A 72,089-nucleotide genomic window follows, 5' to 3' on the forward strand; every position below is an offset into this window, starting at 1 on the left:
CTGAAAAGCCAAACGGGTTTCGATTATTAGGTCATTTCGTTTCGACCTCCTAGTCAATTCATTTCTACCCTGAGGTCATTCCTTTTCAATCATTTGACAAAATTGTTGATTCACTTTGCATAATTGCCATTTGTGACTTTAATCATTGTGGTTTATTAGTTGTTAGTAGATTTTCGGTGACCTAAAGACAAACAAGTATTCACCAGATTAAATCCATCAGACACGTATGCCTCGACCCAAGGGTCAATCACGTGATGCAACTAGACCATCTCTTACGGATTTGGTAGAACGTTATTATTTTTTTGAAAACAATGATTGTTCTGATGCTTTGGTATGCCCTATGTTGGCTTAGTTATGTTTGACTAGTATTAGTACGGAAAGATTGGCTCCGTGACCAAATTCGTTGGTGATGGCGTTGTTAGACAATCAGTTCATCATGAGTAGTACTTGAATGGATCAGTATATCCAGATCCAGATGTTGATGCAAAAGTTCTCATCGAAGGAATTTTCTTATGTCTATTTAGCGACCTTATCGGTCTTTTGCGGCAAGTCACTTCCGCCACATTTTACTTATATGCTTATACAAGGAAGAGTGCGAGCAAGATTTGAGAATCAAGAAACGGTTTACAGAAGCAATGATATGCATAGGTATGTATTAATGACTATATGTCAACTCATCAGTATGCCACCAAAATAAGGGTGTCCGAGAAGAGGAGGACGAATTCCGCGAGATAATGAAAGAGGCCCAGTACCATGGCTAGAACAATATAGTGCCACCAACCATACAGCAAAAACGTAGAATAGAAGAATTATTTTGATGAGAAAACCCACATGTCTTCGATAGGATAGGAGATCCAACGAAGGTTGAGACTTGGGTACAAGCTAGTGAGCGCATCTTCAAATTCTTGCGCTGCACAGATCATAAACGTCTTACTTGCGTATTCTTTCAGCTGACTTATGGTAGGAAGCAAGGAGGAAGACAATGACAACTGAACAATTAGGGAATTTGACGTGGGAATAGTTTAAGATGGAAATATATGACAAGTATACAACCAAAAGCTATTGCAAAAAGAAAGAAATGGAATTTTACAATCCTAAGTAGGGAAGAACAACAATTACTCCATACGACATGATGTTATGTGATATGTCAAGATATGCGCTCGAGCAAGTAGACACATATGAAAAGATGGTTAAAAGAATTCGGCGTCGGACTGAGGCATGAGATTAGAATGGCTTTGGCAAGCCATGGTGGATCGTCTTACGTTGAGTCGCTTAGCAAAGCGTTAGGCATTGAGGCAGCTATGCTGGGAGAGAGACCAGCAACTGCGCCTACGTCTGCACCTCCACAGACTCAGGCTCAGAACTTTTGAAAAAAAAAAAAATAATAAAAAAAAATGGGATATAGTAACCCTAGCCAAGCTAAGAAAAGGCCATGGCAGGGGCAGACATCCCAACAACTTGACTATGACACATCTAAACAGATGGGGGATAACAAGTATGGGACTCCACCCTGCCCAAAGTGTAACAAGAACCATGGGAAACTCTCCAGGACTGGTAATGAAAGTTGTTGCACAGCAACTGGAATGAGCATTATGCAAATCGTTACCCGAATAAGCAACAAAGGGCGAGTCTCAGGCTAAATTCGCCTGTTCAAACTCCGCATTTGAGCAATCCAAGCTTTGCCCAACCATACCAAGAGCAGTAACCATGCCAACGGCAGCAACAACAACAATAATAGCACATGTGTGATTGAATTTAGAGTTGAGCATAAAATTTTTCAAAGTTGTAGTGAACAACTCGTATGTTATGCCGATGAGAGACATATACACAATTTTAGGAATGGAATGGCTAGTCGAGAACTATGCCACCATCATTTGCAATGAAAGTCAAATTTTTTTTTGACCCCGGGGAAGGAACCGACACGTTTTCATGGGATCAGCATAGGTAGGAGAAAGACGATCATCTCCGCCCCTCAAGCAACAAAGATGATGAGAAAAGGGTGTCCAACCTACCTTGTGTAGTTGCACAGAAAACCAGAAATCGAGAAAAGTATAAGAGACGTGACAATCGTACGTGAATTTCCAAATGTTTCCTAGAGATTTCACCGGGGTGCACCCGTTCTTTTATAAAGAATAAAGATGGCACATTGAGAATGTGTATCCTCTACCGAGGATATACATCAACTTATGGAGAGTTGAACAAGGTGACACTCAAGGACAAGTATCCTCTATCGAGGATAAACGACTTCTTCAAGTAGCTCAGAGGAGATAGTGTGTCCTCAAAGCTAGATTTAAGGTCTAGGTACCATCAACTATAAATTTGATAAGAAGATGTACCCAAGATGGTCTTCCGAACCAGATATAGACACTATGAGTTCGTAGTGGTGTCATTTGGATTGACCAATGCACCAGCCATGTTTGTGGACCTCATGAACCGAGTGTTCCATCCATACTTAGGCAAGTTGTCTTAGTTTTCGTAGATGATGTCTTGATCTACTCGAGGAACGAGAAGGACCATGAGAAACACCTGAGGATAGTCCTAAAAACATTGAAAACAAAGCATCTTTATGCTAAGTTCTGCAAGTGCGATTTTTGGCTCAACAAAGTCACGTTTCCGGGACATATTATCTCATTAGAAAGGATCAAAGTGCACCCTGAGGAAGTACAAGTTGTACATGAGTGGAGATCGCCTACTAACCTCAATGAGATCAAAAGTTTCTTGGAATTAGCAGGTTACTATAAGAGATTCATAAAAGGATTTTCCAAATAGCAAGACCAATGACCCAATTACTCAGGAAGGGAATTAAATTTCATTGGACAGAAGTATGTGAGAAAAGATTTCAAGAAGCTCAAGGAGAAGTTAACCATAGCTGTTCCAACAGCTGACAAAGAATATATGATTTATACAGACGTGTCCAAGGAGAGTACTTAGTTGCATGTTAACGCAAGAAGGAAGAGTGACAACATACGCATCACGGTAGCATTAACCACATGAATTGAACTAGCCAACTCATAAACTAGAATTAACTGCAGTAAGGACAACACCTATATGAAGTCAGGTGCGAGATATTCACAGACCATAAAAATCTGTAATATTTTTTTGAGCAAGAAGATCTTAACATGAGACAGTAAAGATGGCTCTAACTAGCGAAGGACTGTGACTGTAGTATTAACTACCACCCATGCAAGGCTAACTAGGTAGACGATTCCTTGATTCGTAAGACTCAACTTAAGTTGGGATCTCCCCTCACTCAGGAAAAGGAACCCATGAAAGATTTTAGTAGAATGAATTTAGAAGTGGTTCAACCACTAGAATCTGTAGAAGGGATTATTGCCACGATGGTAATAACACCCAACTTTATAGGAAAGCTGATAATGCGCAAAGAAGGAATGAGACCTTGGAGAAAATACGTTTAGCAATAAGATCAGGCAAGCCTAGACGTACCATGAGACGTGGATAATGCGTTAATGTTCATGAAAGATTGTATATCCCCCATGATGACAAACTCAAAGATGAGATAATGAGTAAGGCTCATGACCCGCCGTATACTGCCCACCCGGAAAGCACAAAATGTATCAGGACTTAGAGAAAAATTTTGGTGAAAAGGTTCGAAGAAAGATATAGCTTCATTTGTTGAGGGATGCCTAGCATGCCAACAAGCGAAGCTTTGCACTAAAGACCATGTGGAAGCTACAACAATTGAACATTTCAAAATGAAAATGGGAGCACATTAAAATGGATTTTGTAACTAGTTTACAAGTCGAAAAGAGGAAACACCGCCATTTGCGTAATAGTGGAGCGACTCACGAAATGCGTTCGTTTTATAACAATACCGATTAGTTACAGATCAAACAAGCTAGCCCATCTGTATATTCGAGAAATTGTGCATTGCACGGCGTGCCCATGTCAATTACTTCAGACCGGGATTCAAAGTTCACACCCAGACTATAGATGAACTTACAGAAGGAATTGGGCACAAGGTTTAATTTCAATGCTACCTTCCACCCTCAAACAGATCGATAGTTTGAGAGAACAATTCAGATTTTCGAAAACATGTTAAGAGTAGTAGTAATAGACAGAGGTGGAAGTTGAGAATTTGTGCATTCATTCATTGATTTAGTTTGCCAATAATAGTTATCAGGCGATCATTAATATGGCACCTTATGAGTCATTATATGAAAAGAAAGAGAGCTACGCGAGAACTTGAAAGCAAGACGAGAGAAAATACCCAGAACTTTGGCGATGATATGCAAATTTCGGGACGAATTTTTTTTTAAGAGGGGTAGTATGTAGTAGCCCGCTCTTTTATTTATGATTAAGATTAGTAAATGCGATATTTAATTATTGCATCCTCCAGTAATGTTAATCCAGCTGAGATTCTGAATTAGATATTTCCACGTGAAATGATCGTGATTTATTCATTGAGCAGACAATTATTTATTTTTCAGAATGATAACTGACTTAGCAAAATCAGGTTATTAATTTTATATGCTATAGAATATTATTTCCATCTATTATTGTTATTCAAGTCGTGGATTATTTCGGCTTGTGAAGCGAATTAAATCTACGGATCCAATTTAGATTCATTCTACGAGTATCACGATATTAGTAAGGCAGGAAATCAAATATCGAATAACAAGATTTATTAGAGTATTCAGTATAGTAGCAAACTAGAGATTGTATTACATTTTCAGATACCCAAATACACCATTAAATAGCAAGACTAGAATTAGTATTGCAGATACTAATAGTAAGATATAAAATGACCATGACCAACACTGAAGAATTTCATTAGTCACACCCACAACTCTACACTATCTATTACAAACATCACTCAATTCCTAGCCTACTCCCTACATTCCTATTATTACGGCAGCAACAAGAAAGAAAAGGAAAGGCATGCGTGTGGGAACAAACAAGCTGTCAATCAGCCACAACTTTACCTATTCTCTCTCAAGGCTTTCACATGGCATAGAGGACTAGATATTCAAGATTAGCTACCAAATTCACTCCTTTAATAATTCAGCAGCAAACTTCCTTCATACCACTCTCATTCTACACTAAAAACTTCACCAAAAGAAAGAAAGACTTCATTTACTGCTGCCGACTTCAAAGGATGTAAGCTTTGGCTTTAATTCCTCCACTTCCTCCCTGAATTTCAGCCTGCATTTAATAGGGAAACAATACACAATTCATTTCAGCTATCTTCTCATTGAGACCAATTCAATGGCAATAGACAGCCACCGACACCAAGCATTTGCAGGTGAATACTAAACTCAGCTCTTCATGCATCATACCATCACATACATGTTTGAATAGAAATATAGAGGTGTAAACATTTATATATGCTTATGGACCCAGCAGTCACACGTAAAGAAATCAGTTTGTATATAAATCTTCTTAAAATCAAATATACACACTCTTATATTCAATTCAAAGATCTAATCTTTGAATTGATTTTAATACTTTTGACTATTGATTCTTATTTTCAACACCTACAGCCACCCTACCTCTGTACCATCTCCGTAGAGTGCTCAAGTGTTCAGCCAACAACCATTCCCTCTTAGTCTTAAACCTCCAGCCAGCAATCTCACTTCATTCTCTCCCATTCCACACTAAGGACTTTTGAGAGAGAAACGGGAGAATCCATTACTGCTGCAAGACTTCAAATGAGTTTGTCTCCACGAGAATCAATAGCAACACAGCAGCCACCCAACAGTTTGAACATATCCAAGGTAATTTGCTATCTCAAGTATTCAATTCAGTTCGCATCCATATTTAGCATAATCATAGTTCATCTACCTCAAATAGCCATGAAATACTTTACAACAGGAGGATTTATATACTTCACATTCACAACCTGATGCATTCTAGAATAGCAAGTTGTAAGAATTTCCCCAAATCCTTAACAACTACTAGAAACTAGAAAGGAAGAGAAAAGTGGAACTTAGCTCTTAGATGGGGAAGGGCCGACTGCCTCGTGTGGTTTGAGACAAAGACGACGATAACGGTGACAGGGGCGAACTCTCTCGGCCTCGCCGAGACCCGAGGCGACAACTACGGCGTTGCCGATCTAGGGGAGAAGAAGAAGACCGGCACCAGGGCCTGGAGCAGCAACCGCTCGACTGGGGCGATTTTTCCCTTTTCTGAAACCTAGGGCTCGACGTCGGAGAGGGATACCAGACGACGACTGGCGCCGCTCCCAGACGACGACCGGCGCCGTTTGAGTCGCCGGATTCAGACGAGGATGCGGCTGCGACGAGGATTTCCAGAATTAGGGCTCGATTTAGGGCACGCCTTTTTGCCATGGACGAGTTCAGCAGAAGAACAGGGGAGAAGAACGCCGGTGTTGTGTGCGCCGGCAGCTGAGTGGCCGGAGAAGGCGGGGCCGATCGATTTGGAGAAGAGGCCGAGCGGCCGGCCTTGAGGAAGAAGCAGAGTGTCGGCTCCGTGAGAAAAAGAGAGGCCGAGAGTTTTGAAAGGGAAGGAGAGATTGGACTGTGTTTGTTTATTTCTTTTGGGCCACTCCCTTGTTAGTTGGGCCGAGTTATTTTAAGTTTGGGCCTTTTTCTTTAATTGCTGTATGGGCTTTAAATTGTTTTAAAAGAATTGGGCTGAGATAGTTATTGATAATTTCTTTTTCTAATCCCATTTATATTCCGTTGGGCCAGTTTAATTCTTCAGTTGGGCCGATTAAATTGCCTATTGAACTAAGATTTATTCTTTCCAGCCCACATTAATTATTATATCATTGGGACACTTTCGTCATTTTATTTAGACAGCTGCAGTGCTTTAATTCAAGCCATTCTTGAATTAATTAGTAGGCTATTTTATTGAGCCTCTTAATTAATGAGCTTATTACTATCTCCTTCAAGCCCAAATAATTTAAAGAGGACTGTTATCGTTTATTTCATTAAAGCCATTTGTTTTATTTAATTAATCGGCTACCTTATTTTGAGTCATTAATTAATTGAAGTTACATTAGTGATTATGTTCTATTGTTAAGCCCGATAAATTCTACAAGGTCACATCTCGATTAAAGCCGAGTTAGTTCTTTTTCTTCGATCGAATATAAGAGCGAGATTATTTATTTTACGAATTAGAATGTTCCGATGAAAAAGGAAGAATCACAACTTTATTCGACCGCGATAAACGAGAATTAGCTAAATTTATTAACGAGGATTTTATAGTAAAATTTCCCGACTATCGCTCAGAAGATTAGTTCATGCATACCAGATTCATGCATGTTGAATTATGCATTCTCATTCTGAGAATTTTTCCCGAGTAAGTATCTTATGTATTTTCTCGAAATCAAGGTCAAGGTCGGGAATAACAGTCAATCAAGGAACCACTGAATCATAAAGATTTCATATCAGGTGGGCATTACTTTCATATATATCAAATGAGTTTAAATGTTACGTTCAAGCAAGTTATTTCATGATAAAATCTTTGAGTTAAAGTTATTTCAAGTATTGTCTTGCCATAAAATGTTTAAATTTTAGTATGATATCTATCTGCTTTGGCTTTGCCAATGATGCAATCGAATTCGGGTCCTGAGCAGTTGATAGCTATCCTGCCAGGGCTAGTGTACACCAATGACCGTGAGTCATCTAGCGGGTTGGCCGGTCAAGTGTTTGTGAGAGGTGGCCACCTCTCCGGCACAAGTTCCAGATATGATAGATTACAAGAGAACTTAGTCTGCAGACGAACTTTAAGAATCACAAATGAACTTAGTAAGCTTGGGCCTATTTAGCTAAAACTCCCTTGCTGTACTGTTTATGATGGCATGACAATTTACAGTTTTACGAAGCATGTTTGTGTTTATACTTAGGCATACGTGCCCACTGAGTACTCTCGTACTCAGCCCTGCATATATTTCTAAATGTGTAGGTTGAGCAGTGGCTGATGAAGATGAAGTGAAGAGCGGAGCTTTTGTCAAAAGTTAAATGAATGAACTCTTGGATACATGTCTTCATACATGTAATCAGATTATGTTATTCCGCTGCGTATTCTTAAGTAATAAGTCTTTTGAATTAAGTCGGATTCATCCGAACTTACTAGTTAATTGAATCTTTGTGGCTAAACATAAGATATATTATAAATGTCCCCTTCGCTGTCAAAGATTAAGTTCAATCCTTCATTATATATATTTACCCTTTCTATCCCCGCTTCTAATCTTCCTCCCTTAGTCATGGTTTTTTCGGCTTAATTATCCTTAATTAAGTCCGGTCGTGACACGCAATGTGGTTCGTTAGATCAATCTTGATCAAAGGCTGAGATTAAAAGTTAATATAATTAAAATTGGGCTGTGGTGGCTGAACTTGAGGTCGGTCGAAGGCGGCGGTGGTGGTGTGGAGAACAGAGAGAGGACAGAGGGAGGCGGCGGTCGAAGGTGGCGGTGGTGGTGTGGAGAACAGAGAGATGATGGAGGGAGGCGGCGGTCGAAGATTCCGGTGGCTGAACTTGGTCGAAGATGATGGAAGGCGTTGGAAGAGGCGGCGTCGCGCTGAGGGATTCGAACCCTAGGCGGTGTGGGTTGGGGCATTCACGGTGACAGGGGGCAGCAGAGAGGGAGAAGAAGAGATAGTGGAAAAGGCGGCGCCGCGCTGAGGGATTAGAACCCTAGGCGGCGCAGGTTCACGGTGACAGGGAAAGGGAAAGAGAGAGGGAGAGAAAGAGAGAGGAGAGAGGCGGGAGAGAGGGGACGGGCAGATCGTGAGAGAGAGAGATAAGGGAGAGAGAAAGCGGAAATGAGTAATTTTAAGGATATATGAATCTTACCAATTTTAATTATATTAAGTTTTAATCTCAGCCTTTGATCAAGATTGATCTAACAAACCAGATTGTGTCTCCTTTCTCCATCTAACTTTGTGTTTCCATAGAACTTTCCCCTATATATATATAGTACACTTTGCAACTCAGAACTTCGAATCCTTCAACCATGCAACTATGTAACTACGAATCTTTCAACTATGCAACTCAGAACTTCGAATCCTTCAACTATACAAATAGTGACATCAACAAATGCAACATTAACACGTCAATGTGCACCATCAAACTTAATTATATTCAAACTTATATATATGTGATGTTGCACAGTGTTGTGTATGTTGTTGCATTGTAAGTTCTTCATAGTTGCACACATGATAAGTGTTCTTGCACAAAATAGTTTATGTTGTTATATAGTATATTATTCGTAGTTGCACATTAAATATGTTACAGTATCGTTTCACATAAATATTTATTTTGTTGCACGAAATAATTTGTATGAACATACAAAAGATGTATAATAATTAAATAGGGATAGTGTTAAATACATAATATTTTTCTTTCACAATGATATATCACTACCATTATTAGGCCATCCACAGCGCATGAATCGAAGGGGGGATCGACCCGGGTCTTGGGGAGGGGGGTTGCACTGGAGACGCGGCCTGATGCGAGGCCGTGTCGAAGCCTCGTTCCGGGGCGAGCGGCGGTGGTGTATGGCGCGTTCAAAGGACGCGCCTAATTAAATAAATAAAAAAAATTCGAAATTCATTATTTAAATTCAAAAAAATTCGAAATTCATTATTTAAAAATTCGAAATTCATTATTTAATTATGTTATTAATTTTATTTTAATTATTGTAATGTTTAATTTTATTTTTAATAAAATTGGGAATTTAAAAATAAAAGTATAGAAATATGAATTTTGTGGAAATGAGGATTTAAGCACCCACCTAAGACACAATGCATTGGAGAGGGGTGTGTCTTAGGTGGGGCCCACTCCTAAGACACCCCTCTAAGACACCACCATTGTGGATGCTCTTAACATGAATGACATATGAAATAGGTATAATATTAAATAACGTGAATGGCATATGATTCCTAAAAAATTTCCCACGGCCATAATTAAAATTAACAAAAATTACAATACTATCCTTAAACAATAAATATAAGGAAAAAAAAAACATCAATTTAAACAACAAAAGAAAAAAAAACGGCTAATACTAAGTCAAATTCTTAACCGCTAGATATTGAAAGTAAAGGACTAAGATTAGTTCTCATTTCTCATGTTAATATTGATTTTTATTAGAACCCCTTCCTATATATATATATATATATTACATATTAGCTCACAAGTTTTTCCAATCACTAATTTTATATAAAATAAAATATTAAATCGAAACTTGCTTATTAATAAACAAAAAAACCTACTAAATCTACCATTTGTAAATAAGAGAAAAATTACACAACTCCAGAAAAAGTTACATTATTATTGCCATTGTTATGTTTTCTACCTGTTTTCGAAAAATAGTGTAAATTAATTACTTATCATTTTATTCATACACAGATCTTTTAAATTTTATAGCTTATAACATTTAATATATAAAAAATAGACTTAACAAATTAAATGAATAACCTACACTAATCAGTATCCCACATTCATTATAACAACTGAATTAATAGCCTAACCTAAATAATGTTATTAAATCAATAGCCCCACTTTAGAAATTAATTATGTTTAACAAACAAAAACAAAAAACTAAAATACAAATGACAAAAAATAAAATGAAAAGAAACAATATAAAAAGGAAAACATGAAGCCGTAATATGAGGATCTAGATGCAATTTTTTTCAGATCTTCTTTTAATTTCTATAAACATGAGGGTCTAAATACAATTTTCAGATGATCAAAAAACGGAATGCGTCTATTACATTTGTATAGTTCATAAAGAGATGTCAAACGGATTTTGCAATGCGTTTTGGTGTATGATAGATTGATAGGAGAAGGTCTTATAACCAGGCATATGGGCCATCTGCAAGTTACCAAAAAAGGTTCTTCATTAAAAGAAAAAAAATAGAAACAAATTAAAAATTAATTCATCTATTTGAAAAAGTGTTGTTCTATTTGTACTTTTCTGAAACAAAATCACTGATAACACTCTCTGCATTAATTTATTTCAAAAGATCACATTCGATCATCATTCAAGTAAGCACATTTGATCTTTCTTGAAACATCTATTAATTAATTAAAGGATTAATTATTACAAATATACAAACTATTTCTTCCGCGGCGGTTTCTTGATACTGCTAGCGTTGAGAATCATTATTGGGGCACAGCTATTGTTGTTATGAATCGAGCTGTGCCCTGTCCTATGACCGTGGCTTTCTCGTGGCATTGGTATGACTTCTTTAGTTTGTGTTTTAATGTCGGTTGCTGCTTTCTTGCTATGTGTGCGGGTTGCGTTGGCTGGAAGCAGTTTAGGTCCGAGATTCTGCCGGCCACGTTTCATTTTTTCGTGTGTTGTGTTGGTTTTTGGTGGATGAAAGTCGGGTTTGTTTTGGGGAGATGGTTAGGTCGGAGCTCCGGAAGCATTCCCGCTTTCTCGCCATTTTGTTTTGTTGGTTTCTTAAACAAACACTCTTTTTCTTTTTTACAGTTTTTCCCTCTGAGTTTTTCTGTATTAAGGTAGGGTTTTTTCTTTTTTATTTATAATCGCATTTTAATAATTATAAATATACAAACTATACTCAAATTTGAATTTTTAATAAAATCTATTTTTATGATAAAAAAACACATATATTTTTATTTTTTTGGAATGTAACCTGACTCCAAAAGTTCGTTGGCCAATAACTTGATTGTTTGGAGTTTGATGAGAAATTCAAATGTACCGTTAGAAAGCTCTTGACATTATCTTTCTAATGTTACTTATATTGTTGGATTTTGATCACGGGAAGTGGTCCACAGGTAGTTTTACTACTCGTCTTAATTGTAATAGACATACTAAATATTAAAATATAGTAAATTCATGAAATATATATATATATATATATATATATATATATATATATGTATATATGTGTGTGTATGTGTTTGTTTGTTTATTGTGATGGTAATAAACTTATGAGAATAAAAAAAAAACTTTGTTGAATTCGGGAAGAAATGAATAGTAAAACCACATTTTTATTGAGTTTGGACATATACAAATACATAAATTTTAAAGGTGTCCAAATATTAATAGGCATGCCTATATTGATTTTTATAATTTATTAATTAATTAAAACAATACATGTTAGATGTACCACATTCATCCTTGGCACCTTCTCAATTCTCTATTTTTAACTGTCTTAAATTCTGTATCCCACATTGATAATATATTAAACTATAACTACTTATAGCCTAAATAAAATGCTCAAGCCTCATTCCTATATTAGCCACACATTATTCTTACAATGATTTTCTATTAAACATCATCATTGGAAAATCTAAATAAAAGGATATTTATAAGATGTGTTCAAATAAATAGTTTATCATATTAAATTCATATTAAACTTCACAATTTAAAATTTAAATAAAATGATTATGAGAAATTTAAATAAAATGATATTTAACTTCAAAAAAATAAATAAAAAGATACTTAGATAAATTTTAAATAAATAGGTTTTTTAGTAAATTTAAATTTCTATTAAAATTCAACAATTTGAAACCTAAATAAAATGATTATTAAATTTCACTATTTTAAAACTTATACAAAATGATACTTGGTTGTATTTGAAATAAATAGGTTTGGTCTATCAATCTCTATATGATGCTCATAACTGAGTTGTGGCCTCTCAAGCTCCAAATGAAATGATACAAAAAAAATCAATTATGATCTTTCAAACTCTAGATGAGATGATGATCAACAGTCATTTATGATCTTACAAGCTTCAAATGTTGGGAACTTAATGAAATATCCTAGCCCTGGTTTTGATGATACCAACACTCTTAGATGTTCTTTTAATATGCTAGAACTTTTCAAACTCAAGTGTTAGAGTTCATGTTTTCTAGTTAGACTGATGTCCTGAAGACAGAAGGACTGAAGGCTGAAGATTGAAGAACTCTCAACTGAAGATAGCTGTGAAAAGACCAAGTCAAATACTGATGTTTTGACTGAACGATAGTTTCATTGAAGAATTAGTTATGATTGATTAACTAATGTTGGCCACGTGGAATTAGCGGACTGATACTCAAGTCAAGTATCAATTGACATTCTTCTTCGGACTAAAGATTCTAAGTTAAAAGGAAGCCGTGTACTTTCAAGTACAGCCGCATTAAATGCAGAGATATTGAAGATCGTCATTTCTCTGCAGAGCATTCCATTTTGGTGCAAACTTTTCAGAGGCGCCTTACCCCCTGAGACATCGTTCTTCACCAAATTAGGAACCTCGAAGATTGAAGCCTCAGCCAAATTCAAATTACTCTCACAACGGACGAATTCTTGAAGACTATCTCAGCCAACGGATCTATTCAAGACTTCGCCTATAAATAGAGCTCGAGCAACATCACAATCTTCACCAATTCAAACGCACAAGTTGAACCTCTGCCGAATTTGTAACTCAACCTTTCACTGCCTTCAAAGTTTGAATCGAAGAAGAGAATACTCAAAGTTCAAATTAGTTCAGTGATTATAAACATTCTCTTAGTTTCTTAGGCATATCCTTTGTAATATCCAAAGCTAAATCCCCGATTACAGAGAGTCTGTTCTCTGTAATCTAGTTGATATTTCGAATCCTTTTCAACTGAGCGAAAAGAGTGTTTGAGAAGAGAGGAGTTCAGACCAGTGTTCTGACTCCAGAGTTCTTAGCCTCCCGCTGAAAAAGGCACTTTGTCTTAGCGTGCTAAGAAAGAGCGAGAAATCCAACCTAGTGTGTTGGTGTTGAAAATTACATTTTCAGTCTAAGGTTTGTTGTGCACCCGTAAGCATAAGCCCAGAGTGTTTGTCAATGTGTTTAACTGACTGTGGACGTAGGAACTTGTTACGAACCACGTACAAATCTCTTGTGTTGTTTATCATTTTCAGTCTTAGTTTCTTATCTGTGCACAAACACTTATTTTAATTGAAATTGTTTAACTGCAAAGGGAAAATCTATTTTGACAACGTGTTAATATCACAGGCTATTTCTTAAGTTTAAATTTTCGCTGCTGGTGTTATTAGTCTAACTGATAAATCTTCGGATAATCAATAAGATTCATAACACTCCTCTGTTTACAAAACCTAGACTGAAGCCTTACGTGGATATCAGTTAAAGCCTTGCGCTTAACTGAAATTAAAATACTGAAGTTACTTAAGTATCAATCTACAAGACTACAACCACCTTTTTAACTGAAGATTTCTTTAACTGGTCTTTTCAGTCAAGCCTTTTCAGTATCAGTCGGTACTACTTCAGTTATCTTCAAAAGATTTTTGAAAAATAGCCTACAGGTGTATTTTTAAAATTAAAGTCAAATACACTCAATATCCATTTCCTAAAACATCTACACAAAATACCCATATTTCTAACACCAACTTTTAAAAATTTCTCTTTTCTTTGTTTTATTAAAATTTCTATTTCAGCAGTAACACCAACTTTTAGAGATAAATTATGTATAAATATTAGATCAACGTGCTTTTGTATAATTTCATTATTAATCAAACATAAACCAAATTCATACATTTAGCTAAAGTATCATTGAATTCTGCTCGTTGCAATCATCGTCTTCCTCAGACACTGTCTAATCTCATACCTGCAAGATATGGCTGCAGGAACCACACTATTCCTTCAACAACAATTGTAAATTATTCAGAGCGTATCACACTTGTTTAATGAATTAAGTCTAGCCACGCAGTCACAACAGATGGTTAAGCAACGATAATCTCTAAGAATTCATAGTCTCAACATATAATACTTAGTTGGAAATTGTTAGACATTTAATACTTCTCTAAATATTTGAGCAAAAGCAAAATATTTTATTAAAGAATTATAAAATATTTAACATATTAAATAATGTCTCCTATAGGAAGGAAACAAACTTGTTAGCTACCTATTGTGGCCAAAAACCTTACCTAAACATTAATAGAATATACTTCTTCGATCTTAGGTTGTATAGAGGTCTGAATCCCTCTATACTTCTAAAATTATCGACACATTTATGCTTTCGACACCTTTATGAAAGCAAAGAGGATTTTCGACACCTTTATGATTTCTTCGGTCTTAGGTTGTATAGAGATTTGAACCCTGACGAGCCCATTTTTCGTGCTCTTTTTGAGTTTGTTTTTAGGTCTAGATTTAGTCTTTTTACATGTTTTTGTGTGTCTTTGTGCCTGGGAGGGCATATATTAGGCGCAGGAGTGTGCAGGGCCGTACCGGGGCAAAGCAGGATGAATTCCACACAAGAGGGCAAAAACTTGAACATCATTCTTGGGCATAGCGTCCGCATACCATTTGACCAAACCATGTGCAGTGCGAAATTCAGTCGCGTTCAAGGGCAAAGCAGTAGTCAGACCGTGGGTGAAATTTGAGCAGAGAAGCGAACCAGACTATGGGCAGAAGTTTAGCGTGCATGGGCACAGCGGCGCATTCCGTCAGTATAATGAAAGAAGAAAGCAGAGATCATTTTGTCTTATTTACAGAAATCTGATGTGATTGCTTACCATGTGAACTAGGGTTGTATCATCTATACATGCAAACAAATCCCAGAAACCCTAGTTCAGCCCAGCTACATGGGCCATGCCCATGAGCCCATCTTGACTGCTATATATACCCTCTGCCCGCTGACTGCAGGAGGACTTTTGACACTCTATTCACTCAAAAGCTCCAATTCCGAATTTTGACGTCCAACATCTTTAGTTTAGATTTATGTATTAGTTGTAGTTTATTTTATGAGTATTTTGGGAGGAAGAAACAAGCCCCACAGGCTCTTTTGATTTTGGTATGTTTTTCTTTGCTCTGCCCACAGTCTGCATTGGGCAGAGGCTGTTTTTGTTTAGACCTTTAATTACTTTATCAAGTATGTTATTTTCTTTCATTGTCTTTGCCTTTATTTATTTTATTATGTCTAGGTAAACTTTTATACCTGGTTTGGGCGAAGATTGAGTTAAGTATGTGCATGTAAACTTGTGAGGTCTAATCTGGGCACAGTCACTGTGTGCGTGTGTTCCCAAAGTACTAGGTCATAATCTAAATATAATCTGGGGAAACCTAAAGTGTTAATCGGTTGGTATTATTTTAAGCATGACTAGGTTACAAATAATAATCAAATCAAAGTGTTGAGTATCTCTCACTCCGAATAGTACGACTGGTGTGGGTGAGTGGTGTATGCACTTTGGGCATACTTATAGCCAATTGGGTCTATGTCTCTTAATGTTGTCTGGGTAAAGCGTCTATTGAAGTGTTTTCGTAGATGGTTGGTCGGATTAGATAGTGTGCATAGAGTGTCTCTTGCATTACTTTACACGTAAGTATAGATTGAGCTGGGTGAGAGTGTGTTCGTGACGCCGTGACAATCGGGAGCACATCTCATTGATCAACGGCCTATAACCAATGACACACAAGCACAGTAAATAACTTTGCACCGATGAACAAGGATTGTGCCCATACTTAACGAAATCGTGCCCAAATCAGGCGATCTTTATTATTAATATTTTTCTTGTTTTATTTTAGATTTACATATTGCCCAGAGTAGATTTACATTCTGTTGTGGCCAGAGTACTGGCGAGTGACTCATTTGCTCAGAGAGGGCAACCTTTTATAATTGTGACATTGTGACATCGAGGATCAAGATACACTGACTCGTGAGATCGACCCTATACTTGCCATTAGCGGAGCCTAATAGCGGGCATAGGACAATTACAAATTCATTTGCTCGAAGTCTTAGCGACGGGCTTCGGCAAACCCCTCTATACTTCTTAAATCATCAGCCTCAAAATCTTTTCTTTGTGGCCAGCTAATTTGATTGTAAGGGTTGGTCCCTTGTCGGCAATAAATGCAAGATGATAAGCTATTTTTGTTGCCTTCAGATGTCGTCGAGCATGTTCACCGTTATCTTTGTTTACTTGATAATGTTGGTAGGGGCTAGATGTTAGAATAATGAATCATTTTTCTTGATAGTGGTCCTCCTGTAGTTATATAAAATTTTATCATCTTCTTTTAGTGGACATTTTCCTATATTTAGTGGACAATTTACTTCGTTTTTTTTTTTTTTAATTTTTGCTGGTACTTTTGGCACTAATATTGTCATCTGTGCCAAAAGTACTAATTTACTTATTTATTTTTCCTGTTGGTACTTTTGGCACTAATAGTGCCAAGTGTATCTAGCCCACGTGCAAACATGAATTCGATCCGCTCTAATTAAGGGCAAAACAGTCGTAAAATATAAAAAATAGCCAGATTTTGTGTTTTTTAAATCAGTGGCAAAAATTTGTGTTTCCTTCTTCAAAATGGTCACGCGGATGTATTGTTTCTTTTAACATATTAAGTTGTAGATTATTTTAGTTCTTGCTTAAAGAAAAGGATGATTTTTGGGCCGAATTTAAATAGCAAAACAAAAATAATGATTTTTTTTGGAAATTCTTGAAAAGAAAATTAATATGAGTAAAAAGTTTCATATCTAAATGAAAAAATTACCATTATATTATTTCTTTGTTTAATTTCCTTAATATATCTAAAACAAAATTTTAAGTATGTGCGTGGCTATTGAATTGTTCTTTTGCCTTCTTGATTATATGTATCAATTGATATATCGATCAATTATATCAATTGATACGATCGCTGTCAAAGTACTTGACCATTAAGATGGATAAATTTCTAAGTTAGAGAAAGGCAAATATTAAATTTAGAGTTTTTTATGTTTAGTTAATAGTCAACTTCTGATGATTAGTTTGGTGTGATCTTTTGTCTTGTATAATGAAATTGTAGCTTGAAATCAATATTGGTTTCTTGAACTCAACCATAACTTTGCCGTGGACTGTGAAAAATAGTAATGCATGTTGCACAAATGAATCAAACATATATATGAAGCCAACAAGAAAAGAAGCACTTCATGATTTTAGGTAAAAACTCCTTGTTTTTGACATTTTTCATCTAGTATTCTGTTTTATATGCATCTATGTTGGTTTGGTTTTGTATTGCAGGGGATTACTGAAGTTTAATTTCCAAGTTCTAGTAATTTTTAACCTATTCCTTGCATTATAATATAGGACACAATGAGTATTTCCACCATTTTGTTGTATCATGCTCATGCAAGGAATTCACTATCAATGAAACCAAGCTCGAGATTAATATAATCTATTGATTTAATTAAAACTGATATTTCCATTTTAAAGCTTCAATTGGTTCCTATTTTATTGACTTTCAAGTGTGAAATACATGTTTTTGTTGATATCCGCATGACATATAAATAATGAAACTTCACTTGATCATGATAGGTATCATGTCTTCTTTTTATAAAGGATCTGCCAGTTATTACATTGAGAAGAGCACATGCTTTGAATTTGTAACAGGAATATCTCCACCATTAAGAAGTCGTTACCTTTTTTGTAAAATATGCGCATATGATAATAAATGTACCGTATTTTTCTTGTTTGTGTGTCTTGACCCATGGCAGATAAAAAACAATCATCATATATAAAAATGGTAGATTTTGAATGGATGGCCATATACAAAGTTAGATTAAGTAACAATCTTATAAGCTAAAGGAAATAATAGGAAACTAATGAATTGTTGCACTTCAATTTTTTTCCTTATATGCGAGTAAAATCCATATGGATCTCTCAAATAAAGAATTAAATGAATACTCCAAGATTTGCATTCGATATACCTTTTTTATTCAGCACAATCTTCATTTGATTGTTGATATTTCATTGCACCTTTGGTATGTAAATCTCAGGGTTTGAAGTATTATGTCTTTTGTTCTTATATGTCATCTGCTCTTAGTTGTTTATTCGAATTCTAAAACAATAACTTCAGATGTTAACCCCACATATGTTAAGTGAAAGATTACATCCAGGACAATCATATTTGTATCTGTGTTGATCTCATCCCTGTTTCTTTTGTGAAGTATTAAAGTTTTCTGTATTTCAGGCCAACTTTACCTATTTGTTTTTCCCGTATAATGTTCTCCAATTGCCAACTTACCTGCTGTCTAAAATACATGCTAAGTTACAATTCAGTAATTATTGTGAATTTGTGTAGTTAAGCATACACAACGCAGCCCTTTTATTGAAAAGAGGAAATGATTTCATCAAATTGTGGAAATGGATCGGGTGAAGAGGAAGTCTACAATGCTAAAAGGGGAAAGAAGCAATATCATCGACACTCTACCCAACAAATTCAGCAACTTGAAGAGTACTATTGACTTCAAATTTTCTGTGTTTGTATAATAGTTTTTCCTTCATCAATGACTTCATACTAGCTTGGTCTTATCTTTCAGTTTAACTTTTTCTAAACCTTCATTTTCATGTTAGTTATATCTCGGTAGATCTTGAATACAACAAGATTTGAAAAACAGTCCATTTTCTATATTTTTCTCTCATGAAGACTATATTGGACTTTATATATACTACCTCTATGTGTCAGTGCTAGTGTTGTAGAAAAGCATCTTTAACTCATATTGCAACAGAGGCATATACAACTGCTGTTGAGAAATTATATTTCATTAATGTTGTATTATTATGACAAATGTAAGATTCATGATTGTTTTTGCACTGTCATAACAGTTCTCAATAGCTAGAGATTTTCTTGGTTGATGATTTGAAGTACATCTTCTTGATTATTTATAATCCCTTCTATTTTGTAAATATCAGGACTTTTATGCTCTCTCTATTTTGATTTTTGGCTCTAATCCCCCTGGCCCCCTCTCAACTTTCTACTGATTCTGTGGTGTTAATGTAGTTTCTATAAGGAATGTCCACATCCTGATAAGAACCAAAGGCAGCAATTGAGTAGGGAGCTAGGCCTCGACCAGAAGCAGATAAAGTTCTGGTTTCAGAATAAAAGGACTCAGATAAAGGTGTTTTATGGTTGATACTCATATACTTTGTGATTTATTTGTTGCTCTATGGCTAATCTATTTGCTTTCTTTCAATATATTTAGGCTCAGAATGAGAAAGCAGACAACAACGCTCTCCGCTCTGAAAACGAGAAAATTCATTTTGAGAATCTTGCGATGCAAGAAGCACTGAAGAGCATCATTTGTCCGGCATGTAACGGTACATGTCTTGGGGATGAAGAGAAAAGCCACATTTTGCAGAGACTAAAGATGGAAAATGCACGATTGAAACAAGAGGTATTTATTATCCCTGCATTTCCTACCTACATATAGAAATATATCATCTACATTTCCTACCTACACATGGAAATATATCATTTGCATTTGAATTAGAGATGATTTTTTAAGAATATGAGCTATATATCTTCTGTCAGTTATTCATACATGCACTACCATATTATCTATAGCATTCTTATTTCGAACATTTCTTATTCTTGGGTTTATTAAAACTTTTTCAGTATCAACAAACCATGGACTTCTTTTCCAACTATATGGGAAATCCAGCTATGCCTTTGCTTGCAATGGAGCCCCTTAAGAAAAAGCATGAAAAACACTCTCTAGCTGAAGGGATGGGAGTTGCTCCTCTAGATCATGAACATATACCTCAAAATTCTGAGAATCTCATATCACCACAAGATTCAACTGGAACACAGGAGCCGGACAAATCTATCCTTATTGAGGCAGCATGTGGTGCCATGAATGAACTTATTGAACTTTTTCGTGTGAATGAGCCACTATGGATCAAGTCCTCAGCAGACGGGAGATATATGCTACATCGTGACAGTTACGATAAGCTTTTCCCCAAGTCAAGTCACTTAAAAACTACAAGTGCTCGGTTTGAATCATCGAAAGATTCAGGCGAGGTGGCAATGGCTGCAATACATTTAATCGAAATGCTTCTTGATGTGGTAAAAGCCTGGTAACTCATTTCTCCGTATATGCTACACTTTACCTTCAGAATCAACTTGTTGGTTTTCAATCCAAATTCTTGTTTTGTTGATGTTGCAGAATAAATGGAAGGACATGTTTCCAACTATTGTCATGAAGGCGAGGATCATTGAAGCAATTGATACAGGAATCTTGGGTGGTTTGTTACATCTGGTTAAGACCTACATGTCCTTGCTATATGTTTTTTTCCTGGAAATCTAAATGGTAAAATTTGAACAATGACTGTTTTTTATACAGATGTACGAAAAGAGGCACATTTTGTCACCTCTTGTAGCTCCTCGAGAATTCTTCTTCATTCGCTATTGCCGACAGCTTAATTCAAGCATTTGGGTGATGGTAGATATATCTTATGATTTTATCAAAGAGCTCCAAGATGTTGCTCCTATGCGTTCCTGGAAGCTTCCTTCAGGATGTATGATTCAAGATATGTCAAATGGAAAATCAACTGTAAGTTCTCTATATCACTTTGTTGAGCTAAGTACTATAATATCTGTAATATTATGCAGCATGATGCATAATGATGAACAAATCATGATAAAAGCAAGGCATTGTTCCTTCTGTTAGCACATCTACTTTATAACTTCTCCTTTGACAGGTGACATGGATCGAACATGTTCACGTGGATGACAAATCATTGACTCATCGTATGTATAGAGACTTAGTGTGCAGTGGCCAAGCATATGGAGCCAAAAGGTGGATTAGTACACTCAAGAGGATGTGCGAGAGATTTGCATTCTCAATGGGGATAACTACCAGGCCTAAACACGAACTCGAAGGGGGTATAAACTTGTATTAATGTTACTTCCCATATTAATGATTGGCTTAAAATGCTCATTAATCTTCATTCTTCACTCAGTTATTAGTTCACTAGAGGGACAACAAAACGTAATGAAGCTTTCTCATAGAATGGTGAAGAATTTTTGTGAAGTATTGAGCATGTCAGACAAACTTGATTTCCCACAATTGTCTGATCAAAGTAGTGGAGTTCGAGTCTCACTCCGGAGAAGTAATGGAGTGGGCCAACCCGAGGGTTTCATTGTCAGTGCAGCTACCTCTCTTTGGCTTCCCCTTTCAAAAGAGAATCTCCTTAACTTCTTCAAAGACGAGAAGAAAAGAGCTGAGGTGTATATAAAGTTACAAACACCCTCTTGATACTCAAGATCCTATATTCATTTTCTTTAAACTAAGTAGAAAGACTAAATGCATTTGCTATGCAGTGGGATGTCTTAGCGAGTGGAAATCCCGTGCATGCCGTCGCATGCATCCCAACTGGGTCAGATCCAGGAAATTGCATCTCCATCATCCAGGTTTCTCTCTATGTTCTATATCGTTGTAACACTTTTTTCCCTTTATTTAACTTGAATGAGTTAATCTGTTTTCCTAGTTCTTGTATTTATTTTAGAAATATTCTTGTTCTTTGCATATTATAGCCTTTTGTTCCTGAAGAAACGAAGATGCTGATGTTGCAAGAGAGTAGCCTTGACCTTCTCGGAGCAACAATGATCTATACCCCAATAGATTTACCAACTATGATCTCAGTCGTGAATGGTGATGACACGATGCAAATGCCAATCCTTCCATCAGGATTCATCATCTCTGATGATGGACGTGCTAACAAAGGAACTGGAGCTTCAATGAATTCGGGTACCAGCTACTCTATCGGGTCACTACTTACCGTTGCCTTTCAAATATTAGTGTGTCGTAACACATTGACAAAGCAACTCAATATGGAGTCTGTGGCAACGGTGCACACTCTTATAAGCTCCACAGTTCAAAAGATTAAATTGGCACTTGATTATTCTGATTAGATTTATTAACTTAATCTCTCATTTTTGAATGTGTCGTAAATGATATCAGCTGATGGATTGCCAACTATTTGTTATGTTTTCGGTTGTTTGCCTTAGTATGGATCTTGTGCTTTCAGGGATTTTAGGTTTTCTTTTTATTTTTCTTTCTAATAAAATCTTTATTTGATTGCTTGTTTGGCCTCTCTAGCTGTTACACTATAAGAAGATCATTTGATCTTTTATTTGGTGGATAGGGTGTTTTCTACATTAGATATATACATAAATCATATATGTATAATAGCGGGAAAATAAACGAGCCCGAGTTCATTTTTTTTCCTTCTATCTGTGAGCCTTGAAATAATGAAAGGATTAGTACCTTCACTTTTTTTTTTTACTATTCTATGTTATGATATCCAACGATTGTGAATTTTATGACATCTTAATGCAATTATTGTGCGCATATTGAAATTTAGGATTATAGAACAATCGATAATTTGTGGGCAACTTGATTAATTATTTATACATTTCTACATTTCTTTTTTGATGAAAGACAATACCAGAAGAGTAAAATTTTGAAGTAGCCAAAATGAAGCATAAAACACAATTTATGGACACACATTGAAAAAACATAAAATTTGACAATTTTTATTGATTTGGACGTTTTTACCCTTAATGAGGCGGATCGGGTCAGGCACGTGGGTCGCGTGCCGGGTCGGGTTAGGCACTTATGGCACTATTGGCGCCATAAGTGCTAAGATTTTACTTTGGTTTTATTTTGGATTTTCGTTGGCACTTATGGCACTATAAGTGCCAACGAAAATCCAAAATAAAACCAAGTAAAATGGTCCTTTTGGCACTTATGGCACTAATAGTGCCATAAGTGCCATACGTGCAACAGAAACAACAATAATAGAATCAATAAATCATAAATGGATAATCTAAACCCTAAATGAATAATCTAAACCCTAAATCGAACATCTAAACCCTGTGGGGAAGTGTTTAAAATGGTCCTTTTGGCACTTATGGCACTATTAGTGTCATAAGTGCCAACGGAAATCCAAAATAAAACCAAGGAATAAAATGATGCGTATGACACTTATGGCACTATACGCGCATCGGCCGAGCAATCACCCCAAAGGCTGAGTAAAAAGGGCAAATTAGGCATACCACCTAATTAATGGCCATATTTTGATGTTTTAAGATTATGGGCCAAAAATTGATTTTCAGTCTTCATTATGGCCATTTGACTGCATTGTTTCATACGAAAATATCACAAACTAAATTAATAACATAAATTACAACAATATCAATGCAGTATTACAAACAAATAGAGCTAAATATTTACGGCTAAATTTTTACCAAATACGCTCAATCGAATTATTTTTAGAATATTGTGACTCATTATTCCTTCGAACAATGGTTTTCGCATGCAAAATCTGGTTTAATTCTGAAGTATATATCGGATCATCTAAAAGCGAGGCTCTATTGGTGTGGTTTGTAGGTCATAAGTATAGAGACGAAATGCGAAAAGCGACAACCTATATCATGGAATCAATTTCTTCATTTCATAATGTAAGGCGTTTATGATATTCATCAAATTTGGTGAAGTCGAAAGAATCAAAGCTAGATTTTGAACCATCATCAAAGTTGTCGTTTGACGACATTTTGGCTGAGGGGAAATTCACTATTAATGTACAATAATAAAATATTTGTGAGAAAGTTTTGGTTGCAGTGATGTATTGAAATTTATATATAGATTAAAAAAAAAGCAAGCAACATGTATTTCTTTAAATTTGCTTGGCATCAATTAAAAATGCAAGTCACCTATATTCTTTGAAATTTATATCTCACATTTATACTAATATAAAAGGTGTCTTAGGTAAAAATATAGATTGCCTATTATATCCTAATTACATATTTTATTTTAAGAGTAATTTTATAAATGAAATATTATATTGTTTATAAGAATATATTAATTCACTAGATATTGCACTAAATCCATTTGATATATATATATAATAAATAAATATCTGTATTTTTCAATATAAAATATTTAATAGAATATATATATATGTTGATTCATTAGATACACATTCTATCAGGTTTCTATTCTACTACATATTTGAATATATTAATTTATATATATTAAAAAAATATACATGAATATCTAAATTATTAGATTTACATAAAAATTAGATCTAATTTCATCTTCCATCGCTACATTAAAAAAATATATTTGTGGTTTCGCTTCACTTTATTACTAAAAGAAGAAGAATTAGATCCCCCAAAATACTATAACAATATATTAATTCATTAAACATACATTGAAAGTTTATATGATTTTATCTTCCATCGTTAAATTAATTAAAAAATATTTTCGCTTTTATATTAATCATGAAATGAATAATTGTTTTTTGTTTTTTATATTAATTACTCCCTCCGTCCCAATAATCTTGTCTCATTTTTCTTTTTGGGTTGTCCCAATATTCATGTCTCATTTCTAAATTGGGACATAATTAAAATTTGTTTAACATTATTTTAATACATCTATATATACCTATTAAATCACTCTAAACCCTAATTATCTCTTTCTCTCTCCACATTCTCTTGCCTCCTTCTCTTCTCCACCTGTCCGCCGCCCTCCCACCTCCACCATTGCGCCACCTCCGTCGCCCTCCCACCTCCACCCTTCGAGCCGCATCTGCCGCCCTCTCGCCTCTACCCTTGCGCCGCCCCTGCCACCGTTGCAAGCTCGTTGCAGCAGCGGCGGAGAGCGCCCACGGCCTCTCGCCGTCGGCCGCCTTCCCTCTCCTCCTCAGTGTTTTTTTAGAAATTAGGGCTCGCCTCCACCCTTGCGCCGCCGCAACAGTCGCCGCCCTCCGCCTCTCGCCGTCAGCTGTCCTCACCGCCTCCCTTTTAGAAATTGAAAGGTTTCTATTTTTTGACTTCTATGTGGTGGTGTTTTGGTGTTCATATTTTTTTTATTTCTCTGTGGTGGTGTTTTGGTGTTCATAATTGAAAGATTTCACGTTTATGGCGGCTCGTCGGTGTTAAGAGCGGTGGCAACAACAAATTGAATAAGGGAGTGTTGTTTTATTAACAATACTTAAACTTAATTAAAAATAACATCAACTTTTCTCCTAATACAAATCTTCTTAATACTCATGTCGAAAAGAAACGGGACATGATTCTTGGAACGGAGGGAGTACTATATATTGTGAAATTTATTGCAAGAATTAAATTTTAACAATTTATTAATGTAAAGATTATGAATTGTGTGCAATGCACACACTCTCTGCTAACATTAACTAAAAAACAGGTCACATGCATATAGACTTTTCATAGCATATAATAGTAAAATTACATAAAATGAAATCACACCAATTAAAGAATTATGTGATAGTGGAATTACATCATCATCATGCTCGATTGCACGAGTATGATGACGCACAACGCTAGTTTCAATTTCCACTTGGGATAATGATGCATGAATTTTTAAAAAACTTTTGTTGCATAAACTTAGTTTTGCCATAAAGTTTTGGGTTAATTGCCGTAAAATCCATATACTTACATATATTTTGATTTTTTCGCGTAACCTATAAATATGGCCTGAAAATCCATGAATTGAAAAATCATTCGGGATTTTTCCACGACGACATTCTCCAATCAAAATATAAGTGATGCATGATCCTACATGTAATTTGTTTTATCTACATGTGACTACATGTAGATAATCCCGCGTCACTTATATTTTAAACGTAGGATCTAGCGTCACTTATGTTTTCATCGAAGAACGTCGCCGTGGAAAAATCCTGAATGATTTTTCAATTCATGGATTTTTCAGGCCAAATTTTTAGGTCATTGAAAAAAAACCAAAATCTATGAAAGTATTACTTTTTCGATCATATGATTTCTTATAGACAGCCACCCACTTAGTTACAACCTCTTGTAACAATTTCTCAGCAACTCAATCATTTTCTCATCGTCCATTAACCATGAGTTGTCAACTCAAGTTTTTCATACATTTCCACAAAGTGGTAGGTTAGTGCCAATAATTGGGTTTGAGCTGACGTCACACCAAGCATACATTCTTGAATCCATTGTGATTCTTGAATAAGTACACCAAGCATACATATATGTAACGTTTTTGGGCCAAGTTTGTCCAAAAAGTTCTTCATTTTTATCACGTTGAATGAAAATTAACGGATGCATTTTGGAAAGTGCAGAAAAGGTAGCTGAGGAAGCGCTAAAGATTCTTTACGTTGGACTAGTAGATATTATTTGGCAATTTTGTGGCCTTCTAGGTTCCAATTATTGAACAAGTGGTTGGATTGCTCATTTTGACGCAAAATAAATTTGCAAATATATGCAAACAATCACAACATTGTTAAGGATAGGGGGTTTAGACCCAGACCGAACCCGCCAAACCCGCCCGGACCGACGGGTTCGGTCTGGACCGGACCGACCCAAGACACATGTATGATTCAGTCCGGGTCAGATTTCTAGGACTAAAATTTCATCGAGTCAGTCCGGGTCAAAACCCGATCGAACCCGCCGAACCCAGACCGACCCATATATTTATAAATTAATTATTTAATTTATATATTTAATATTTATAATAATATTAATAAAATTTAAAATCAAATTTCTAACCCTAACAACTAAGTCAAGTCTAGAATTGAAAGTTTGAAACTGAAAATTCAAAAAATTGAACATTGCGTCTAACGTCTCTAACCAAGCCAGTAACCCTAGCCGCCGCTGCTACCACCCCACCCACTCAAACCCGCCCCCCTCCCCGCCTGGACCGATCCCGACTCGGAAACTCCAGTGTCCCCTTCTCTGTCGCCCAGAGTCGCACGACACAATCGCGCCCACGCCGCCCAGAGTCAGCCTCTGTCGCCCAGAGTTGCACGGCACAGTCACGCCACCAACTCAGCCGCTCGCCGCCACCACCCAGACCCGCAACAAGCGAACCTCGCTGCCGAGCCCAACGGCCGACTCTGGTAAGATTTCTGGTCTTATTTTTCTTCCTCGTATTTAATTGATATGCTAAACAAAAACAACCCAAATTCATAATATTGGTAATATTAATCCCTTGTAAAGCGGATTTCTGGTCTTCGACTCTTCGTTTCAAGTGCACACGGGTCTAACCCGGACCGAACAGGACCCGTTGCTCGGGTTCGGTTTGGGTCAGTCCACACGCAGAAATCGGTCCGGGTCGGTCCAGTTTTTCAAAAATTTCGGTCCAACAAATTCGACGGATCAGTCCAGGTCAGTCCGGGTCCGGCCCACTGCTCATCCCTAACTAAGGAAAATCTTCCTAAAAATGAGAGTAACAATTTTGTTATTTGTACTTGATCATACGTTTCTAAGAAGTTTCTGGAATGAGAAAATATTTTCTTTATTATTTTTTATTTGTCATTGTGTGATTTTTGCGTAAATGTCAAAAAAAATGAAGAAATTTGGGGAGCTTGAAGGAGTAGAATTGTTGTTGTGTGAATGAAGGAGTTTAGGGGTATTTATAGATAGGGGAAAAAAATAAAAATTCAAACGGCTAAAATAGCCATTGGCTAATAAAACAACAAAAAAAGCAATTGAAAATCGGTTTTATAGCCATTTTTTTTTAAATACAGTTTTTTTTTAATTAAGGCTCGTGTACAACACGCGCATGAAATAAAGGGCATCGGGTGATACTCGACGTCTCGAGTAGTCCTCGAGTAACCAAGGCCTGCATCGCCCTACTCGATCTCGCCCCTACTCGAGTAGAGCGATGCCAATGCTCTTATAAGCTCCCAAAAAATAAGTTCTACTACCTCAACTTATTTTTTTATAATCTTATATGCAATAATCATTTTACAAATATTTCTCAACTATAATTAATGATTTTCATCATATATCATTCAACTTCATTTTTATTCGATTTTCTCTTCCTAAAAAAATTATCTCTCTAGCTTATAAGCTCATTATCCAGACACTTTGTTAACTTATAAGCTTTTAAGAAACTACATCTTATAAGCTCCAAGAGCTTATAAGCTCTTTAAAATAAGCTTAGCCATGTCCTAAAAAAATGAATCAAGTTAGTTGAGATGGAGGGAGTAATTTATAAGTTGTTTAAGAGACAATAAGCTAATATTATAAGATTTAAAAAATAACTTTATCTACCTTAATTTATTTCTTCATAATCTTATACTCCCTCCGTCCCTGAAATAAGTTCCTCTTTTTCCATTTTGGGACGTCCCCCAAATAAGTTCCTCTTTCTTTCTTTCTATTTTTGGACAACTACCCCACCACTAATAATATTTTATTTATTCTTACTTTTCACTTTTTCACCACTCCTAATACTAATTATAACACTTTTTTACATTTTCATCACTCCCAATACTAATTATAACATATTTTTTTCCACTATCAATACACTTTTTCATTTTCCTTAAAACCCGTGCCGTCCCCAAAGAGGAACTTATTTTGGGGACGGAGGGAGTATGTAACGATTATTTTACAAATATTATTTAATTTGTTATTTTCATCATATACTCGTTCAAGTTCAGATTTTTTTTTCTCTAACAAAGATTTTCGTGTGATGGGTCCACTAGTGATAAAGCGTAATAAATATAGAATACTCCCTCCGTCCACGAAAAAGAGTCCTGTTTCCCCTCTTTTTTTTGTCCACAAAAAAGAGTCATGTTTCACTTTTTATACAATTACACCCTTTATAGTTTTATGTATTTACTTCATTTGCCATTGAGGACCCACCTTAATAATTAAAAACTCTCTCCACTTAAACTTAATTAAAAATCTCAATTAACAATAAAAATCTCTCATTCTCTCCTTACGCACACGACACTCACACCTCTTCTCTCTCACCAAATCTGCCATCGTGGTTCCTCCTCCGGCGAGACTAAGATTTGACCTACACCCTTCTTCCCCGTCACCTCTCTGGCAGCAGCTAGGTCGTCGTCGCCGCCTCACTGATTTCGCCGCCTCGCTCTCCCTGAGCTCGAAACCCTAAGGCGCTGTCTCCCAAAATTCATCGTCTTCCTCTGAGCTCGAATCCCCGTCCACTGCCAGTGCTCCGACCGGTCTCGATTCTCTCAAAGCACCACGGGAACTCGCTCTTGCCCTACCTCTCGCCGTTGTCCGCGACTCCGGCTCCACCTATGCTCTGCCTGCGTGAGTAGCTTCAAGGCGAAGCTAGCGTGTCTCGATTTGGTTAGGAATTTCTTAAATTTGTTCGAATTTGTTACTGAATTTGTTTTTGAATTTGTTCGAATTTGTTACTGGATTCGATTTTTTAAATTTGTTCGAATTTTTTTCTCCCAAATTTCCTGAATTTCTTGTTGGAATTTCCTAAATATGTTGGTGGAATTGATTTGTTGAATTTGTTATTGTAATTTCCTAAATTTGTTGGTGGAATTGATTTGTTGATTTTGTTTGAATTTGTCGTTAAAATTCATTTCTTGATGGAATCGAATTTGTTGTTGAATTTGTTTACTCAAACTGCTTTAAATTTGTTTGGAATCTGCCGAATTTCTTTACCCAGAAATTGGAAATCAGTGTGTGAGTTTTAAATTGTTTGGAAATGAAATCGAATGCCTGAAATTGGAAATCAGTGTGTGAGTTTTAAATTGTTTGGAAATGAAATCGGACGCCTTGTTTAATATAGTTACACTTTAATTTCGAAATTAATGTTTGATGTTTGATTCTTAAATTGTTGGAAATGAAATCTGAATTTTAATTGAGGTTTAAGAGCTTTAAAAGTCATACTAGCACTACCCCTACCCCTATAAATTTACTTCTCTCTCCACTTACACCTACTTTAACAACTTTCTTAAAACCCGTGCCGAACCCCAAATGGGACTCTTTTTCATGGACGGATGGAGTATAAAAATGATAAAGTTATTATAAGGTGGGTCCATTAGTAACAAATGGTAATAAATATAGGAAAAGAAGAAGAATAAAAATATACAAAAAGCACAATAGAGTTTTAATTAATAGACAAAAATTTAAGTGCAAGTAGAACTTTAATTCGTGAACAGAGGGGATATCTCTTTAACTCAATTATTCAAACACTTCGACAAAGCAAAGGTACACGGACATACAGACAAAGTGCAGTTTTGTTCTTCTATAACATCCCAACAGAACAGCCATTCTATAGCCGCTGCATTGCAAGCAAAAGCAATACAAACAAAACTCCGCAATCACTTTTAAAAAGACGAGAAGATTATATTACTCCATTGCAACCTACTCCATGGTAAAAGGAGCTCAGGAAACCTTTTACATCTCGAGGCTAATATTATGTAGCACAAATTTATGAAAAAGGAAATCCCACTTATTTTCCAGTTATCCATTTTTATACATAATACAAACAAAAACATCTCGTTGTATCCGAGAACTCGCCTCTTCCTTGAAGAGAGCTCTTATCATATGTCTTCTTTAGATATCTCCAGGTCCATTGATTTCCTGAACACAGGTTAAACAAACAAGAAAGCAATATTATCATTTCCCAAACTCTATCGATTGCAACGTTAAAAGAGCTCTACAATCTTACCTTGTTTTCGATCACCTTTCCATCAGGAATTTCTATCTTCGCGCCAGACTTGGCAGTAATAGTCACTTTCCCCTGAAATGACGGACCACAGCCAAAAAAGATGAATCAAAGCTCAGAAATGGCTCCAGTTTAGAGACAGTACAGTTGCTAAACATGAAGAATTCAAATTCTAATGTCATGGCACCTTCAAAGTAACACCAGCTCCAAACCAAACGTCGCCCGTCACCTTTAAGCTATCCAGCTCAATGATGCTGGGGATAGACTTGAACCGACCCAAGAAATTACTAACCTGCAGATCAAGTCAATGTTAGATTCAAGAATCAGGCCAATAAAGTGAAGATAATAGTGCAGATGAATCTCAACCTTCTTGAATTCAGGTCCCAAATCAATAGATGGGTTAGCTGGATTGGCCCTTCCTGGGTTCCGAGTAACAAAGCCATCATTCAAGGTATACAGATCAGACTGTAAAATAAATGGTTCGAAGTTAATTCTATTGTCAAACAGCATCATATGTAATCCCAATAAATAACTTCAACATTTGACATGACTTACTTGGACCAGAAGCAAATCTGAAGTTGCCTTTACAGGCAGGAACCGAGAACGAGGCACGTTGATTCCAATAGCATGATCAAAGAACTTAAGGAAGTTTGAAAGCAGAGAGAGACAAGGAGATTAGACCAGTTTCAGAGGCAACCAAACCCCAACCAGATCATGATTACAAAATTCTGATGGAAAATTTCAAGGAGAATTAAGTGATCTCATACCCTTATTGCAGCACCCGCAGCAGTCTCAAGTTGAAGAACTTTGATCCCATCCACCTCCTAGAAAATAAAATAGAGACTCAATCAAAAAGGAGTATTTAACATTTTCCCTATTTACCAATAGAGAAGTGTGAAACTAAAATCCCTATTAGCAATAAAGGAGACACCTTTTAGAGAAAATAAAGGAGATACCTTAGGGTTGGGAATAATTTCCATCTTCAATGAATCTGCTTGAACAAGTCTGTTGATAGCCTCCAAGTTAATCCACCTGCATGATTTTATTTACATGAATTGTCAAGTGTAGATTTACAAATTTTGCATGCGTAAATTGACAGAGCTCTCTGCCATAGCATATGCAATAGGCAACTGCTGAACGATAAACCAGCCTGTGTCTAGGTCCACGACTCACAAGTTGTTTGTGTTGAAAATTTTGAACTTCTCTATTGACTTGAATTCATTGACCTGCATCAAAAAAGAAAATATTGACATCAGCATTCACAACCAAAGCAGGTAGGGTCAATATTACAGGCAGTAGGTACTAGGTATGTAATAAGGAGGTACATAAGGGGAAAAGTGAGCAAACAGGCTTGAAATATAAAATGATACTCAAGATAGAAGTAACTTTAGAGAAAAATATACTTTCCTGTTGTAATCTATCTCTGAAAACCACATCAGAATTATTAAGAAGGATACAGATGCAAGATAACCCTTCATTGTGCACTATCTCAAATATGATGCCACAATTTGGAGCTATAATTTCAATAATTTATACAACTATACTAATTTAAAAAGAGTTTTGTTTACATAATTTGGATTGCCTGTTATATCCCTATTATATAATTAATTTAAGGGCAATAATGTCATATGATATGTTTATCTATATCTATATCTATATATTTTTCTTATTTTTTTATTTAAGGATAATTATGTAATATTGTACATTATATTTATACAAATGAGAAGTTTTTTTTCGTTGAGGGGGTATATAGATAAGAAGTTGCATGTGCGGCACACATACTCCCTGCTACTTTTATAAAAAGCCTTGTTCCTTGTTTTGCAAAAATTGGTTTGCCATTATATCATAATTATATAATTCTCATTACAATATGCTTTTTGTTTTTTTGCAATAAACATATTATATTTATATCCCAATGTATTTATCTAGTCCTCTGAGCCAGCATCTCATCAGTGTTGATGATTCACCCATTATCTAATTCCAAAATTATATTTAAGTCCACCAAAGTTCATTTCCCATGCTCTCTCTCCCAACCAAAAAAAGGGGCAAGAAATTAAAACTGAAAACTGGAATCACAACCAAAAAAAGAGCTATTTTCCTCAGCTAAAATGCACCAAGAGAACAACGTTATTGCAAAAGGAGCAAGTTCATCAAGTTGATATGTATTGTTCCTACAATATGAATTGTACTTTAAGTCTTTAACATGATAGAGAGAGAGAGAGAGAGAGAGAGAGAGAGAGAGAGTGAAGCTCACATGTTCATCAGGGACTTGAGCTATTTCCAGAAGCTGCACCAATAAGAAGAATTACAGTTACTTCAACTAACAATTTATCACTGAACATTGCAAACACAATAAACAGTGGCATACAGGAAGAAATGGCATGCAGTATCAAGCAATTAAGAGACCAACTCCATAAACTCATAATGACAAAATTACATTTTCCACTAATGACCCTAAGTTAGTACAAACAGGTACTAAATAGGTAAACATCTCATTCAATGTTCAGATAAATACACAAACATTTCTCTAGAGGAAAAGTTGCAAGGACAGCCAAATCAAATAAGAAGTAGACATAAACAAAGACAATGCACTTGATTAATTACAATGTCAAAGATGAAGAGACAACAATAAAATATTGCTATACCTTTTCATATAACTAATAAGAACATAGCCAATTAGCTTATCCCATATTAATAAGTATTGAAATCTAGCAAGCAGTGTAAGTATTTCTCATGAAACCCAGGCCATTGTCGAGTCAATTACCCTTTAGTTTGATTTAAGACTCTATTATCCAAGAGTAGGAAACTCGTTTTAGAAAGATACCTGTACTTTCCCTTCATAAGAGATTAAAGTACCACCTTTCACATCAGCCAGTGTTTTAGGTGTGACCTGCAAACACGCATCTCTTTAAGCTACAAAAATTTGCTGCAAAGTAGCTGAAACTGAAGAACTGATTTTGATTACCTCCATGCAGTATTCATTCTTATTATTGATCAAATGTTTGAGAATTTCTGCAATAGGGAATTAAGGATACAGATCTGTGGATTCTTGAATTGCTAATAAAAGAATTAACTAGTACAAAAACAGCCAAAACAAAACCAGTGCATAATGCAATTATTTAAACACAAGTTCCATCAACCAAGGATACTCAGATCAACAATAGCTCCCAAGTTATCTGAATTGGCAACAAAGACGTATTCTTTGCCCTGAGAAGAAAAAACACAGTACGAAAAAAACAGTTGGGCTAAGTATATGTGCACCATAATGCACATCAAAGTGGCAGACAGAGAGCATTTGAGGGCTAGACCTTTGATAGCAATGCATCAAGCTTCCCGCTATTCTTCAAAGAAGGAAAGACATCACCATGGCCAGGAGGGTACCTGTACTAGCAAAATGCATACAATAAGTGAAACATAAAAAGTTGCAAACAAGGGATGAGTACACTGCATGTGAAGCCAAAAGAAAAGGAACGTATATAGTCATGACTATATTTTGTACTGGACAAATCTAACTGATGGTGTAATAAGAATACACAAAGTTAAAATTTCCCACACACAAATGCAACATAACAGCTGTTAAGGTTGAAGAATGAACAAATCATCCATTACGAAACCAGACTTCAGAAAACCAAAATTTTCCCTTCAAAAACTCATACACAACTATCACACTACCAATCAACGAATTTTAATACAAGTTAAAATTAGTTTGAGAACATGGAGTAAAATAACATAGCATACCATGCATCCTTTCCAGTGTTTCCTTTGGAGGGAAGTGGCTTGAAATCTTCAACCACCAGGCGAGGGTATTGGCTCTGGAAAATGCAGAGAGTTATAAAATAACATTGTAAACATTGCCACATATTGAAGTTACAACCATCATTGAATTAGTGAGAAATGAGATAACTATACAGACCTGGTTAAATGTATGAATCTCAATGTTGGACTTGGCATACTTTTCAACAATCTAAAAATTTGCAGACAAGAAAAATCAGTGAAGACTTAAAATGCATGTGAAAAGCCTTCTTTAAAATTTCAAATGTCACCTTTGATGTATCATCATGAGTGTTGAATGAGTTCATTAAAAGCAGGGGTACATTGCATCCATATTTCTTATTGAGGCTCTGCACATGACTAAATATTTCAGTTGCAGGTTATTTGACTAGACCACAAAAAGAATATCTAGAGGTAGCACGATACCTCAATTTGGATGACAATTAGATCAAGAAATGTCAAGCCATTACGAACTTCAATAACAGACCTGATCACAACCATGTTATTATCACTCAAAGTCATCAATAACAAATTCAAATAGTGTAATTGAAATTAAAACATAAACTGTAATCTATTCTGCATAGAAGCCAGGTTGGCAGTCACAAAGACGTTCAATTACAAAACCAGTGAAACCCAATTATTTCAATAATTCGGATACAAAGGCAATCTAAAACTAGCTAAATAAAGCTCCAAAATAATTCACATACAAGTTGCAAAGTGCTCTAAACTTGCAAAATAATATTCTTATTTTCTAATAGAACCTGAAAAGCACCAGAGTGAAATGCAGTCCTAGAAAACTGTTCCCAGATCATCCAAGTCGAGCAAATAAGGGAAGACAATATGCAATGGCAAAATTGTTGATAAAATTTTGCTACAACAGATGTTATTATATCTGTCATTTTCAGCCACAATGTTATATTATTCATTTAAACAGCTAACATCGAAACCACTGCGGTGATGCAAAGGTAAAATTATATAAACAAAACAACCAATATAATAATGATTAATGACAGATCACTATGTAATGCCACTCAAATTGAATAATTGGAAACGTAAAACAGTAAACTCATACTTTGGACCAGTGCACCCCATTGTAGTTCCCAAGCCTCCATTGAGCTTTAACACCACAAGTTTGTCCAGAAGTTTTTTGGTCTCAGTAGCATCTGCAATAACAAACTAAACTAATTACACCAGGGAAAAAGTTGAAACTGTTTTGTCATTAACCTAAAACCAGCCAATCAACACCCAGTTTGGTTTATCCATACTAAAATCATCGTAATGAACCTAGGATTGGTAAATAATTGTGATAAATATTAAAACTTGCAACCACCTTCGGGCACAGGGGCTAAGGTATCATAAGGCACCACCACCTCATCAGTTGGTGTCTGGATCTTACTCCACTCAACATGTTGAGCTTCGCCACTTCAAAGTCCATCCACAGAAACACAAGGCCGGAACAAATTAGCTTCATAGATACCATAGTTCAATAAATAATGCAGTTAGATTGGCATAATTCAGCTTGCGTCATGGAAATTGATAACCTTTCCACGTAGAATACAGAATGAAATACCAACAATATAATTGTGTCGCCAATTTCCAGATACCAAGCATTATGTAAAATTATTTGTATACTGAATATTAAGGGGCCACGTCTTGCAATCGCTAAAACATGAGATCTATAGCTCAAGTTGGCAACTCAAGCATATTTCGCATGAATACAATAAACTTCGAAGAAATTACTTACTCATTTCGCATTACGCAGCATAAAAAAAATATAAAAAAATAAAATAAGCTAGTGCATAATCCAGAAAGGCACCGTACCTGAGATAGCGAGCTACCAGATTGATGAATCCAGATTTCTCGTTTTCACTTCACCAAAATAAAACATCAAAATGAATTAACACGAGTCAGCAGTGAGATTTACACAAATGAAGTACCAAAATGCCTCAACCGAGAGAGAGGTAGGGAGGGGAACCTGATCTGACTGAGAGAGGCAACATCAGATTTGAGCTTGTTGATCTTCTCGGCATCGGCAGCGTTGAGAGTAGCAGCAGCCATGTTCTCGAATTAACGATCACTCAATCTATGAGGAGAAGATCTGCGGAGAGAGAAGTTGGTGGAGGAGGAAATCAGAAAGGCAAGTGAAGGCAAAGCGAAGGAAGATGATTAAAAATGGGGGTGTAGGTGGTTTTATGAATGAGAGGAGGGGCTGTGGAGTAATTTTAGGGAATCTAGTGACACGTGGTTCTGTTCTTTCTTCTAATAATCTTTTCTTCCGCTTTTTCCAATTTTTGGTGCCCACAGAATGAGTAAAAGGCACAGAGAGAATATCCAGCCGAATATGACTTCGAATAGGTGGTCACCATTTATCAAAATACAAGATGGGATCATATATTACTTCAAACTTTTCTAAAATTAAATTAAATCATTCATTGCTCGTGTCACTCGTCTCAAGTTTAATTCTAATTCTTCGTATTAAGTTTTCACAATGACGCGCGAATTATGTGAGCTTGTCGGAAATCAAGACCAAGAAAAAATGATAAAACTATCTATTACTACTAATAATTTGGACCCTTTCAAAGTGTTTTCGACAACGCTACGCTGCCACATGGGTTGATGATAGTATTGTTGTTTTTTATGAGCGAGATATGTAATTGTTATTTTCACTGCGTGCATTTCTGCAAAGAATGAAGTGAAATAAAATACATCATTTTATGATACGAACCGAAATATCAACGAAATCATGTGAGTAGTATGATGACGATCTATGACAATTTATGTCTGATGATGATATTGTACAATTGATAGAACCTGGAAAAAAAAAATGGTTACTTTTTTTTAGGGTAAAAGGAGAGAAATTTATTGATCACAAGTACATGGGAGATGGAGATGACCCTCCACAGAAGACGGGGGTTCATTCCACACAAGATGTGATAAGATATCTCTCGCAGCCTTTGCTAATCTATGAGCAATGACATTTTGTTCTCGCTTGATATGAAGAATACTAATGTCCGAAAACAGCCTTGGTTCCCTACGGCAAAAAGAGGCAATCACATCAATCTCTAAAATGTTCTTCTCACCCGAACTAATAACTTCGCACGCCCACTTGCTATCGAACTCCACAATTCCTTTCATGTGACCAAGGTCCTTGAGCCAAAAAAGAGCTTCTTTGATGCCAATCAATTCACCTTCTCGACACTTCTACCTCCCAGCATCTTCATAGTATTACCAGCCACAAAGCTCCCAGTATTATCACGGATAACAATACTGATTCCACAAAGCTCACAAAAATTTGGTTACTTAACAATTGTTTTAATTTTGATTGAGATATTGAAGGGATTAAAAAATTATTACTATTATATTTGGAAAGCATAAATATTATAAGTAATGATAGTATCCATTTTCTGTATAAAGTGTGCAGATTCTGAACCCCGTCCTCTGCTATTTGATTTCACAATTTTTAGAACAATTGTTACTCCGGAAAGAAAAAAGAATTATTACTGATATGACTTTTTGTCATGGCTCTATATATATATATAGATAATCGAAACCCTACCCCTCCTCCTGCTTCAAGTTTTTTTTTAATTGTTCTAAAATATACAATATAAAATCACTATATATATATATATAGATCATCTAAAATGAAAAGTCGTATAAAAAAATATGAATTAAAAATTATTTTCAGCCTTTAGATCATAAGAATTTACATAAAGATCGAAAATTTCAATTTTTAAATTCATACATTTTACAGTAAATTTATACATATTCCATGTAAAATTCATAAATTAATAATTTATATACTAAAAAGAGTTTATAATTTACCCATCCCCATATATTTGCGACAAACTCAATTATGCATGATGGATGAAGGCGATGAGAATCAATAACAAAGGATATACATTCGAGTATCTTTAAAGGAAAATAAAAGCGTAAATAATCGAGGAATAGAATCATTAAACTTTTACAAAAATTACAAGAATCTAATAGAGGTACCGAAAGACAAATACTTCATGTCATATGTTGATAGTAACCTTTTGGTTTTTATAGAGTTACAGTACATACATACTCATACTAGGGATGTCAATGCAGCCCGAAACTCGTGGGCCGACCCGAATAACCCGACAAAATTAGAGGGTTAGGGTTTAAAAATCGCAACCCGAAAAAACCACCAGCCCGATTAGCCCGCACCCGACTAACCCGGAACCCGATAGGGCTAGCCCGAAAACCCGATGGGCTGGCCCGGTGGGCTGACGGAATTGTGACTGATGCATTCAGTTTCAACTTCTGTTATGTTTAGATCTATGGTATTTGCTTAAATATATATATGTGGCCTCATTAAAAAAAGTGAAATTAATTAGTTAGAATATATATGTGTGTGTGTGTGCGCGCGCAATCTCATTAAAAAAAGTGAAATTAATTACGGATTTTTTTGTAGAAATTGATTATTAGTATCTCATTAGTTAGAAATTAATTATTAGTATCTCATTTTAAAGTGATACCAAATTTTTTTTTTCTGTCAATGAGACGTGCATGGCAAATCCACTAATTATTCAGTAATAATCCAGATTGATTCTAGTGCATTGATACATGTTAAATTTTACTATCTCATTTTAATACTATAATTTTGTTTATGTAATCTTGAATATCTTATATTTTGGCATTTCATGCTTTGCTATATAATTTATATCTTTAATATCTATGTATATTTTATACATTATACATTAGATCATTAGGAATAATAAAATACAAATGATAATTTTATTTTTACGCCTTTAACTTGATTAGCCCGATGGGCTAGCCCGAAACCCGAAAGTTTAGGGTTAGGGTTGAAGATTTACAATCCGAAAAAATCTCCAACCCGATTAGACCGCACCCGACTAACCCGGAACCCGATAGGGCTAGCCCGAAAACCCGGTGGGCTGGCCCGATTGACATCCCTACTCATACATGAATTGAACCTTCAACTTATTAGTTGTAGAGAAAATGTATTCTTTGTTAGAGTATGGATACTCTATGTTGTATTGTCATTATGTAGACGGTATCAGAGACAGTATCAAAAACAGTATCAGATATGTCAAATTTTTTAGGATAAGCACAAATCTCCTATTTGAAGTATAATTATTGTATGGATATACTTCTAATCAATCAGATGCCCTACGAATTTATTCAGCACCATATGATTGGACTCTTATGTCTTGATGAATAATTATCAGATTAATAGATCAAGATCATCCAAGCAAACTCCTCATCAAGCTAGAACTCTTGTTTTCATCTACGATCAGGAAAGGATTACATTGGGCTACAAGATAAGATTGGAGGCTTGAAGTCCATAAAACGAGGCCATATTTCGTTGAAGAAGGCTGGGGATTTTTGTTAATTTCAGCTCTCGCAATGTAGTCGAGATTTCTTGTTCCTGCTAGGTATCCCACAAGACTAGTACTGTTTGTAATACTTTCCCTGATATTGTACGTTTCTTTATACTAGCAGAAAAGTGTTTGTGAGTCATACACTTGAGCGTACATTGTAAAAGAGTTATATACTCTTCTTTATTGTTGGTTCTTGTTTCTCGAGGGGTTAGATGAATTAGAAATGGAATGGAATGGGTAATACCATGTTGGAGGGAATGAATAATGATTCCTATATATAAAGAAATGGTGATCCCTAAAATAAAACTATACCAAGCATAGGAATGAAATGGAGGTAGAAATCACCATTCCATTTCCACCTCCATTCCACTTCCACATACCAATCACCTCCTAATTAGAAATTAAATACTCCGTATATACTACCGCAGTAATTTGCAGAACTTTTACTAAAATCTTGAAAACTACTCTATAAAAAGATTAGTGAATAGTGATAACGATCTGACCTGATTTATTTCTTTATTTAATTATTGGGAAGAATTGAGGTGCAGTATTGGGGAATTTTCTGCTAAAATTTTAAGTAATAAAGTCACAAGGAATAAAGTCTCATAAATAGTACTTGTAAGATTTACCAAGTTCGGAGGCATTTAGAGAGAAATAGAAGCTACGATTAAAATCTTTCATGGTTTCATCATCAGTTACCCTTTTCAAGAATTACAAGAGTATTAATATTGTTGTTGCACTTTAAATCTCTTTTAACACTTTTTCAAGAATCGATTTTTCAGTCTTCTCTTCTGTTGTGACATCTGAATAATTACGTGGTGGAAATTAGTTATGATGGCTTTGGAGTGTGGAATATGGAGAGTTATCCCCTCAAATGCAGAATGGAGTATCATTTCACAATAAAATCCATTAATCACTTATCCTACCAACATTTGTACTCACTTTCATGTGATTTGCAGACTCATACTATCAACATCATTCTACAGTAGAAGCCACACACCTCTCCTAAATCAGATTAAAAAACACATCAAAAACCGTTGGGAGTCTTTTGTACATTAAGCTCAGAACAACTCATACTCAAAGCTCCTCCGAACCGAATCACAGCCATTTACAGAGTGGTTGCATTCATGCATACATAGATTACAGTGCGCAGTTAGGCTAGGCTTCTTGCAGATGATGAACAAAAATTTGACATCTCAAATCGTCGAGAGGAAGACCAACACCAGACACAGCCGGGGCCACGTCCCCTTCCAGCAGTCGAAGCCTGCAACACAGGTCAATCGTCACTTACACTCAATTTTTTGTTCACTAGCTATGCTACAAGCAGAGTCGGATCCTCTGTTTCTCCCTCTCTTGTACAGTTTCTGCTGAGGAATCCTGCTCCGTGAAACATCTTTTGTATGGCACGAAGCCCCTCCTGCAGTTTGCTGATATCCTCTTGCTCAATTTGTAAGACGAGAACGAAGATGTCTCCTCCCTTGCTGCCGCACCAACCGAATCAGTATTCGAGCCAGAGGAAGACCCCTCATTAGACTGAGCTCTGATTGGGGTTGGGCTATGCACTTCCCGAGTTGACTGTGATGCAAGACTCAGCCATGGAAAAGGAGCTGCAGAGGAGCTTGTCGTGTTGCCTGTATATTGTATGTACAATAGTTCATTCTTCATCTCACTACTGTGGACTTGCATCAATGATCGCCAAGCATCCTCACAAGTACTGTTACCAGCAGCTTTCAGAGGCACTACTCTCAGAGGATAGGGACAAGTTTCCACTCTTTTATCATCGTCCAATGATTCCGGATTGCAAGTCGAACGAGACGAATCCACAACTAATAACGTCTTACCAAACAGCTTCAAGCTCTGCGTAGCTGCTTCATTTACAAAAGTTTTTCTGGGCGAAAGGTCCAATTCCTATATGGAGCAAGTGTAAACAGAGTTAGCTATAAGAAATAATTGGTTAATACCAACCAAATGCACTGCTCAAATGAATAATGAAGCTAGTAACTACCAGTGGTATTTCTTCATCTGTACTCGAATTTTCATCTTCACGGTCAGACTGGGACGATGAGACACCATCCTCTGACAGAAGCTTCGGGGCCTCAGAACCAAAAATGTGAGCTGTAGTGCGAGCAAGAGGAGAGGACGACACTGGAGACGAGCTGCCATTAGGCATACACGAATCAGCTCCACCGGATGATTGATCCGAACCCACCACAGATAACACCGATGTAGGAGACTGGTTTGGAGATGCCGATCTTTCAGGTATCAAGATCCCCATTTTGACAGGGGAACCCAGCTTACGAGGATAAGGGTGCATCGGTTTCCTCTTAGGCCTCGGAGGCGGTATCTCAACCGGCTTCACCAAACCCCCATCGCCCACATTAGACTCACGAGCAACCTAAACACACCAACCAAATTCAACTATCAATACAACTGCCACAACAAAATCTCCAAACAAATAGAGATTAAGTTTGCGCGCCTTTGTGCCATAGAGATATGACTTACTTGAAAGGCGGCATATAGATATAATGGCACTGTTTATAACTAATAAGAGCATAAAACCTTGGAAAAAAACTTCTGAGCATGGCTTCGAATCTGCACTGCAGTTTTGCTACCTACATGCTCTGCAAAAAACGAAAGCACACAGACCCTCAGAAAACATCCAACATCGACAAGATACAACATCACTTAGTCACTAGCATCGATCGAATTAGTACCTTCGATTCTCCTCCATGCTCGGCCATAGAGCTTCAATGCCTCAAGAAACTTCTTATGCTCTTCTTCTGTCCATCTTTCTCTTTGTTTAGTAATTGTGTATGGCTTCCTTACCTACACAACCAGAATACAAAAGAGAAAGAGATAAGATACGCGATCACATCTGCGCTATCCAAAAATCAAGAGCTATTCACCATCCACACCTTGGGAGCAAAGTCATCCCCACCAGCAAACTGTTCGTTGAGTTGGACATCCTTAACGTCTTGCCCATCTAAATCGAGTGAAATTTCGTCGTTTGTAGGCAGAGGTGAGCCTGAAACAATGCATTCCTACACACGAAAGAGCCTTCAAAATCAACAAGCAAATTCAAGAAAGCACAGTCATGAAAAGATGTAGAAAGAAACCATATTTATCAAAGTTCATGTATATATTACCCTATTTCTGCCTTAAAATTTTCCGGATTAGAAATTATCATCTTTAAACTCGAATCTCAATTTTTTTTTAATGATACGACCGCTTCACACAAATTATCATGAATTTTAGGACACAAATCCCTAGAAAAGACAATAAATTTAATACTGCAGCTGACGCAGGACATCAATCCTCGAAAGTCATCCAACTGAATTTGCAAATTACATTAACGTCAATTTTACTTATATCTAAATAATCTCAAATATTCATCATAAAAACGTACATAATTTTTTTTTCTAGCATTTTCACCTCTCCGCCAATCACCCCCTTAAAACAAACAAAGCAAATACAATCCACATCAGCAGATCAAGCACAAAACAGATAAAAAAGCTCACCTTTATAACCATAGCTGCAGAAAAACAATCACTTTCTCCAAATTCCTCCCTAAACAAATCCCCGAATTCTCAACAGCTCAAAGATCCACCGAAGTCCTTGATCGCACAAACACCAAATTTGTCCATCCAAAATTCAACAGGACAATCGAGAATTCTACTCTCCGACCGAACAAAAACCTCACCAAACTTGTTGATTCACAAAAAAGAAGCGGTTCACACACAAAAAAAGAGGTTGAGATGCGCAGAAACACCTTGGAAATCGGATCTTTATCTGAGACAAATGATTATAATAGAAAGATAGCAGCAAGAAACAAACACAAACACTGAAAGTGAAAGAGCACAGCACAATTTTATCCCTCGAGCTAACAACAAAGCTGAGAAATGGAAAAGAATATATCAGCACAGTTGCAAAGGGATAAGAGTGAGAGGTGTGAAGCAGAGAAAAATGACGCTCTTTTTGGGTCAGATTTAAGAGGAGAGAAAAGAGCAGCCAGAAGGGAGCCTGTGGGCGCCACGTCATTGGGGTCGAATCGTAAATAATTAAAATTCGGGGGGCTTTTTGGTAGAACGATCGAGAAATCCGTGGAACCTTGTGGCTCATATTGAAAGAGAGGCTGAGACACGTGGCGAGTCGATGTCAGCTCGCTTTTTCTCTCGCTTTTTCCCTCCCCTGCTGTACCCAACTCGCGCGTGTGACAAACCGTTGTTGTACTCGCCATACAGTGTTTGCCACGCGGCGGAGTTTTAGTGGAGAGGATTTTTTTTCTTTTTTCTTTTTTGAACGGGGTAACATAGGACTGGCTGGAAATGGAATTTAAGAGGAATGGATGAGTTCACTATTTGTGGCTCTTCCATACGCAAATTTGGGTAACGATATATTTTTGGATATTTTGAGGTCCAAAAAGAACATCAAAGTACCTCCAACATTTTGAGTTTCCAATACTTTGTGCACACTTCTAATTAATAACCAAAATTAAGGGGGGTGTATTCGTTGTGGATTTCCACAGACTTTAAAAAGTCCATGGAATTTAAATTCCATGAAATTCACATAGATTCCAGACGACTTTCAAAAAATTCGTAGTTGGATTTCACCCCGATTTTCACTGATTTTCGAAGACTTTACGGGATAATTTTGGAATTGAATTCCATGAAACCAGCGTCCGCGGAGAACCAGCGTCCGCTAGAAGAGACCCAGCGCCCGCGGAGTCCCAGCACCCGCTAGAAACCCAGCGACCGCGGCAACCCAGCGGCCGCTGGAGTAGGCTTCTGTGGAATGTGAGCTGCTGCCATAAGCATCATTCCTCGTGTATGTACTTTCAAGCTCAAACCATCCAAGATGATGAAGAACAGCAAGATTACTTTCTTGAAGGGACCGAAGATCTCTGCTCTCTCTCTCCTATGCAGGTATTACCATCAAATAACTCATGAATCAATTGATTTACAATAGATGTATTACTTCAATCTTTCTCTAAAAACCTACTTTGGTTTCACTTTTTTTGTTTTTGGTTTTCTTCTTAATTGAGCAGAGGATTTATGGATTCGGTGCTTGTTTACTACCTGGGGTTGTTTGGATTCTGCCATAAGCATCATTCCTCGAGCTCACTGCCAGCTGGATCCATCCACTACACTGGAAGAAATAGATTCAGGAACTGGAATACTAGATTGTAAGCATGTTTCAGATGCACCCTCCATTACAGCTGACTTTTCTAAATTGGAATTCAATTCAGTGCCACTACCATACTCATGTTCAAATTTTAAATGAGGCATAACATCTCCCAGTTCTTCTCCTTCTCCTTCTCCGCGTACTCCTCCTTAAACGCGGATGTACAGCCACCTCCAGCGCCCACAACCACCACCTCTTGTTTCTTCTCCGCGACTTTCTCGAGCTCCGCCATCACATCAACAATCGGGTAGTACTTCTGCATCTGAAGGATCGGCACCCAATTCAGCCGCCGGTGATGCATCGCCGCAAAGACCGATCCGTAATCCGCCCCTCTGCCGATGCTCTCCAGCTCCTGCAGGTGGCTGCAGAGTGCGTCGATGATGGCGTTCGCCGCCGCGAATTCGCCGCGGAACCACGCGATCGTCTCAAAAATCTGGATCATTAGATCATTTGGATCGGAGAGCATGGACGGATTTGCCTTGCACTGTTCGATGAATTGCTTCAGCTGATTCATGCATCCATTACAGAACTACTTTGTGAAGCTACTTGAATAAAAAGTGTGTAGAAATTGAGAGGGGGTGGGAGTCTCAACGATTGCTGAGTTCCAGCGCTCGCTGGCTTCTTGCCACGGTCGCTGGAACTCAGCGCTCACTTAAAACTTCATGGATTTCAATTCGCGTGGTTCTTGGCCGGATTTCGTCGTGTGTATTTTTTGGATGAAATCCATGAAAGTCATTCCGAATTTTAAGTCAATGGAATAACAAATACACCTAGATTTGTATGGATTTTAAAAAGTATTGAACGAATACACCCAGATTTATATGGACTTTTAAAAGTCTTGAACGAATACACCCAGATTTCTGCAGACTTTTAAAAGTCTTGAACGAATACACCCAAACTTTTAAAATCCATAGAAATCCATCAAATTCCACAACGAATACACCCCCCTAAATTTGAAAGTATTTTATTATCAACAAATTGTGAAAAAAAAACATATAAGTAAATTATTAAGATTTTTGTTTTAAAATTTGATGCTTTATTTAGTTTCCAATTTCCATTGTTACTAAAACAATACTCCATCAATTAAAACTGTTCTTTTCTAAGCTCGTTAGTACATTTGTAAGATTTAATTTCAATATAAGCAAAATGATTTATAACAAAACAAGGGCAAGTGGTAATTAAGAAATAAGAAGTTTTGCTTTTAACCAAAACATTAAATAAAAGGAAAACTTGCACGATGGGAGATAATCCTAATAATCTATTGACCATAACAAAGTTAGATAATGTTAAATAAATGAAACTGTTACTTCTCTCTCTTTATACCTTTTGGTTTTTGATATAGTCCAGTGAATTAAGTAAATTTGCACTTTAAATGGCACGAATGTCTTAATTGGCAAATCGCCACCCAAATAAAACTTTTGGCATTTTGCACCTTAAAAACAAATGTTATACTTTGCGCCCCTGATCATTTTTTCTCTAGCTCGTTTTTCGTACATGAAGTGCGACGTTTATACATATCTGCATATTTTCTGGATAAATAAATGGTATCTGCTACATTCTCTTCTTCTACTATAATTGATAATTGGAGGAGTGAAACATGGTTGAAGTTTAGGAATGCTTTACAACTCGGAGACCGCGGTCTCCGAGTTGCCTACTAAGAGTGTATTTAGCTAACCTTAGGAGTAAGCGATGTCAATCTAGCTCGAAACCCGTGGGCTGACCTGATTAACCCGCCACCCGAGAGGGTTAGGGTTGAATATTTTTAACCCGATAAAAGTTACAACCCGATTAGCCCGTAATCGAATAGCCCGGCACCCGATAGGGCGGGCCCGACTAACCCGATGGGCTAGCCCGAAACCCGAATGCTTAAAATTAAATATTTAGGTATAAAAATTAAAAAAATGACAAAATATTATAAAGTCTCATCATTTCACTTTTCTGTATTTTTTAGATGCTTTGCTTCTATGAATTCAAACTATTGTTGGATATTTTATTGTTTTTTCGTTAACAAAGTTGAACATTTTATTGTTACCAACTTATTTTATATGTTATGCAATCTTGATGTTTTTTTCAATATCTTATATTTTTGCATTTCATGCCTGCTATATAATTTATATCTTTGATTTCTATGTATATTTTATACATTATACATTAGATCATTAAAAATAACAAAATACAAATGATTATTTTATTTTACGCATTTAAGCCGACTAGCCCGATGGGCTAGCCCGAAACCCGAACGTTTAGGGTTAGGGTTGAAAATTTATAACCCGACAAAATCCCAGCCCGATTAGCCCGCACCCGATTAACCCGAAATCCGATAGGGCTGGCCCGATTGAGTTAGGGGTGAGCAAAATATTTAAAATTCCAATATCTAAGTCGATCCAATTCGAAATTTAAACTTTGGTTTGGATTAATCGGATCTTCGGATCGAATCGGATCGAATCGGTACTTTTAAATACCGAACTAATTTGAAATCCGAATTGTATTTATAATATATATATATATATATATATATATATAATATTTTAATTTTTTTAATTTGAAATTTTGAATTATTTAATTTTGTAAATTGTCTAATTTGTTAGGTGTATGTATTTCAAATTTTTTTGGTCTTTTTGGATTTTCGAATTTTGTCTGTATTTTGGATTTTTTCGGTTAGAATCGGATTTTATCCGAAAACTTCGGATTTTCGGATCGGATCAGGTAAAAATCCTATCCGTAATCCGAATGCTTACCCCTTGCTAACCTTATTTTAGAGAGCTTTTAAGCTCTTGAAATTTAGGAGATGTTTCAATTACTTTGCTTTGTGGAAGGGATGAGTATCCCTTCTTTGTACTCTTCATTTTTATAAGTTTCTATCTTGATCTTTCAAAAAAACAAAAAATTTATAAGATGTTTCAGAAATTTATAAGATGTAATTTTCTTAAGAGCTTAAATATACGGGCGGATCCATAAATTATTATTAGGGGGACCTGAATTTGTTGAAGTATAAAGTCTGAAAGTATTTGTATGGAGGTTCAGCGGACGGGAGTCCTGAAGTCAAATTTTTTTAGCATTTCGTACAATTTATTTTTATGTCCAAGTAGAATCTTAATGAACTTAGAAATAGAACTCGGTCACTTAATATAATAAATAGTTATTAACATTTCATTAATTCAACAACAAGTACATTAAAAGTATATAAAGACTCACCTCTATGCATATTTTTAAAAAATTGTTTCATCTTCTAAAGCATAAACTAATTTTCATTATTAATAGTTCATAATTTACTTTAACTTGAAGATTGACTCAAATTCAATATTGAAAATTAACAAAGAAAGGAAAATGAGACAAAATAACATAAATTTAACAAGCTAATAAAACAAATTACTATTAAATGTTAAACAATTAACATGGATACTACGATTATTAAAACAATGTATTAAATATCTTGTATTTTCTTATATATATAGGGGTGGGCTACCATGAAAATACTTTTAAGTGTATAAATTAGGAACAAATCATGTCCATTAGATCATAGTGAATTAATGGCCCAACTAATCAAATTATATGGAGATCCGAAATTCGTAACTGTTTCCCTTGCAATTCATACGTTTTTCTTATTACGAATTGAAAGTATTTTTGTTACAAACTATATTCTGAAGTTCTTTTGGTACGAAGTATGTTCTGATTAGGCAAATTTCAAGCCACAAGATCAACCAAGATCAAATGGATATGATTTGTTCCTATTTTATAAATTACATAAAAATCGAAGTTCGATTTGTTCATATTCCTTTTAACTTCACATAATTAATCAAAAGAACAAATTAAACTTTGATTTTTATGTAATTTATAAAATTAATGATCTCAATAACATGAATTTATGAAGTTTTAGAATAAAAATAAATGTCTAAAACAAAAAAGATAACGCTAATGAATGCTAAACGTGAGCGGTGCTCAAATAAGGAGCTCACATAAGATATGTAGCATAATATTTATATATATATATATATATATATATATATATATATATATATATATATATATATATATATATATGGGTGGGCTGAATAAAAACACTTGGATGATTGGATCCGATCCTGCTTATAAATTATCAAAGTGTCTGGATAATTCAACTTATAAGTTAGAGAGAGAATTTGTAGTTCAAGAGAGAAAATCGAAAAGAGATGAAATTAGAATGATATACGATGAAAATAAAAAATCATAGTTAAGTTATTTTTGTAAAATAATTATTAGAGAATAAAAAAAAAGTTATGGTAGAGGAACTTATTTTTAAGAAGCTATAAGCTCTTAGAATTTATTGTTACAGCTTATAAGTTTTTAAGAATTTATTTTATCAAACACACTTTGAAAATGTTTATAAGCTATTAAATAATTTATAAATTATTTTAAAAAACTTATTAGTTGGGCCAAACATCCTCAAACAAACACTTGTTATACGTGCATCATCCTGACGATGAAGCGCAGTCTGTTGGTAAGACGCTTCCCCTCCAACCAATAGGTCGGGGGTTCGAGTCACCCTAGGAGCTAGAGTGTGAGTGGGTTTTTTCATTTCTTTGGTTGTAACAAATTTTAAAAAAGTTATACGTGCATCATCCCTATCAAATTACCCATCCGTCATGACTACTTTTTATGAGTAAATTTTTTATTTAAAATAAATACTCTATATATTTTTCATTTTTTTTTTATATTTTTGTTCTTATCATTAGAGGTCATTAATTTACGACTACACTTCTACACCTCTTCTACATAAAGGGGGGGGGGATGAGAGGGTGCATCGGACCGGCCCGATCTGACCTAAACCAACCAATTTTGATAGTTATGCTGCAAACTTGCCAGTAAACAAAACTACATACTGGTAAACATGATGACATCATAAATACAACAAAAATACTGAAAATCTAAAATTAGTGGAATGCCAAAAATATACTAATAATTATCCGAAAGGCCGTGCAACTTTAGAATAATTTAGTGGAGGGTGGAGCCCTAAAGAATTGAATAAAAGAGGAAGCATAAAAGGACCCCTTGAATAGAAATGTCAACCAGAAATTGAATAAAATGGAAGCCCACACACATGTTAGCATTGCAGGGCAACTACAGTTGCTTTTGTCTCTCACAGCTTGCAAATACCCCACACAAATATCCCCACTCAAATAATATATTTCTTAAATATCTTACCACCTCTCAAAATAGGACCATATTTTATGGTTTTCCAATTGGGATGTCGATTGTGTATTTTATGTGGTAGCAGCTGGTCGTATAAGTTTTCATCCACTTTTTTATTAATTTTTACTTCGTTTTTAAATACCGCCCGCAATAATTGCCCAAATACGTATATACCTTTTCCTCGCCGGTGACATAAATTTTAATAAATATTAAATAAATATATTATTAATAAAAGAAGTTTATTTTTATTATTAAAAGAAAGAAGTCTACAAAAGAAAGTACACATTCTTTTCTAAAAAAAAGTTTATCCGTCCATCAATTCGTGTCCTAATTTATTATTTTGATCCATTCACTAATTCGTGTTCTACATATTTTTAGTAATTATTTTCTTAACAAATAAATTATTTCTTTCTTAAAAATTGTGCTTTCTTTTTCACTCAACAAATAAACAATACATTTTTTCTTAAAATTTGTCCCCCCTTCCCCTAGGACAGAAATTAGTGGACGAAGGAAGTATAAAACGATAAAAAGTGCACACTTTTATTACACAAAGGGAGTATATAATTTGAAGACCAAGAAGCAAATATCAAATAGTGTAATTAAGAACTTATCTAGTAATAGTGTGCATGAATTAATATGCTTATCAGTTACATGACATCGCCGTAAGATATATATATATATATATATATATATATATATATATATATATGACAAGTGGTTTCACGAACTATATGCTATTGGAGAGAAAGGCCCTTCAAAAGTTTATAATATGGAGTATATTATTATGCAAACGTATTAAAACACATTAAGTCGCAATAGTAGTAGTTGCCAAACAAGTGTTATGGACAAGCACATACATATAATTAGTTGAGCTCCATATCGAAGAGCTTATATATCGAGGGTGTTTAAGTGAGCTTATAAGTTTTCTAAAATGATTTATAAGATAATTAATAGCTTATAAATTATTGCATGAAAAATATTTACAAAACAAGTTTTTAAATTCTTATAATTTGTTAAAGTAAGTTTCAATAACTTATAAACTTTCCAAAAAATAAGTTCATCAATTCCAACTTTTTTTTTCACAATCTTATAAGCAATAAACATTACAAAAATAATTCTATTGTGGTTTGTTAGTTTTGTCATATATATATATATATATATATAGGGGCGCTCCAGTGAGACCCCCTATTTTTCGTGTAACATGAGTACAATGAATAAGACATATAATACTAATGAACAAAACGTATATCTAATGAACAAGATGTATATACTGATGAAAAATAAAAATTAAAAAATTCGTAATGAATAAGACATATATACTGATGAACAGGGCCGTATATACTGATGAACAACGCAGTATATACTGATGAATAACAAAATTTAAAATATTCTGCTCCCTCCAGGATCCGAACCATGCGAAAAAAAATCACCCTCCAGATACAATATCAGCCATAGGATTGATAAAATAAACGCACCAGATCGTGCCCTAGATCTCACTAAAATTAGGGGGTCTCATTGGAGCGGCATGGCTGATATTGTATCTGGAGGGTGATTTTTTTTCACAGGGTTCGGATCCTGGAGGGAGCAGAATATTTTAAATTTTGTTATTCATCAGTATATACTGCGTTGTTCATCAGTATATACGGCCCTGTTCATCAGTATATATGTCTTATTCATTACGAATTTTTTAAATTTTATTTTTCATCAGTATATACATCTTGTTTATTAGATATACGTTTTGTTCATTAGTATTATATGTCTTATTCATTGTACTCATGTTACACGAAAAATAGGGGGTCTCACTGGAGCGTGCCCCTATATATATATATATATATATATATATATATATATATATAGGGTGTGGTTCTAGAGAGAACTACATTATTTGTGAGAACGGGAGAACCATCAAATCTAATGCATTCACTGTAAAAATTAATTCATCCGCTGTTAAAATTAATGCACTCAAAAAAATAAAATAAAAATGCTCCCTTCAGGATTCGAACCTAGGATCTGCATTCATCCAACAAGATGATGCATCCACCGTAGATCTTGATGATCGAATGGCTGAAAATGGTTCTCCGGTCTTCTTTTATTTATGGTTCTTTCCTGAACCTCTCCCTATATATATATATATATATATATATATATATATATATATATATATCATTCCAATTTCATATACCTCCAATTTTCTATGTCTAACTCACAATTCTTTTTCTAGCTTATAAGCTCAATTATCCAATCACTTTGATAATTTATAAACTATTGAATCACTATATCTGATGAACTCTCTAAAATAAGCTTTGGAAAACATCCCCTAAATTTGCCAAGTTAAGAGCAGGTCCCGCTATATAAAAAAATACAATTAGTGTTTGTGTGTTGATCAAGCGATAGGTGGTCAATGCCCAAGACTTGAGGTCCTGGGTTTGAGCCCACCATGACGCGGTCTTAATTTTTTTTTATTTACTTGTGTAATTTATAAAAAAAATACAATATAAATATATAGGGATAAGATCATGTAGAAACTTTCCCTCCTCTAATATTATAAAAATCGTACATGTCATATATTGAAAAAATGACTAATTCGTAGAACATGTGGTTAAACGTGTCTTGCAATGTGTGCTATGTGTGGGAGGAGCAATAACACAAATATAAACAACGAGCCCATTTTTGTGTGTTATTTAGGTCTAGATCAAGTCGGTTTTTGTTTATTTTTTGTGTTTTGTGTTTGGAAAACTTTGGGAGACAAGGGCAACATGGTAGGAATTTGGCAAAAACTTGCTACATTCCACAAGAGAAGCAAGAGTTTCAAAGACTCACTTTGGGCACGATGGCTTAAAGAATCAATGTGTCCAGATCTAGTACCGCATGAGATCCAGTACTATTGGATGGAGCTAAGGGAGTAGGGACCAGACTAGGTAAATACGGAAGGCAATCTAGATAAGGCGAAAGAGAGATGGGTCGAGGACACAATCGACGAATTGCGAGCACAAAACAACCATCCTTATTCAAAGAAGAATATAAAAAAACATAGCTTACCTTTCTTATCCATGAAGATTTGGTTGGAGCCAGATTCACTTGGCGATAGGGATGAAGATTTGATAGGGCCGAATATACAAAGAAACATTCCCAACAACCTAGCTATGTCCAGACTGCATGGACTTGGCCCAGCCCACCTCAACCTCTATATAAGAATGCATGGCTGCCGACCAAAGACATCGGTGAATTGTGCAATCACCAAAATTGTAGCCTTATCTTATATTCTGGTTTTGGCGATATGGATTGAGCATGAGTACTTGGCCTTGTGAGGTATAATTTGTGTATAATAACTGCATGTATGTGTCCCAATACAGTTTAGTCAAATTTGATGTGTTAAATCGGTTGTTAACACTTTGAGCACTAAATGACAAGTAATTTAATGTAGAGTGCTCTCACTCTGAGTAGTACAATTGTGTAAGAGAGTGGTGTACACACTTTGGGTGTTCTTATGGCTAATTGGGTCTATCTTTCTTAGTGTTGTTTGCCAAAACATCTATTGAAGTGTCTTTGTAGGTGATTGGTCAAATTATAAAATGTAGATAAAGTGTCTCTTACATACTTTACACTTATTGTGTGGTAAGATACAATGTTAGAGTATGCTTCTTTTAGCATGTCTCGAGAAAGTTAAGTCTACGACTAGTTCCGCCTACTTTGGAGGACTGTCATAAGGTGTTGTTATCTGAATGTAGAAAATGTCTTTGGCGTTTGCCTTTTAGGTATGGGTAAGACACTGCGTATGCCTCTTTTAGCAAACCCTCACTCTCAGGCTATGATTACCCATTTTCTTTTCTCCCATTTTTTATTTCAAAATTGTCACAACGACTATCTTGTCAATCACAATTTTTTTATGGTTTCTCATCATAACCGCACTGTTCTATGTTATCAATTAGATGGGATGCGTCGGACATTTTTTCTTTTGGATTTCAAATATTCAAGTTTTTACCTTTTTCTAATTTTACTTTCTCGTTTTAACCATTCTTCTCCGACTTCCAACCTAGGTTTTTTCCCGCTCCTCCTCTTTTTCGGCGAAAATTTCTTTCTTTAAATTTTCTCTGCTAATCGTCTAGTACTTCCTACATTCCTTCATTTCGTTCGTTTTACTAATCGAGCATAAGTAATTCCTCAGGTTCTGCTTTGGATTCTAGTACAATTCAAATCATGGATTCTGTTAGTTTAGGTATGGTTGCAACTAGAAAGATGAAGGCTAAAGTTCCTGATGATGCTTTGCGTTACTCACCTATTCAATACTTCTCATATTTTTTATGTCAAAAATGTGTTCAATGGTACGAGAGGTCCTGCTGATTTTCATTTTCCTTTAGCCGGTAAAACTCTTCCGCCGGACATGAACCCATCTACTGTGGCCTTCTTCGTGAGATAAATAGAATCAGTTTTACGCTTTCATGTACCTCCATTGTTCTCAGAATTAGCATGTTTGTACCAAATCCTTTTAAATCAGCTTAGCCCTCTTTCTTTTCGTCGGGCGACGTGTTTCCATATCATTCTGCGGAAAAACGGTGTTAAAGAAAATACTACCAATCTTTTTCATGCAACCCATGACATTATGTTTTTAGTGGTTGTTATTATTTCTCCCCTAAAATTATTGGTTCCGTATAATTTTTCCCAAAACCAATTAATATCGACAAGGTGTGGCAAGCAAAGTACTTTTCTATCACTCCTGCCTCTGGCAATTGACCTTTTTTCTTACAGGTTTGGCATAAAGACCATGTATTGTTGAAACCCTCTCTCTATCCTACATTCCATCGTATGTTAGGGAAGTTATATCCTACTTGAATGAGCAGGCTCGAAAAACATCTGAAGGGATTGTAGTCTAGTTCTGACACTTTGGCATATCATGGTCTCTTCCCTGACCATGGTATTGTGACTCTTGGTATATCATTTTACTTTTTTTTTTGTTATTGTTATTATCCTTCATTGATTTCCTTCTGACATTTTTACTAAATTTGCAGAAATGAGTTGGAGGTCTGGTTGCTCAGTTAGCAGTTATGCTCTTAAAGCCATATTGGCTTTGGCTTTGTCCAGCCACCCGTCTGTACCTCTCTCGCTTCCTTTTCTCATTGGTCCTGATGCTAGTTTGGTTGTGTTCAAGGAGAATCTTGCTATGGATCACCAACCATTGGATGATGAAGACCATGTGGTTGAGACTATTGAACTTTCCCCCTCCCCCCTCCCCCCATTGTGCCTTCTCGGAAGACGTCTGAGAAGGGTCTTTCTAAGCCATGTGGAGGCAAATGTATGGACTTATTGTTATCTAAAGCCCCCATAGAGCCTGTTATGAAATGGTGTGCTTCCTTGCGTTCTTCTTATGCTAGGGAGACCACTTTCAAGGTCCCTAAATCCTCTGTTGCAGATGTTTCCGTCCTTCATCGTGCTCTATTTGTTGGCTGTACTTCTTCGGTGGACGTGCCATGTGTCTTCCTTGATCTCCCTTACTTTGGGCACACATCTTCCTTTTCTTGACACACCTAACACTTTTAGTGTTTTGATACCAGTTTCTATGAAAGATTTTTCTACTGCTCATTACAGCTTCTTGACAATAATTAACTTAACTGATCATTTTACCAAATCGTTGTGTATAGCAATACATAACAGACACTTTGAGAGCTTAAGTGTTAGGCATGTTGAAAATTGGCTTTAATGTAGTGGGAGTTTTTGGTTTTAATATCTTAGAAACAATTTGTAATGAGACATCCTTACTTGATCACATTATATATATATATATATATATATATATATATATTGATTTCATGGGCTTCTGCATTTATTAGAATAATTTATTTTATTGTTTGACGCTATTTTTTTTAACCATTCCCTTGAATTATCACTATTATTAATGACGTGAGACATTAATGATGTAAGTGTAATTCTAAAAGTGCCTAACCAATGATCATCAAGAATGAGATATTGATGACATGTGATAGAATCTGCATCGAATCTGCATACACGTGGATATCTTAGTAGTGAATTCAAGTGCAGGAAGAGTTGCTACAATCATTTATTTACATAACAAATAATTAAAGTTATTTTAATTATTGTGTTTTATCTCTACATATGAAGCAATTATAAATAAATTTTATCTTTAATTAGAGTAATTTTTAATTGCTACATATTATTAGATGATATCAAAGATTTCCAACTACCACATGAGTTATATATAAGATGCAAATTGTATAAAAAATTGAGGTGGTCTTGGGTACAATCGGGTATACCGTACAATCGGGTTGCACCTGCACTCAGACCCTGACCCGCATCCTGATCCGAACCCGCATCCTGACCTGAACCGTGTAAATGACACTATTCGATTATACAAATAAAAATGCCTGTAATTGACACTATTGTGTTATGCAAATGATATTGCGTATAAATGATACTATAACATTGTAAATGACATTGTGTATGATTGACACTATTCAGAAATATAAATGATACTTCTTGTAATTGACACTATAAGATTGTAAATGAAACTATAAGATTGAAAATTATGACACTATGATATTTTAAAATGTTACAATGTCATTTATATAATCGAATAGTGTCAATTATAGGCAGTTTCATTTACACGATTTGGGTCAAGATACGGTTCAGATTAAGATGTGGGTCAAGGTCTAGGTACGTGCCAACCCGATTGTATGGTACACCCGGTTGTTCCCAAATTTTTGTGTAAAAAATTAGTGCTTATTTAACTTGAAATAGCCTAATCCCCAAACCAATGGGGGATTTTAGCCTAACATACTCAACATCGACATACCTAGATTAAAAGAATACATAAATGAAAGAGAGAGTAAAGTGACAAATCCTATTTCAATATTGCTTTCTTCCTTCTCTCCTCTTCAATGCTCTTCAATTTTGGTAGTTGGAAGTAGTAATGGAGGCTAGGGTTTTGGTGTGGAGGATTGGGGAAGATAGAATTTAGTGTGTGTAATGAATGAAATGAAGGTTGAAATGGGTTTTAGAAGTGAAAATCTTGTCTAGGTCCCACCAAAATCGTAGGAGGTCGTTGCATCCTACGATTTGTGGATTTAGCATGCTTTCTTCGATGTCGCCGGCTCGAACAACGACATCAACGTTCTGAAACAGTCGCCTATGTTCACCGACGTCTTGGAAGGAACGTCATCGCCGGTGATCTTTGAAGTGAACCGACACTACTACCAGATAGACTACTACTTGTGCAATGACATTTATCTTGAGTGGCCAACGTTCGTCAAGAAGCTACCGTTGGCCAACGTTGCTTATTTATAAGTGATCCCCTCCTTAAATGAATAAACAAGATGCTCTAAGAGACGAGGAAAAGATGAAAAAGGAATATGTGTAAATACACCAACGTTTCTCCACGTAATATCTAATTCTAGGGAGTATCATGTTATTCAATTGAATAAATTATTAATCTTAAACTCGTATCTGAAAATGTCTCCTCAATAATAATATAAAGAAGCATTGACGTCCGAACACATTATCCCTATCCAACAAATAATAACCCTGAAGACGATATTTATACGAAAAAGGCCAAAATATCTACAGCCTTAAAAACAGGGGAATGGTGGTAGATGAGGATGAAGGAGAGATGACATGTCTCTCTAAATTAAAACGAGCGGGGCCCCCAGGTGGTGGCGACTGAACTTTTTGCACTTTTTCTGCCACGTCACCGCCACTGGCCGCCCCACATATTTTAAATTGCCGCCACGCATAATTTAATCTGTGAGAGAAAGCGATAGATACAGGCTGTGCATTAATATTACATATCTACAAAGTAGATACACAACATTCTCCACCACATGTACATATTTATCCCCACCTAATTTTATTTTTATTTTTCTAATTTTGTGGCCACAAGTTCTTTTGCTGGATATATTCATTAATGTGCAGCGATTAAGCACCGAAACGTGTCCTGCTACACGAACCATCGACTCTCTGAGATATTCATCAGTATTATATATATTTGACGAAAATGGTGGAGAATCAATCCCTAATTTTTGAGGAGATCTTCTCATTCAATACGATAAATGGAAAAAAGCGTCATACAATAGAAAACACAAAAATAATGTTTGTCTCTTGAGGAAAATAGATGGAGACTTTTTTGACAGAATAGTAATAATTCGACCTATTTTACTAATCTGTTTGTAATCTGTTTAAAAATTATTAATTCTTGTGGGAGGATTGTAACTTGTTTGAGACTTTGAGTTGTTTCTATGTATAATGTGTAAATTACCTATTACATCCCTTCCTGCATGTATGATGTATGGATAAGTTAATCTGTCTGTAGTAATCGATCGTTGAAAGGGTTTTTTTAAACATTTTTGTTTCGCAGTTTGAGGTTTGGAAACTATTTTTCGGGATTACTTGTAATGATTGTAACTGTGAAATACCTAACAATTCATAAATATTTAATACCAAAATGGAACCAAACAATCCAATAGTGCGTGACAAACACACACCACAAAATATAAAGGAGTAAGAAATCATATGGTTTTTTCCTAAATAATCGGTGTCCACATGAAAGTTTGGTGCATTTGTGTTTAGTCTAAATCGTGACCACCTTTTTACGTGATCCCCTTAAGATTAAACCTCTTTAATTCCCATCTCATTTTTATATTTGTTGGAAAGGGAAGAACTATTGCGACTGATCCAAGGATTTTGACCCGCCAATCGTACTGTGTTTGATGCATATATTTTACAATATGATGATTTTTTTAACGAGTCTAATTTTAGTTTGACATGCCGTACTACACAAAGAGTACAATCTTTTTACTACCTAAAGTTTGGGTTCTTATAGTATTCAATTCTTAATATATAAATCTAAAATTTGAATCACATATTTTATTTATGTAGTATACTTATGTAAAACCAAGACTTTAAAAATACGAAGGGTAAAATAATAATAATAATAATTTCAAATAAAAAAATGTGCAAATTGATTAGTTATGTAACCTTAAATTGACACAGGTTAATTGGTCATGATCAGGTTTACTTCCTGTACAGAAAGTAAAGCACACAATGTTTAAAGGGCAAATGGTTTTTAATACCCACTTTTATAATACATCTATCAAATCTACCCACCTTTATAAAACATCTATGAAAAGTACCCACTTCATGGTGAAATACCATTCCTACCCTTATACTTAATCTCTCTTAAGAATTTTGATTGAGCTTAAATGGTATATCGGCTGGAAACTTTCCTCGTGCCCGATAGGTTACTTCGGTAAACTGGGTCTGGACTGTGAGACAATGCCACGTACTTTTAAGCAAAAAACAGTTTAAAACAGTTAAATCTCGCGCTTCTCAAAATGGTATCAGAGCGGGTTTTTATAGAGGAATTATATAATTTTTAATTTATTTTATAATTAACCTATGTGGGAGGAGACTCCACTGAAAATTTATGGATCCGGACGAGTGTCCGAGATGTGTACCCTACAGGAATTCTCTCCAATATTTGGAGAGCGAAACCACCCGTCTACTAGACGGACTCAACTGGAACAATCGAGCCCTCGTTACCAACTTACGACGAGGAGAAGATGTCGAGATTATTCGTGACATAATCACGAGTATACAATTCTACCATGAGAACCTCATGGGACTCGCCGCAACCAGAACGACGATTGAACGAACCAGAGACGAGGCCCATCAGTCACACGATTGATGGAAACAAAAAACAAGGCGGGAGTAGCTTATCCAAGCTACCACAAGATCGAGCCAGATTCTTCCGAGAATGTCAACCTGCGGGAGATTCAAAAGACGGTGGAGTATTACGGCAACAAGCTGTATGAGCTATCGATGGAGATGAGCAAAATATCACTCAAACAAGAGGAAATACTAACCCTCTTGCGTGATATCCAGAAAAGAGTGGAGGAGATCGAAAGGCGAAAACCATGTTCCGGAAAAATTCGGAATCAATGGTTCAAAGACCCAACGTATCTACCTCTATTCGATGCAGCACCCAAGGAGTTGCAGCCGAAGGACATAATCCGAATTATGAAAGGCAAATATCATGAATAGCCTTGACAGAATCGGATTAGAAGATCTACAGGAGTTAGCAGAATCTTTTGCTAACCTCAATATGGTTGATCTAAAGATGAACCAAGGAGATGAGGTGCATAAAACCGAGCCTCAAGAAAGAGAACCGTCAAAGAAGGGACCGGCTCAAGAAGATACTAGCCAGTTTCGGCGGACCAAAAGACGGAGGCCTCAGATGCAGGATACTCCTGTAGGAAAGGTCACTTTAGAACCAATCCATCCATACGGATTGATTCTCAACCTCGACGAAGCCAGTTTCAAAGAATGGGAGGGTCTCATCGACGAATGGGCTTCATCATTGAATGTCGTGATTGCCACAATAGATTACGACAAAAAAGAATTTGCCAGAATCTTCGAAGCAAGCTTGGCGGGTATGGCAAAACAATACTGGGATAAAATCGAAGTCTCAGCAAGGGAAGAAATGTTTAGTAGCGCATTAATTTATGAAATCATAAAGGAGACTACTAAACAGATAAAAATTCATTTCTTGGGAATGGGTTTTTTCGAAGGATCCGCAGAGGAGAAGCGCAAGAAATATCAACAGGCACTTTACAATCTAAGATTGATGGTGCTAGATCCAAAAGCTCTCGATGAATTTCTGCGCCTTTACACCCTATATGTACATATGGGGGTTGTTGATGATCAGAAGGCCATGGATCTCTTCTTCCCGAAGTTTCCAAGTCCATGGAGGGAGATGCTCATCAATGAGTATGTCTCACCAGGAGGATATCCACTTGACAGCGCTTCAAGGAGGATGTCTTATGTCCACAAGAAGCTGTCCGAATGGTGCCAGAAGGCAGCGGACCAGAGGAATCTCAAGAGATTGAGGAGACTCAATAAGAAATCTCCATTGATGTGCGACAACATTGATCTTCCAACAGAGATTGGTGCTGAACTGCTATATCAAAGGAAGAGCCGAAAGAAACATAGGTACCAACCCTATGAAAGAAAGTCCAGAAGAAGTTCTTGGAAGCCAAGAACTATGTGGACCAGACAGAAGGCGCGCTCCTACAAATCAGGCCAACGGAGCGGACCATCAAGAAACCGATTCTCAAATCAAAAGAGAATCCCGGCGAGAAAAACTTTCAGTCGTACTCAGGCCAAAGCAAATGAAAGTTTCAAGGATTGCAACTGCTGGTCGTGCGGTGCAAATGGGCATATCTCTACCAATTGCCCCGACAACGAGAAAAAAGGGATAAAAAGATTCGAATCCACACAGGATATCGAAGATGCTATCTTTTACCAGAATCTGATACCCGTGTATCAGTTTGAAGATATATCCTCTGATGAGAGCATATATGAGCAAGAAGAAGTCTTTAGTTCTGAAGATTCGGAGATGACCGATGGATCAACCGGAGACGAGTCAGACTAAAGAAGAACACGAGGTCCACCACATCCAGAAGGAGGATCAGAATGGATTCACTAGCCATTTTCTGATTCCACAAGAAGAAGTGGTGAAGAAGCTCGTGAAAAAACTCAAGAAGGAAACCGAAGAGGTACAAGCATACCAAGGGTTTTCCAATAGGAGATTGGATCGAGTTTTACATAGCTTGATTCCAACCAAAAGGAAGCATCATGTCTATTTTGGCGTTACAAGCCAAGAAATGGCGCTTCCAATTGAGATTACAAGTAATCAGGTGGAAATCCAGCTGGTTCCTGCCGAAGATATTAAGCAGGATCTCAAGAAAATGAAGCCAGAAGTCGCAAGTACGATGAAATGGATTCATATTGGAGCAATTCAATTGGTGATCAAATCCTCCCTCTTCCCAGGGACAGACCAACCAATTGACGTTGCACTTTGCGACAAGAGGATCAGAGATGCCAGAGAATCAATTCTTGGAGCTTTTTCGGGCAATCTCTATGCCAAGAAGATTATGACCGAGTTCTATCCACAAATCGCTTATAATCTGCAGGATTCATCCTTCAGCCGAGCCCTGACTCTCTATCAGGACTACAAGAAGAAGGAATATATGACGGATGGAAATAGGCCATACTCACTGACTTATCAAGTCTCGTATGCCTTATCAAATTCTCATCACACGGAATTATTTCTGGGAAAAGAATTTATTGAAATACCAGAAATATTCAAGGAGGTTGCCAAGGCAGTCACTCCAAACCGAGTGGAGATTCCTCAGATCAGAGAAATCGACATCGACATTGGAGACAAGCCGGTGCTTAGCCATACCCAGAGTCTCAGACTAGGAGCACCAAGACTATCATTTCAAGGAAATAGGCTAACTTCAGGGCCTATAACAAGGAGTTTCTCTCAGTCTTATGAGAGAAGGGCGATCCAGGAAACACCAGTTCCGGACATGAGAATCAAGCTCAAATGTCCTAAAGGATGGAGACAAGTTTCCACAAGATTTGATACAACAAGCAGGGAAAACAAGTTTCCTTGTAGTTCGTTGTATTATTTGGCGAATACAGGAGACAACCGATACATCGGAACTCTGGAGGTTGGAGGTTTTGAAATTCAGACCGAAGGCCAAGCCGGACAAGAAGCGGACGTCCTGATCTTAGGACGAGATTTCCTTGACAAATATAAACCATGGTCATGGAAATCAGGAGGAATGGAGATCACAATTGGACGACAAAGAGTGATGATCCAATGACAAGTCCATTCTCAATATACATCTCTGTAGGGATGTTGTATGAGAAATTCAAAGCAGAATATTTTGCTGCTTATGTGGATTCAGGAGCAGGAATCTGTACAGCAAAACGAGGAGTCTTTCCAGCAGAAGTGGAAGAAGATCTACCTCGAATTGCAGGAAGGGATTTCTCCAAAAAGGTTTTGCTCTTATCAAAAGGAGTAAAACAAACGGAAATATTGATCGGCGGAGCAGGACAAACACCTTGGTACAAGGTCAAAACTCCACCAATTTATTTCCATGATACTGGAGCAGATATATTATTCGGAAATAATTTTCTTCAAAGCTTCAAGCGATATATACAAGACAATGAAGCCAGGAGGCTAGTGTTCACAACCAATTGTGATCACAAGATCATTGTGCAAAGGCTCAATGGAGCTTTTCATCGCTCGATGCCAATCAAATTCCGCAGCAAGCGTGGTGATGATGGCAGACTCCGGAGACCCCAAATGAAGGATCAAAGGAGATTCGGAGAAGTTTTGCTCAAATGCAGAACTGAGGGATTCCCAGATCTCTCCGAGGAAGAAATTCAAATCCTCAAAGTCTCCTTGATATCACACCAAGATATCAAGGAAGAAGAACAGGTGTCCATTGCCGACGTCAAAAGGAGGATTCAGAAGTGTTACCACGAGGATCCTTTGGCATGGTGGGACAAGAACCAGCTCAGAGCAACCTTGAAAGTTAAAACTGGAAAGGAGCATGAGTTCGTTAGGTTCAGACCTATCCTGATGAACACTCAAGATCAACAGGATATGAGGAGTATAATCAAGGAACACCTTGATTTAAAGCTGATCGAACCAGGGAAGTCGCCTTACAGCAGTCCTGGATTTCTGGTAAGAAATCATGGGGAGATCAAGCGAGGAAAACCAAGACTGGTCATTAATTACAAAGGGATTAATGACATTCTTGAGTTTGACGGATATTTCATCCCAAGCAGAGAACACCTCATTAACTGCATCCGAAGTGCAAGGGTATTCTCAAAGTTCGATTGCAAGTCGGGTTTTTACCAGATTCGCATGGAGGAAAGGAGTAAGAAGTTCACAGCCTTCTCAACTCCACAAGGACATTATGTCTGGAATGTCATGCCAATGGGATTAGCCAACGCGCCTCAGATATTCCAAAGGAAGATGGATAATCTCTTCAAAGATTATTCTTCGTTTATGTTTGTTTATATTGATGACATTCTCATTGCATCAAAAAACATTCATGAACATGTCAGACATCTGGAGATCTTTGCGGATGTTTGTCAACAAGAAGGACTAGTACTGTCTGAAAAGAAGGCAGTCATAGCCACCCAGAAGATGGAGTTTCTGGGGATCGAGATCGATGAATCTGGGATAATTCTACAAGATCATATTGTGGAAAAAGTCCAGGGATTTCCGGAGGATCTCAAGGAAAAGAAGCAGCTCCAAAGTTTTCTCGGGGTTGTCAATTTTGTAGGAATGTTTATAAAAAAACCTTGCAGAACACAGAAAAGTCTTCAGTCCATTACTGAAGAAAGATGTTCCATTTATATGGAAGGAGGAGCATCGGGAGGGTATGAAGAAGTTGAAAGAGATTTGCAAAAATCTCCCGAAGCTTTCAATACCACAAGACGAGGATGACTTGGTCCTCTACACTGACGCGAGTGATTTCTGGTGGGCAGCTGTTCTTACCAAGATCACCCCTTTTGGAGAACAACCTTGCAGATACTGTAGTGGCCTTTTCTCCGACAACGAAGCTGTGCGATGGCACATCAACGAGAAGGAATTCTTTGCAGTGCGAAAGGCGTTTAAAAAATGGCCGCTTTTCTTACTTGCTAAAAAATTCGTTTTGAAAGTAGATAACACTAACGTTAAAGCTTTCTTAACAAAAAAGATTGAATCTAAACCTGAAAAGGCTAGATTGCTTAGATGGCAAGCAGAATGCCAATATTATGATTATGATATTGTCATTTTGAAATCTGATCAGAATGTTCTTGCAGATTTCTTAACAAGGGATGGAGCCAACTGAGGTTGACTCTATCATGGAGAACCAGAGGCAGCTCCTGGACAACCTGAAGATGCTACAACAAGAATGGCAAGAGTGTTTACTCCATGCCAAACAAGCGGGAAGGATACAAACGGATGATGAATCCAAAGTAACCAACCGCATACGAGAATGTATCAAAAAGATGTTAAATCTTAATGATGCAACCTGGTGTTTAACGAAACCAACACCTAAACTATGAGACGAAAAATGTAAACTATACCTAGTAGAGATGATCGGAAAGAGTAAAGTAGCTGATCGGAGAACTTAACACGAGAGAGAAAAATGTCTGTTGTATTCAAAAATGTATGATAGCGTAATTGTAATACACGAGCTGAGGTCTATTTATAGATTACAATTGAGGGTAAAAAGGTAAAATCAGTTCCCACGCATGCTCCTTGCGTGGTTGTCACGACCGGTCTTAACTAAGGATAGGTAAGCCGGGAAACCGTGACTAGGGAAGGGAAATTAGGAGAGGGGACAGAAAAGGGGTGATAAATAATAATAAAGGAATTGAACTAAGATTGAGACATCATATGAGAAAAAAAACACACATAAATAGATAAGAGCGAGTAATCGGTCAAGAGTATCCGATTTAAGTGTTTATACAATAACTTGATTTGACAATCCAACATAATAGGATAATATGCATCATAACTGAGTGTTCGCAACGGAAATAGAACGTGATACATGTATGAAGACATGTATCGCCAAGAGTTTATTTAGTAAATATGACAAAGCTCCGCACGACACCCCATCATCACTCATCACTGCTCAACCTGCACATTTAGAAATACATGCAGGGCTGAGTACAAAGTACTCAGTAGACATATGCCGAAAATCATATACATACATAATAAATGTAAATTGTCATGCCATTTCAATAGTATAACCAAGGGTTTTTACTTAAAAAGGCCCTAAGCATACTAAATTCATTTGTGATTCTAAAGTTCGTCTGATCAGACTAAGTTCTTTTGTAATCTATCATATCTGAATCTGTGTGCCGGAGAGGTGGCCACCTCTCACGGTCACTTGACCGGCCAACCCGCTAGATGACTCACGGTCACTGGTGTACACTAGCCAAGGCAGGATAGCTATCAACTGCTCAAGACCCGAATTCGATTACATGATAACTGGCAAAGCCATATCAGATAGATATCATACTGAAATTAAAACATTTTATGGCAAGACAATACTTGAATTAACTTCAATTCAAAGATTTTGTCATGAAATAACTTGCTTGAACGTAACAGTTAAATTCATTTGATATATATGAAAGTAATGCCTACCTGATTGCAGTGTTTTGCTACTTAAGACAATGATTCTCTTTCCTTAGCGCGATAGGTTACTCAGGCGCTTTTGTTTATTTGAACCTTTGATAACACGAAACATGTGTTTGAGTGAATAATAGAAAAGATAACAACAAATGCAGTGAATCACTATTCACTCATTTCTCTAACTACCCATATTTCCTTAAACGACTGTATCTAACTCATATACAATCGTTCTTCTTTTATCGAAATACTTCATGTACCTTTGAGGATGTAGGAAAGCCCATTTTATATTATTCCTTTATTTATCCATTATAAATAAAGAATAATTTATAAAATATTTTCCTTTTCCCCATTTAATAATGCCAATCAATATATATATATTGCTACTATTAAAAGAACTAATAAGTCATTAATAAATTCTAAATATTAATTCCTGATGAAAATTTCATTGTGAGATTTTAGGAACATTTGTAAAAATATTTTAAAATAATAAAAGGAGTTAACTATAAAAGAAATTTTCGAGAAGATCTAATAATTTTAATATTTTAACCATTTAATTAATAAATCTTTAATATTTCATTTATCAACTATTCCATCTAATATAATTTTACCAACAAGTTCTCATGAAATCTTTCTCAGAATATTTATATATCTCAATAGCTCATTTCTAAACTAAAAGTGATATTTTATCAACAATAAAACTTTAAAATCCTTAATAAGAATTATTTAGAAACATTTCAATCTCAACAAAACTGTATAGATTCAACTTCAACTAATAAACTGCTTTTACTCCGAACTCGTATGGAGTCGAATTTTATATCAATAGAAACCTCTTTGAGTCTAGTTTAATTGAAAAAAAAGTATGTTGAAAAACTCCAAGTAGTTTAAGAGATATAGCGATTTTCCCATCGCCTACCAGATTCGGCAGTTTCTGCCAACTGAAAGTCCAGATTTTTAAAAAATAGCAAACGTTACCTGAATGAGCTCAAATTTTATATGTAGATAGCTAACACATATATCTTCATAGAATAAAAATTTGAGAGCTAAATATCAACATATGGTTACTGAAATAATTAACTTAATCATCTGCCTCACGACAGTTTTAGCAGATACGGGAAGTAGACTTCTCGAATTTTAAAAGGGTAGTAAACGAAGTTCAAATGATATGAAACTTTGTACGAATATTTACCACACTCCCATCTATACCCCAGAAATTTCTCATAATATAATAGAAACGGGAATGCATCGAAATAAGGGCGTCAACTTACCCTTGTCCAAGTGAGCACTAATGGAAGTTGTTCGCCGGGGTTTTTTTCTGGTCGTCGTTCCGCGATGGGGTTTAGCCGCGAAGGTCTACGACTTAGTTTTCCTCGTGCGAGATAGATCAGGCTACACAACGGTGGTTTCTCGATCCTTTTTCGTCGTAAGGATAGTGAGAAACGAAGGCCGTAAGTTGGCCGGTGGCTAAGTCGGGAATTCGACGTTGGCCTCCGAAGGATATTGTGGCCTTTGGTCGGGAAAATATAGAGAAGGTTTCGGCCTTTCGATTGTTGGGTTTGGTAGCCTAAAGATGGAGGAACGAGTACACGTTCTCGGTTCAGAGCCTAGTGGCCGGTCGACGAAGAAATGGCCCGGCGAAGGGAGCTCACTTGAGCTCTTGCAAGTAAAAAAAACAAATCTCCTAAACTCACTCTTGCTCGCTGCACTTCTTCCTTCTGCAGAACTCTCCTCAATTTATAGAGGAGTTTCTGCAGACAACAGAATCAAAATGGTGGAAATTTTGGTACCTGGAGTTGCAACTTTTGAAGATTTGATCGTTGAAATTTACATCCTTTGACAATTGTGATCTTACCGTGAAATTTCTTTCTCGGCGTGCTGAAGCTTTTGAAAATTGTGGATATTGGCGTGATTTTCTTCTCCTACAGGAGACTTTGGGGTGTGATGGAGTTCAGATATACTACAGGAAGAAATCTGCAATCTTTACAATCTCCTTCTGCAGTAATGGTGTATTGGAGGGGAAGGTGAATAGTATAGGGAATAGTGTAGGGAATAGTGTAGGAAATAGTGTAGGAATTGATGTGTTGGATGAAAAATCGAGACATACGTGTAGTGCCGTGATCTAGTTTCTCCTAGTTCCTGTAATAATTCTCCAATTCTCGTTTAATAAATACTCGTCGTATTTATATAAATTAAATCCTCAATCTTGAGATTTAATACGTGAAAGTCGGAATTAATTCGCGACTTAATACCTTAACTCATATAATGCGAAATAATAAAATTATTATGCATATGATCTCAAATTATAATTCTAGCAATTTGATTTAAATAACACGATTTATAAAATCGGTTATAAATCTAAATTTTCTAATAATATTGATTAAATCAATAAACTGGTAAAACAAAGTCTCAAACGTATAGTTAAACCAATAAATTTAATTATTGGTTTCATTCATGACTGAATATTAAATCGCAGCTCTGTATCTCTTATACAGACTTTTGCTGAAATAATATTATCTGAACAAAATAATCACCATAAATAATTAAAAGAATTTTATAACTAATGCACATATTTAATCTAATATGTATTTAAAAGAGCGGGGCATCACATACTACCCCCCTTAAAATAAATTTCGTCCCGAAATTTGCATACCTTCGTTAAACAACTCTGGATATTTTTCTTTCATCTTGTCTTCGAGCTCCCACGTAGCTTCTTCTTGTCCATGGTGCCTCCAAAGAACTTTCACTGAGGTGATTGATTTATTTCGGAGTTGTTGCACCTTTTTATCTAAAATCGTTTCGGGTCTTTCTTCATAGCTCAGGTCTGGATTAAGGATCATCTCATTTTGGTGTATCACGTGCTTTGGATCGAAAACGTACTTCCTAAGTTGTGATACGTGGAAAACATTATGGACATTTCCTAGACTTGGCGGTAATGCCAGCCTGTAAGCCACTGGGCCTATTCTTTCTAGGATCTCATAGGGTCCTATAAATCGGGGTCTAAGTTTCCCTTTAACTCCGAACCTAATGATCCCTTTTGATGGAGAAACTTTCAGAAAGACTTTTTCTCCATTCTCAAATTGTAAGTCAGTTCGGCGTTTATCAGCATATGACTTTTGTCTATCCTGGGCCTCCTTAATCCTCTGTCGGATTTGGCGAACGATTTCAATCATTTCACCTATTGTGTCTGGCCCTAGGATTTTTCTCTCGCCCACTTCATCCCAATAAAGTGGCGATCTACACTTTCTCCCATACAGTGCTTCGTAGGGTGCCATAGCGATAGTCGCTTGGTGACTATTATTATATGCAAACTCGATGAGTGGCAAAATGTGCTCCCAGTTTTCACCCTGGTCTAGCACTACTGTCCTCAGCATATCCTCCAATGTTTGAATCGTTCTTTCAGACTGACCATCTGTCTGTGGGTGAAAAGCTGTACTAAAATTCAATCTTGTGCCCAGTTCTTTTTGTAAACTGATCCAGAATCTGGATGTGAACTTGGAATCTCTGTCCGATGTAATTGACTTTGGCACTCCGTGCAAACGCACAATTTCTCTAACATAAAGTTGAGCTAACTTGTCGGATCCATGGGTGATTGGGATTGGTATAAAGTGCGCACACTTCGTAAGTCTGTCCACAATGACCCATATAGCCGTGTTACCTCGCTTGGATCTTGGCAATCCTGTGACGAAGTCCATTGCTATATCATCCCATTTCCATTCTGGTATCTCCAAGGGTTGTAGTTCCCCGTAAGGCCTTTGGTGTAAGGCTTTCACTTGCTGGCAAGCAAGACATCGTTCAACAAACGAGGCTACATCTCGTTTCATTCCTTCCCACCAGAAATTCTCTTTTAGATCTTGATACATCTTAGTACTTCCCGGGTGGGCAGTATAAGGGGTATCATGGGCTTCGCTCAAGATTTTATTCTTAAGTTCTTCATCTTGAGGAATGCATATCCTTCCTTCAAAGAGTATGGCATTGTCTGGTGCTTCTTGGAAATCTTTGAGATCTCCTAATCTTATCTTTTCCCGTAATTTTTCCATCTTCTCATCCTTTCTTTGTGCTTCTACCACCATTTTTCTTAAACTAGGTATTGTCTCAACAACGCCTGCTATAGTTCCAGGTGGTTTAATCACTTCTATCTTCATCTTGTCAAATTCTTTTATAAGCTCAACTTCTCTCGTGAGAAGATGTCCTAATTTTGACGAGACTTTTCGGCTTAATGCGTCGGCTACTACATTAGCCTTGCCTGGGTGGTAGTTAATACCACAGTCATAGTCCTTTACTAATTCGAGCCATCTCCTTTGTCTCATGTTTAGATCTTTTTGCTCGAAAAAGTACTTCAGACTTTTGTGATCAGTAAAAATCTCACACCTAACTCCATATAGGTGATGTCTCCAGATTTTTAATGCATGTACTACTGCAGCTAGTTCCAGATCATGAGTCGGATAATTCAACTCATGAGGTCTAAGTTGTCGTGATGCATATGCTATTACCTTGCCATCTTGCATCAACACGCAACCTAGTCCATTTTTGGACGCATCCGTGTAGATTACATATTCTTTGTCTGGTTCGGGGACTGCTAAAACCGGCGCAGTAGTTAGCATCTTCTTGAGTTTTTGGAAACTCTCCTCACACTCGTCCGTCCAAGTATACTTGATCCCCTTCTTGAGCAGTTGCGTCATTGGCCTTGCTATTTTCGAAAATCCTTCAATAAACCTTCGATAATAGCCAGCCAATCCTAAGAAACTCCTGATCTCGTTTGGATTTGTTGGCGACTTCCATTCTTGTACTGCTTCCACTTTAGCAGGATCTACCTTGATTCCTTCTGATGATACGATGTGTCCTAGAAATGTGACTTCTCTCAGCCAAAACTCGCATTTGCTGAATTTGGCGTAGAGTCGTTCATTCCTTAGCGTTTGTAGAGTGGTCCTCAAATGCTCTTTATGTTCTTCTTCATTTTTGGAGTAGATGAGGACGTCATCTATGAACACTAAGACGAACTTGTCCAAGTAGGGGTGAAAAACCCTATTCATGAGATCCATGAATACAGCTGGTGCATTTGTTAGCCCGAATGGCATAACTACGAACTCGTAGTGGCCATACCTTGTTCGAAAAGCTGTTTTGGGTATATCTTCTTGTCTGACCTTCAGTTGATGATAGCCAGATCTCAAGTCGATTTTTGAAAATACACTCGCACCCCTAAGTTGGTCAAACAAATCCTCTATCCTTGGCAAAGGATATTTGTTCTTGAGTGTTAGCTTGTTCAGCTCTCTATAGTCAATGCACATTCTCAAGGTGCCATCTTTCTTTTTGACAAACAAAACTGGTGCTCCCCATGGGGATACACTAGGTCTGATGAAACCTAGGTCCAGTAGTTCCTGCAATTGAATTTTTAGTTCCTCCAATTCTTTTGGAGCCATCCTATACGGTGCCTTTGATACTGGCGCCGCTCCCGGTTCTAAGTCTATGGTAAATTCCACTTGCCTATTAGGTGGCAA

General features: G+C 36.4%; 3 protein-coding genes and 1 long non-coding RNA gene across 4 annotated transcripts; 1 reads left to right on the top strand and 3 right to left on the bottom strand.

The window, feature by feature from the left end:
- Positions 1–4,626: 4,626 nt before the first annotated feature.
- Positions 4,627–5,712, bottom strand: LOC131021977 (uncharacterized). Its single transcript, XR_009101116.1, has 2 exons — positions 5,511–5,712; positions 4,627–5,163 (listed from the first exon to the last, which is right to left on the bottom strand). It is a non-coding gene; the product is annotated as an uncharacterized LOC131021977 (long non-coding RNA).
- Positions 5,713–19,017: 13,305 nt separating this feature from the next.
- LOC131021978 (homeobox-leucine zipper protein HDG11-like) lies at positions 19,018–22,589 on the top strand. Its single transcript, XM_057951310.1, has 10 exons — positions 19,018–19,130; positions 19,677–19,794; positions 19,879–20,070; positions 20,292–20,741; positions 20,842–20,934; positions 21,019–21,228; positions 21,377–21,560; positions 21,638–21,903; positions 21,999–22,088; positions 22,212–22,589. Exons 1-10 carry the CDS (start codon positions 19,018–19,020, stop codon positions 22,587–22,589), a joined length of 2,094 nt encoding a protein of 697 aa, XP_057807293.1.
- Positions 22,590–30,588: 7,999 nt separating this feature from the next.
- Positions 30,589–37,263, bottom strand: LOC131021979 (UTP--glucose-1-phosphate uridylyltransferase). Its single transcript, XM_057951311.1, has 21 exons — positions 36,860–37,263; positions 36,706–36,753; positions 36,215–36,306; positions 35,957–36,047; positions 35,311–35,371; positions 35,157–35,234; positions 35,027–35,077; positions 34,852–34,925; positions 34,422–34,494; positions 34,263–34,320; positions 34,079–34,125; positions 33,938–34,003; positions 33,368–33,400; positions 32,287–32,339; positions 32,070–32,145; positions 31,881–31,937; positions 31,669–31,752; positions 31,480–31,578; positions 31,301–31,405; positions 31,117–31,188; positions 30,589–31,028 (listed from the first exon to the last, which is right to left on the bottom strand). The coding sequence occupies exons 1-21, from the start codon at positions 36,940–36,942 to the stop codon at positions 31,002–31,004; spliced, it is 1,428 nt and encodes a 475-aa protein (XP_057807294.1). The 5' UTR covers positions 36,943–37,263; the 3' UTR covers positions 30,589–31,001.
- A 3,874-nt stretch (positions 37,264–41,137) lies between these two features.
- On the bottom strand, positions 41,138–44,227 carry LOC131021980 (protein REVEILLE 1-like). Its single transcript, XM_057951312.1, has 6 exons — positions 43,769–44,227; positions 43,166–43,291; positions 42,965–43,076; positions 42,810–42,871; positions 42,256–42,645; positions 41,138–42,158 (listed from the first exon to the last, which is right to left on the bottom strand). Exons 1-6 carry the CDS (start codon positions 43,778–43,780, stop codon positions 41,568–41,570), a joined length of 1,293 nt encoding a protein of 430 aa, XP_057807295.1. The 5' UTR covers positions 43,781–44,227; the 3' UTR covers positions 41,138–41,567.
- Between the last annotated feature and the right edge of the window lie 27,862 nt (positions 44,228–72,089).

The sequence above is a fragment of the Salvia miltiorrhiza genome, chromosome 4 (genome assembly GCF_028751815.1).
Source record: "Salvia miltiorrhiza cultivar Shanhuang (shh) chromosome 4, IMPLAD_Smil_shh, whole genome shotgun sequence".
In the NCBI taxonomy this organism is placed as follows: domain Eukaryota; kingdom Viridiplantae; phylum Streptophyta; class Magnoliopsida; order Lamiales; family Lamiaceae; genus Salvia; species Salvia miltiorrhiza.

What these genes read in the sequence shown, in the direction of transcription:
- LOC131021979 (XM_057951311.1), bottom strand. Translation starts at nt 36,942, where the DNA reads ATGGCTGCTGCTACTCTCAACGCTGCCGATGCCGAGAAGATCAACAAG. An exon ending in AGATTCATACATTTAACCAG is followed by an intron (nt 34,926 to 35,026) that starts GTCTGTATAGTT and finishes TGCATTTTCCAG; the next exon opens with AGCCAATACCCTCGCCTGGT. An exon ending in TGGGACCTGAATTCAAGAAG is followed by an intron (nt 31,406 to 31,479) that starts GTTGAGATTCAT and finishes CTTGATCTGCAG; the next exon opens with GTTAGTAATTTCTTGGGTCG.
- LOC131021980 (XM_057951312.1), bottom strand. An exon ending in GGGATGACTTTGCTCCCAAG is followed by an intron (nt 43,077 to 43,165) that starts GTGTGGATGGTG and finishes CTGGTTGTGTAG; the next exon opens with GTAAGGAAGCCATACACAAT. An exon ending in CAGATGAAGAAATACCACTG is followed by an intron (nt 42,159 to 42,255) that starts GTAGTTACTAGC and finishes TGCTCCATATAG; the next exon opens with GAATTGGACCTTTCGCCCAG.
- LOC131021978 (XM_057951310.1), top strand. Translation starts at nt 19,018, where the DNA reads ATGATTTCATCAAATTGTGGAAATGGATCGGGTGAAGAGGAAGTCTAC. An exon ending in TCGAAATGCTTCTTGATGTG is followed by an intron (nt 20,742 to 20,841) that starts GTAAAAGCCTGG and finishes TTGATGTTGCAG; the next exon opens with AATAAATGGAAGGACATGTT. An exon ending in TGTCAAATGGAAAATCAACT is followed by an intron (nt 21,229 to 21,376) that starts GTAAGTTCTCTA and finishes CTCCTTTGACAG; the next exon opens with GTGACATGGATCGAACATGT.